The sequence below is a fragment of the Thalia democratica genome, chromosome 2 (assembly GCF_965202585.1).
Source record: "Thalia democratica chromosome 2, ktThaDemo2.hap1.1, whole genome shotgun sequence".
NCBI classification, from domain to species: Eukaryota; Metazoa; Chordata; class Thaliacea; order Salpida; family Salpidae; genus Thalia; species Thalia democratica.
The window spans coordinates 77,002,328-77,074,416 of NC_139166.1; the positions used below are offsets into that span (position 1 = coordinate 77,002,328).

General features: G+C 24.3%; 1 protein-coding gene and 6 non-coding genes across 7 annotated transcripts; all 7 read right to left on the minus strand.

The window, feature by feature from the left end:
• Positions 1-12,168: 12,168 nt before the first annotated feature.
• On the minus strand, positions 12,169-45,695 carry LOC145828964 (uncharacterized). Its single transcript, XM_082936708.1, has 24 exons — positions 45,593-45,695; positions 42,844-42,900; positions 40,691-40,763; positions 40,299-40,333; positions 39,235-39,286; positions 37,284-37,439; positions 35,140-35,320; positions 33,268-33,345; positions 32,846-32,902; positions 32,341-32,400; positions 31,688-31,752; positions 24,165-24,252; positions 23,610-23,660; positions 18,680-18,755; positions 18,564-18,613; positions 17,175-17,305; positions 16,952-16,983; positions 16,825-16,871; positions 16,583-16,604; positions 16,061-16,236; positions 14,917-15,036; positions 14,644-14,718; positions 12,992-13,119; positions 12,169-12,530 (listed from the first exon to the last, which is right to left on the minus strand). The coding sequence occupies exons 1-24, from the start codon at positions 45,693-45,695 to the stop codon at positions 12,407-12,409; spliced, it is 2,037 nt and encodes a 678-aa protein (XP_082792834.1). The 3' UTR covers positions 12,169-12,406.
• Trnaw-cca (transfer RNA tryptophan (anticodon CCA)) lies at positions 17,506-17,577 on the minus strand. The gene has a single exon. It is a non-coding gene; the product is annotated as a tRNA-Trp (tRNA).
• Trnav-aac (transfer RNA valine (anticodon AAC)) lies at positions 19,113-19,185 on the minus strand. The gene has a single exon. It is a non-coding gene; the product is annotated as a tRNA-Val (tRNA).
• Positions 21,369-21,454, minus strand: Trnay-gua (transfer RNA tyrosine (anticodon GUA)). Its single transcript is given in 2 exon segments — positions 21,369-21,404; positions 21,418-21,454. It is a non-coding gene; the product is annotated as a tRNA-Tyr (tRNA).
• Trnal-uaa (transfer RNA leucine (anticodon UAA)) lies at positions 21,988-22,070 on the minus strand. Its single transcript has one exon. It is a non-coding gene; the product is annotated as a tRNA-Leu (tRNA).
• On the minus strand, positions 23,240-23,312 carry Trnav-aac (transfer RNA valine (anticodon AAC)). Its single transcript has one exon. It is a non-coding gene; the product is annotated as a tRNA-Val (tRNA).
• Positions 30,138-30,209, minus strand: Trnae-uuc (transfer RNA glutamic acid (anticodon UUC)). The gene has a single exon. It is a non-coding gene; the product is annotated as a tRNA-Glu (tRNA).
• Positions 45,696-72,089: the final 26,394 nt, after the last annotated feature.

Consider the following 72,089-nt stretch of genomic DNA (forward strand, 5'->3'; position numbering starts at 1 on the left):
TCAAGTTAGATCTTATCTTTTAATTAAATTATTCTTATCCCTTTTTGTTAGCATCTTGTTCAGGACTGTTTATTTATTTTTTTTTTTAGACTTTTATATTTACAGCGCTTGAAACGCTTTTAAAAAAACTTACATTGAAAGGTTAAGAAATAAAAATAGTTTATTGAACTGAAGTTTTTTTTAATGAAGTTGTCATGAAATAAAATAAAGAAACTGTTCAGAAATGTTTTTTTATAAAAATTATATTATATGTTTACGCAAACTTATAATACTTACTATTTTTATGATACTTATGTTTGTTTTTATTTGTTTGAACTTAATACTTTAAGTTATATGTTATTTTAATATTTACACAACTTCTTTAAAATCTCTTAAAAGTGTAATTAACTGTTTTTTTTTACATGCACTTATTTTAGTTGAAAACAGTATAAAAACATGTTGTTTATTTGTCAACTAAAGAAATTATTAACTCTTCTGGACAAGACGTTGAAAGGTATCTTTAGTGTGCGACTGGATAACCAAAAGGTTTGTCGTTTAAATGGTTCCCAATACAAAGTGTTTTGAGCGTCTATTTTTATCGTTCAGTAAACTAAAATAAATTTTAATAAATATTTACTTTTTTTTTTAATTTTTTGCCTTTATCTGATTTAAATTTTATAGTTATTTATAGAATATATATTAATATGTTTTCTTATTTTTTAAAAGTTTATGAAAAATTAATTCTTTTAATTACAGTTAAATCACCACCGATATTGCAAAAAAAATGTTTAGATTTGAAAACAAACATTTTGCAACAATTATTCTTAAATTAATTGAATTTTACAGCTAACATATGTAAAAAGTCAAGCTTATATACTCAGCTGTATAATACTAGAAGGCCTCCTTTAGGCATTAATCATTAATGACTGATCTGTCTTCGTGTGGTAGTGTAGTTAAGTTGAGTTAGTATGCAGTTTTTTACTATTTATATTTTTCATCTGAGTTTGTATCAAAAAGTTGCAACTTTTTTTTTCTAAATATTACAATGGTTCAAAATTATTTTCTTCACTTTGGTCTATTTTAATTTTTTTTATTTTTTTAGGTTATTGTTTACTTTTTAATTTTGGATGTTTTTAAAATAATCATTTATAATAAACTAAATATTAATTTTTAATATTAAAACTAAAAAAAATCTAATGGTAGTTGTATAAATATGTTTCTACAGTCAGACAACTTTTTATGTTTTCATACAAAGTTATTTCCTAAATCATAGAAACTTAAAAAATATTTAGTGTTTATAGCGAGCTATTCGAAAATTATATTAGAAGTAAATTTATAATTAAAGTGCTAAAGAAAATAGCTATATTAATTTACATGACAGAAACTGTTGTTCTTAAATAAAGGTTTGAAATAAGTTTAATTAAGGAAGCTATAAAAATTTATATAATAACTATGTTAGAAAGCATACTCTCAAATATGAATCTCATTTGGTGACGTAATATATAAAACACACAAATGCTAGTTTCATAAATTGTTAAACTAAAATAAAAATGTAAATATAGTTAAGCTTATATCAATAAGTTCAATATCTGAAAATTTTGAAAACAGTCCAAGAGGCTGTTAATATGGTGCTTAAATAAACTAGAACTTGATAGCTGCAAACAGGTATTTAATGAGCTTGTTTTGATTACTCCCACAACAGTAGAAGAAAATTTTTAAACAATCATTTATTTATCTTGATAAGTTGTTTAAAAATAAACTTATAAAAAAATTATTAGTTAATATTATTGGTTTCCTTACTGTTATTTTTTAAAGCTCGGATTTTTTGTTTTAAAATTTTTAAAACTTTTCTTATAATAACTTGAGCCTATAAAATAATTGTTAAACAAACTTTGTCAATAACTTTATACCTTATTAAAAAAAAACAAACCAAAATAATAATAAAAAATAATACAGAGAAAATATACTTTAGTTAATTTATACAAACAACATTAAATAATTTTTATTTTAAAGTTTGAATAAAGATGACTCACTTTAATTGTAATCAGTTGTGAAATTTTTTTTAAGCATAATAATTTCTACATAATGGTTTAAATGTTTTGTAATTTTACTTTTGCAAAATCAAGTAGAAAAATACTGCAACTAATAACTTTAAGCGATTTTTATACAACTGTGTTCAGTTTTTTTTTTTTTTTTTTTGACTTTTTTTTTACTAGTAGGCAGTTAAAAAGCTTCAAACTAGTGAGAAAACTTAATTTAATAAGTATTAGTTTAAATTTCGTAATGTGACTAAAATTATAAAGTTAGTTTTTTAAAATAAACAATATCTTTTAACTTTTAATGAAAAAGTGTTAACGAATTTTTATTACATTCGGTAGTAAGGTTGATTTTCTGTAAAGTATAAGCATATTTACTATTTGTAAAACTAAAAGAAAAAGTCTACACATTTCTAATTCACTAATAAAAAATAAAGTTTTATTTTTAAATGTTATATCTGAAAAGAATGATGTTTTTAATATACTACTTAGATTTAAAACATATTTTTAAGTATCTTAAAATTGTACTTTACCTATCTGACCAGATCTAGTAGCTTAGATTAAATTAAATAACTTTTAATTGCTTAATTAACAGCCACTTGGGCTATTTTTAAAATGTACTCTTGCAGAAACAACTGGAAATGGATTTATAGACATCATGGTGATTCTGAAATATATAAAACTTTTGAAATAGGAGTCTGTAATTTAAAGCATGTTACGTCATTAAGAGTGTCAAAGTGCAGGCTAAAAACCAAAACTAAAAGCTTTTAAAGTTACTTGCACAAATTTCTTAACTAGGTTACACCAGCTGTTGAATAAGATTACATATATGTTTTTCCATTTTTTTTATAAATATAACAAATAAATTTACCGCTTTTCACAAGAGTTCATCAGTATTATTCATACATAAAACTTTTATAAAATTAAATTAAGTACCGCTAAAAATAAAATAAAATAATATAACAAATAGATCCAAGTAAAATATTAGAATCAAAATAAATTCTGTCTAAAAATTAAGATAAAAATTGGTATTGAATAAAATGAAATTAAATTTTTCTTTTACAAACTAAAGAAAATACAAACTCTATCAATAATCATTTTAGAGTGTTTAAAAATGTATTTAAACAAAATTAATTTCACTTTATATATAATTATAAAATCTAATACACTAATTTAATTAGAATATTGTTTTGTGCATTTAAGTTTATAGCATTATCTATTAAAACTAAAATTTATTATAAGTTTTATTATGAAAATAATAGAATACTTTTAAACAACTCTTTATAACTTTTTTTAACTAAAGTTTTACAACTGTGTGAAAACAAAAATGTATAAAGTATGAATTTTGTGTTTAGGTTATTAAAGAGTTATAAATACATCTCTTAAACTGTCAAAAAGTATCAAATAACTATCAAAATTCTTATACCGCTCAAAAAGTTGAACAGTTTTAAACATTAAAATAAAACCACATGTTAATTTACTAAACTATGCTAAACAACAACATGTAGAATTCAGGGGTCGGCACGATTGTAAAATATTTCTTTTACATTTGAATGTGTTTAATTTACAGGTAATTAAGCTAACATAAACTTTTGCATTAATAAAAAAAAATGAGGAAAACCATAACTCCATTTAACTAACTTTTGTTTTATATGATTGAAATTAATTAAAAAAAACTTGATTGTGAAAAATAAATTATTTATTTAAAGTTTTAGGAAAAGTATTTTGCAAAATGAAAAAGTTTTTGGTTTGTTATAATTTTTTTAAACCTTAAGTTTAAACACTTAAAAATAATTTTAAATGTTTTTTTTCAATCTAAAAGTTGTGAATTCAAAAAACAAAAATAATCAAAGTTTAAAAAGTATAACTAAATAAAAATTGAAAATATATAAATCCTGATTTTCTTTATCTAAATAAAGAAAAAAAAAATTCAGTTGTTTTATTTATCCAAAGTTATGACAAGACACATCGAAAAGCCATTTTGCTATACAAAAGTTTTAGAAACCTAATAAATATAGTTTAAGCTTTGTAGATTATTAAGGTTTTTTTTATTAAATTTTTTATAGTAAAATTGTTTTAATACAGTATAATATTTTTTTATTTAACCTTTCTGTGAATTTCATTTTTTTTACTATTTATACTAGAAAAAAAAAACAGATCGGATTTCTATGTTCAAAATATTATAAACTACAAAATTCCAAATAGAATTAGTTGTTAGAAATGCAATAGAAACAAAAAAAATCTTCTAATAAATACCTTAAAAAAGCTTTGCAACGTAAATAAAAACGTACATTAAAATAAATTGTTGGAAGTGAACAAAAAGTAAATGCAAAAACCATAATAATTAAATCTAAAGACATTTTCTTTTCTAAAGAAAAACCTTTCTTAGTGCTTTAATTAAGAGATAAATACTTTTTCATAACTTTTGTACAAGCTTCATAAAGTTATAAAAGTGAAAGTCCATATAAATAAAAACAAAATAAACGAAGTTGCTGCAATTACATTTTGGTTTAAAGATGCATTTAGATTAGACTGACTCACATGTTGAAATAATAAAAAAAAAACCTTTAAAAATTGCGTAAAGTATATAAAGTTTTTTAAAGAATAAACTGTAACACTAAAAATCCATATAAAAACTGAAACAGTTTTAGCTGTTTTAATACTGTTTCTTTGCTTGTATCTGAAAGGAAACGTCAACGCTACATATCTATCAATAGAAGCAAATAGTAAAGAACCAAAAGTGTTATTGGTGATATAAAAACCAAAACAGCCATTATATTAACATTGTCTTATATAAAGCTTAGTGATAACTCAACGTGGTCTAGTTCAAATTTAAAAGTTTTTGAATTTTTTTTCGTCTTTATAAACTTCTGGATTATCATAAAAGTAGTCTACAGTTAATGCTGTAACACTACTTTTGTTTTTTCGGACTCTATTTCGGATTATTTACCTTTAAAATTTCAGCCTTCAATAGTAAGTAGTAATTAATAATAGTAAGCACTAGGAATAATTAGTGCCAACGTTTTATATTCTAAGGATTTATTCTGTAGTATAAACAAATTTATAGAGCTAACTAGTTTTAGTTATTTTCTAGTTTAATTATATTATACATTCTTTTTGATTACATTCTGTAATAATTTCTTCTCAAACTTAAAATAATTACGTATGTATCAAAAACATTTGTATTTTTCAGTCCAGATAAATTTAAGCAGCTATGATCAGTGTGTTTATTTTTATGTTTACATATTTTTCTAACTAATAGTTGAAAAATTAATTTAGTACATTGTTTTTAACTCCCTTTAAAATTAACAATATTATAGTTGATTAAAATTTATTATAGATAAAAAATATTTAAATGACTATTTTAGTCAGATATTAGATTGAAAATCCTTGAGATATTTTATACATAATTTCAAATAAGTTTTACAAAAGCCAAAGAGTATAAAATCAAACAATATTGCACTCTAGAATGCAACGTCGTTTAGTTTAATTCAAAAGTAAAGCATTTAAAAAGTATCATGTTGTCTGTATATAACTGTACTGATGAAACTTATTAACAAACTATTTTACCAAACTATTATTACCTTATTAATTGGTGACACGCAACAAAAACACTTTTAAGCAAACTAACAAAAAAGTAATGTACGTCTCATTAAAACTTTTAAATGCATGAGGTCGAAATTTAGTTGCTTACTATAGATGTGTTTAAATAGTTAGACGGTACTCGGTATTAAGCATATTATCTATTTTTCATTTCATGTCAATACAAACTTTGAGTAATAGTGATACACGTTTTAAATTTTTATTATTTTTCATCATAGGTAGAAATAAAATCAATATTTTTATGGTGTTTATAGTTATAGACATAGTTCGTAAATTGCTTAAAGAAATCTCTAGTAATATTAAACATACAAAAATTGAAACCTAACAACTAGCTACAAAACACCTTAAAACTTAAAATTTGTTTAAACTGGGATTTAATATATTAGTTTACTTATAATAATATAAATAAATTATATTTAGGTATTTTTAAAAATATGTTTCCGCCTAGGCTCGAACCGGGGACTTTTCACGTTCTAGGGCAGGGGTCGGCAGGCAGTTGGTGCTCGCGGGCCAAATTTCAAGTTTCCAAAATCTTCGCGGGCCGCAGTTTTAGTTTTAGTGACACTAATAAAAAAATTTTGTTTTTATTCAGTTTATTGTTTTTAATGACTTTTAGCTACACATAGAATACCTATTTAAATTATACACATATAATGGAATAAAATTCTTATAGACTAATATACTCAAGACTTAACAAACTATGTAGTATCTTTTAAAATTAATAAGATTAACTTAATATGTTTTTTATTTTACTTACAACCTAACTCTCTATAAAAACAAAGCTTGAAAACCATCTATGAGTAACTCTTTATATTGTTTATAATTAACCATTTTTTCATACTTTAAAAAATTCAAACTGTTAAAAATTGTTTTTGCATTTTAAATAATTTTGCACTTTTTAAAAAATTCAGTAACTAACTAACTTAATAAATTTAATATCTATATGTTATGTAACAAATTATTTAAAAAAATTTAACTTAACTAATGCTTACATACTTTAGTAAGATACCTGATTAAAAATTAATTAGTTTTTTACATGGTTGCCACTTTAAAATCAAAACGTCTGAATTACATAAAACAAGCCTAAGTTTATTAAAATTAAAAAAACGAAAGCTTTAATACTAAACTAAAGTATCATCATACAAAAGTACAAAATTTTCAAAACGACAAGTAGAAAATTATAGTTAATTAACTGCACTACAGTCATAAAAATTGTTCTGAGAATTTAAGATATATTCATTTGAAATAAAAATTTCACACTTACACCTAAGTTTTCTTAAATGTCTTGAATAGGTTAACCAAGTGTGAGTTTTTCAAGTAGTTTATTTGTTTGGTAACCCTGTTTTAAATATAACTCACGAAATAGATATATACAGGAAAAAAATATTATTCTAAGTCAGCTTAAATGAACAGCTAAGTTTCTTAAATATTGTTGACGAAAGTATAAAAATTTGTAAAGTCATAAACAAAGTAGAAAAACTAATTTATTATTAGCAATTGTAGAAATTATTTATTGCTTTATCTGCTATGAAAGTATTGCTTACAAAAAAGAGTAAATAAAAAATATAAGACGATTTATAAGAGTCACAATACGTTAATTAGTAGTTGCTGCGAGAAAAGAAAAAAGCAAATCGCTTAAGTCAGTTTTAATAAAGCACATGATTATCTTCAATAACTACATACTAAACAGAAAAGTTTGTCAATGTAAGTTATAAAGTAGCAAAAGTAAATATTTGAAAGGAGTTACCGTTTAGATTTGAAATTTTTTTTAAACAATTTGTGTTGGGGGTAGTAAAAGTATTTTGTTAATTTCTACTGTGACAAAAAAATTCACTTTTGGGCAATTTCTGATATTTCAAAGTCAAATAAATCAAATTGGGACTTTAATCGATCTTTTAAGATGAAAGCATCAACAATTGCTCCTCATCTGAGAAAATTTATTTGAGGTGTTTTTACTAACTCAAGTTATCTTAATTAACTCAAGTATTATTAAAAATTATGGTTTAAAAATAAGCATCTCTGTACAACGGTGTGCGTAGAAATGAATTTATAATACAAAGAAAAATTCTAAAAAATCTAAACGTGTCAAAACCAAAATGAAATAAACACTATTTCTTTCTATTGTGTTATTTTAAATATTTTTGTGTACACTCAAATATAACATGTAGTGAAAAAACATTTATAAGAGAAACTTAGGTAAAAACTACATGTCAAACAAAATGGTTCAAATAAGGTTTTCAAATATTTATTAAGAAGGTTAAGAACATTATACTGCGAAATCATACGAATCTGGTTACCTTTTAAAACTGTTAAAGATCAGAAAATTGAAACAGTTGGTCATTATACTTAAAATTACTATTATTACATATTTTGTAAAAATAAAAGTTTTCTTATGTTTTATATACATAACATATGTCAAGCAAAAAATATTTGTGCTATTTTTAACTCTTAGAAAGAATGTAAAAATTTTCAGGGTTGCCCAAGGTTTTTAGAAATCTTTTCAGGTTTTCTGAACTTCTTCCATCTTTTAAAAAGTGCAAATTTTTAGTCTAATTTTAGTATGAAATTAAGTTTAAAGTAAGAAAAAACTGTCTAAAATAGTATAGCAACATTAAAGAGATACTGTTTGGCGATTTTAAATGTGTTTTTTAATAAAATAAATTGTTGAGAAATCTTTTGTGTAAAGTCAAAGTTCATACTTTACTCGAAAAAAATTGTTCAAAACTCGAGGTGTTTTCAAAAATTCTTAAATTCCAGATTTTTTTTAGCCTAAATTGTCAATTTTCAATTTTTTTTTCAAAATTCAAGGTTTTTTTGACAACAATGACCGTCCACATTTATATATAAATAATAATAAAAATAATATATCTAATTATAGCAGCTGTAAGACTTAAAACTTTACATATATTATAATTAAAACCAAAACTTTGAAATGAACAAAACATACATCATAAAATTACTTTGCCACTCTTCAAAGCAAAAAATACTGCCTGGGTGATCAAAAAAATATCCATACATTTTAGAATAAAAAAGTAATTTAAGTCAAAAACTGAAAAATGCCTAAACTGGCCTGATATTTGAAAAAATACGAACTTGTCTGACTTAGTCTGAGTGTATGACAATGTTAAGTTGTTTATTTGATTAAATTTAAACAATTTTGATTGATAATAAACAGACTCAACAAATTCATTATCCCTAAATATAGTTGGTCTTAAATAGGTGATTCCAAAAAAGAGCATCTGTGTGTATAAGTTTGCAATGGAAAGAAATTAACTTAAGTTGCCAAAAGTTTTATTTGTAAAATAAAAATGTTTACTAAACAAAAACTAATGTAATTATGTCATATTTATTATTTTAAATGTGTCTGTACACTCTTAGATATTTTATGTAAAAAAAATTATAATCGAAAATTATGCTTAAATTAAACTAAATCTAACTTAAATAATGTTTTCAAAGTGGTTTAAAAATGAACTTTTCTATACATTGGTGTGTATAGGAATTAACTTAAAGTACACAGAAAACTTATACAACATTCATAATATGTTAACATCTAAATGAAATAAACCATATTTCTTTCTATTTTGTTATTTTAAATTTTTTATGTACACTTAAATGCAGTGATAAAATATCTTAGGTATAAGTTAAATATTAATCAAGATATATAAACTTTAAAGAAATGACATTTTTGTCAATTACTATGCATCACTTTTGTACACAAGGGAAAACATTTGCATTTTGTTCATATACTATATAGGTGTTATATAACTTACTGAGTCCAAGTGTTTTTAAGACTGTTTTTTCAGATCATAATTTGTTATTGTGAGAAGAAAGTTATTATAAAACACAGCTCGATTGCTAATCTATCTTTTTTACTTTTTTAATCCAAAGCAGTAAAGCCTTTTAATTGTTTCAAAATGTTATACAGGGAGTTCAAATGAAACTATTCAAATTTAAACAAACTACAGCATTTTTACCATAAAAAAATAAACTTAGAAAATATTTTTGCTCAGCGGGCCACATTTACATGTTTGCGGGCCACAGAATTTTTTTTCGCGGGCCGCATCCCATTAAAAAAATAAACGTGCTTGCAGGCCGCAGATTTACCCTTTAAGGGCCGCAATTGGCCCGCGGGCCGCAGTTTACCGACCCCTGTTCTAGGGGGTAATAACCGCTATACTACGGGAACTTGTTGTAGTAAGAGGTGTTATCACTTTATAAAGCAGATGGGCGTTATGACGTAATAAAGCAGCTTCGAACGCTTTGAATGTGAACTTTTTTTGAGTGCTATAACTTTGAATACTAATTTATATTTGATTTGTTTAACTTAATTTTTCTTTAAATGTAAACATCTTATAACAACTGGCTAAATTTAAGTTTAGTTTTCAATTCTTTAGAAAAAAACATTTTTGATTAGTTTATATCAAAATATATACGGTATATTTTTTATTTATTCTGTAAGTTTAAATAATCAATTGAAACTAAAATTTTTATAAAAATAAATTTCTTTTTTAGTAAGAAATATAAAAAAGTTATGGTTTACAGAATAATTTTAACTTTAAAGAATACAAAAAAGTTAAATAAAATAACATAAAAGATAAAATGTTTAGAAAGCTGTTAAGCTAGGTTTTATTCTTAGTTTGACATATATTTTAAATTAATTAAACAAACTTTTATATTTCGATGCATAAAGAATAAAATTGATGTTTTTTATTAATAATTTAAAGTTACTCATGATAGGGTTATTTAATTATTTACTTGCTAGGCGTATAAAAACTGGGTACGGCTTAAATTTGCACAAAGACAATTTTCAGGGTTGCCACTTGTTTTTTCAAAACATTTTTCAAGCTTTCCAAATTTCTTCAAGGTTTTGAAAAGTACGCATTTTTTGTCTATTTTTAGTTTAAAGTTAAGTTTAAGGTAAGAAACGGTGTTAAATAGTATAAAAATGTTGAAAAGATACTGTAAAGCTACTTTAAACATGTTTTCTAATTAGAAAAAAAAAATTGATGATGACTAAATATTTTTATTTACATCATAGGTTATTTTAGTCAAATCAAAATGTTACTACTGAAAATGTGAATATTGTTAAAATTTTAGGTTTTTCGGTGAATTTTGTTCAAAATTACAGTTTTTTTTTTTGCTTAAATTGTGAAACTCCAGGTTTTACCAGGATTCAAGGTAAAGTGACAACCCTGCATTATTGCACGAAGAGATACTTTTGCATAAAGATAATTTTTAACGAAGGATCATTTTTGCACGAAAGTAAAATAAATAAATTATTAAATATTACCGACCATTGGTAAGGGTAACAGTAAAATTTTGAATTAAAATCAAGTTAAATTAAAAACCACCGACCAAGGGTTAAGGATAACAGTGACAGTAAAATTAATATAAAGATATTATGAAAAAAGTAAATTCTCAACTCGTGAAAAAGTGACCTTTCGTGAAAATGTGTCTTCGTACAAAAGATTTCTCATATAAAAGTGAGCCTTTTTGTATATTTGACACCTACTCATAAAAGTTATATCAAAGACTTTGTATAAAATTATATTTATTGGGGAATATGTTGTTTTTCTTAAATGGTTTAAGTAGATAATTGTATATGAGCAAAAATAAATTTTTCTCTGACTTTATCAAAAGTTATAAATTATAATAAGATATTTTAAAATAATGATAAACAAATGTTACCGCCTGGGCCCGAACCCGTTAAAATAGTTAACATTTTGTTAAAGGCCAATAGGAAACACTTGTAACTACATACTTGATGTTTTGATTACTCAAAGGCCCAAGAGTAACTTAAATACAATAATAACTTTAAATAACCAAATACTAGGCATTAAGGTAGAAACGTAAATATAATATAAATATTATTAGCTTTATTTAACTTAAAAAAATGTTTCCGCCCGGGCTCGAACCGAGACCTTTCACGTGTTAGCCGAACGTGATAAACGCTACACTACGGAAACTAGTGATGATTAGAAGTTTTATCAGTTAATAAAACAGATTCGTATTATGACGTAATAAAGCAGCTTTAAACGGTTTGAGTGTGAACTTTTTGTGAGTGCCACAACTTTAAATACCAATTTATATTTGACTTCATTAACTCAATTTTCCTAAATGCATACAATACTATCACGTAAATATGTAAAATAAAACAAAATATAAGAAACACAAAAACTGTTTTAGTATTTTTTATTTAAACATGAACTAACAAATTTAATCAACAAACACGAATACAATTCAGTTTAATTGTAAAAGTATTTAAAGAAGAGGTAATACTAAAAAAAGAATTAAATTTCAAAAAATATATAAAATAATTGAAACAACTTAAAATAAATGCACTTCAGAAAGAAGAATATGATTTAAAAATCAGTTTTGTAGGTAAATTTAACTCTAATTTTAATCTTTGTCAACTAAGAAACTGTAAAATATAAATTACTAATTAAAACTCACTTATTTTTTAATGCTCAATTATATAACTATTTAGAAAGAATTCTTTTTTTTTTAATTTTACTCTAGTTTTTACCAATTAGCATATTTTTGAAAATGATTTACATCTTTCTAAGACAGAAATTTTAAAAAGTAAAGTGTCCAAAAATATTTTTTGAACTTATTTTAAAACTTTTAGATTTTAACCATAAATAAGTTACTAAGAACACCGTATTTTTTAATAAACAATTTTAATTTCAATCTTTTACTGCCAAATTGAAGTCAGTATAAAACAAATGGCAAAAAGATGTTTTTCAACTTTTGTTATATAATATTCAAAACATTTAACTTTAATTGTTTTAGTGAACAGGGTTGAGTCTTCTGTAGTAAGGTACTTCTATTGAAAGTAGCGCACCGAATATGAACATTGTGAAAAACAAATAAGCTTTTCCTATCTTCATCACATTCTTCTTCACTATGCAACTGTTAACAAGTTTGTGTGATGTTTATAAAAAAATTCGAGTAAATTAAATTTCGATAGTTATTATAATATTACACTATAAGTATTCTTGTTTAACCTAAAACTAACTTAGTTGTATTTAAATACTGAAATTAATTAACCTTAAAAATGTTTTGTTAAAACTTATAAAAAAGTATAACAAAACAACTTAATTAAATATTTTTAAAGATGTTTGTCTTAGACTAAAGGATAAATAAATGTGTTTCGTAAACCAGTGTATAACTATTAAGACACTAAGTAGAATAATTCACTAAAGCTAGAAACTGTTTGCAAAAATCAAAAACTCACGGAGATAAAAAATAATAAAGACAATAAAAAATTAAAATCATATACTTTTAATTAAATAATTCTTATAAATAGAACATATAAGATAAAGAGCAAAAACTAAATGATATTTAAAAAGCTTATGAAAATTAAATACTACCTGCAGTCGTAAGCTTTAGTGAGGGTTTTAGTAGAAATATTTGGTTTTTTACTGTACGGCAACAACTTAATTTTATCTGCAAATTCCTTAGATAATTCGTATTCGTCATAAAATTCAACTTCATTGTTCTGTTTGAAAATTTGTTTTATTTTGATATGCACTATAATTTATTAAGTTTAAAGCACTGATTATGTTTTTTTTTAAACTGCTACATATGTTGAATTGTAATAAAACTCTATTTCACTATGCTGTTTATACATTGTTTTAATTTAAGTTGCTTTAAGTGAGTTAGAGTTGAAAAGGTAAGCATACAAACAAAAATTTTACAACAAATGATCTATTAAAGATTTCTTAAGTTAAGTCAATATCTTTTATTAACAATGTTTTAAAGTTTCCAATCAACTCAAAATTTCAGCTTAAACAAAAATTGTAAAAATAAAGTATATAATATTAAATAGAATTTTTTTTTCTGTTCATTCTGTAGCATGAAGAGAAAAACAAATTTAATAAGAACGCTTTGCCATCGAGCACATAAGATCTGTTCAAGAGAATTAATTGATGATGAAATAAAACAGATAAAATTGATATTAAATAAAAATGGTTATCCACAAGAACTTGTTAATAAAACTATAAATTTACATCTTAATAGTTTGAACAAAATAAAGCCAGTAGGGCCTGAGAAATGCCTGATTCCTTTAGTATTGCCTTATGTCAATAAGAACTCAGGAGTGTTAGAAAGAGAGATTTGTAAATTAGTAAGTAGGACGTATCATTCGGCTAAGCCAATTGTTATTTTTATATCGAAACCAATGTTCAGACCTGGAGGAAAAGATCCGATAGCAGAATTTAAACAAAGTATGGTAGTTTACCAGTTTAACTGCTTCTGTGAAGCCAGTTATGTCGGGATGACCTCAAGACAATTTGGCAAAATAATAAAAGAACATATTCCAAAAAGTATTGACGAATTTTGTAAGAGTAATGAGAAAATTAAATCTATTAGAGTAATAAATGCTTCAAAAAGATCTGCTATTTCTGAACACTTAGTAAATAACCTTGATTGTGCTAGTAATTATAATTTAAAAAGATTTAAAATTGTTAAAAAATGTTTTCACATTTCGGATTTAATTAAACTTGAGGGTATTTGTATTTTATTAAGAAAACCTAAGTTATGTAAACATAAAGATTTTGATTATACTGTTTCGTTGTTTTCTTAAATTGTTTTATAAGTTGTTGCTCTGTTTTATTATTATTTTTTTTTAGTTGCATTGTAATTATAAGTACTTATGTATTGTTAATTACTCTTTGCTTTATTATTATTAATTACGTTGATTGCATTTCCACTATATAAGTTAAATTTCAAACTTTATTTTTATTGCTTAGTATACAACTGATGAAAGAAGCATGAAATATATCTTGTTCTAAAAATTGAGTCTCATTTATATAGTTTGAAAGAAATTATTCTAATGTCAAATAATGTTTAATTTTTTTTTTTCAAACAAATTTCCGAAAAAGCATTGGAACACTACACATAACAATACTAAGCTGCTGAGTAAATGACTACCACTTGTTTTTAGCATAGGTTAATTTATAGCTGTAATAATAATAAACAAAGCTTTAATTGGACAATAAACTAAATATAGAAACAAACTAACCATATCATCACTTGAAACTCTATTTTTTAGAATGTAGTTTTCAAATTCCAACTGTGCATTTATCTTTATCAATTCCTGCAAGATTAACTTATGTAAATAAATAACTTTAAATACATAACTAATTAATTAAGTTAGGTTGAATAAAACAACATATATTTTATAATGTTGATAAAAACTGATAATATACCTTAGCTAGCTATCTAGACAACTAATTCACTAAAATTTTTGGTTCGAATAGCACATTTTAATAGTCAAAATAATTATTTTTATCACCTTTAATATTGGAGAGAATAAAACTTCGCTTTCAATATTTGCCTGGTTTTGCTTGTACCTTCCAAATGTTAGGACTAACTTGTAAAGTAAATCTTTGTCATTTTCTACATCAGAAAGTTTCTGTAGATAACACAATTTTTAATTAATTTTGATTCTACTTAAATTGGTTTACTTAAAACGCATAAGCTAATTGTTACATACAAATAAAAAGTATAAAATTCCGAAAAGCATCAAAAATTAAAACAATTTCTTTTAAATTTACAATTTTTCATCCTGACAGTCTTATATTTCTAAATAGTAAGTATGCATTGAAATAAAAAATATGTTGACTTATTTGTTTATTACATAACTAGTAATACAATAGATTTTTTGTTTGAAATAAATGAAGTAGTGAAAATTATTTTTATAAATTAGTTGCTTAAGATACTTTATCAATTTAACCTAAAGTTATCAACTTAAATTTACAACTTTTGTATCGTAAATGTGAGTTATTGCTATGCCTTATTGATACTTTTAAAGGTGTCCTTAGTATTTTGCCATAAATAATATACTTTGAAAACTATTTTTTTTTTACTTTTATATTTTCTTTTAAATTAAAATTATAAAATGTGGCAGCAGTGGGATCCGGACCCACGCCTTCGAAGAGACTGATGCCGTAATACAGCGCCTTAAACCGCTCGGTCATGCTACCTCACGTCAGATAGCAGAATTTAACGTTTAAAAATGCTATTGTTACGTCATCATCGACTTGCGCGTTTGTATAGTTTTATTGAACAAAAAAATTGTTGATAAATATGATTGTTTTAGATAAGATTTTTTAAGTCAAGTTGATTATATGTTGTCTTTAAATTATTTTACTCTGTTCAACTAGTAGCACAATTTAAGCTTACAATTCTAAAACTACAGAACTAGGATTTTACCGATTTTTTACTCATTAACTGTTATTAATGATGAATTTTACTTGTTTAAAACTAAAAACTCAATAGATGTAATTTGAATAAAAACAAAAGGCAATATACAAGTTTTTGTGAAACAATATTTTCTTAATACTTTTATTTCAACACTACATTAACATACATCAATACAAATTAAAGTTTGTTTAAATTACCAAACTGCTTTTAATAACATAAACAAAAAAACTAACTCGCTCAATATTTTGCAGAATAAAATCGCATCTTTTCTTAGTAATAAACAAATTTTCATGATTAGAACTTTTACTCATGCACTTTATTATTTTGCTCATGTTTTCTTTAGAAATTTTAAACTTTTTCAAAACTTTTGGCATGGCATTGTTGCATGGGTTTGCCAAATCCAAAGAGTCTGTTTAAGGTCTATTTTAAAAAGTATTTTTATATTAAACAATAAAAATTAAAAAAAGGTTGGTATAATAGTAAATAAAAGCTTCAAACTATTTCAAAACAGGTAAGCATATTAGTTATTTTTGTAATTAATAATATATTTTTTTAAATTAATAAACATAAAACATTTAAAATATAATTTACTCTAATATTTGTTATTTAATTCGCATAAGAATATTATTTTTACTACAAATAAATTTCACATGTAATAAATTAAGAATCTTTATTGTACCAATAAGTTTTTGTTAGTTTATATTATTAAGCTTATTGAATGATTGGATACTTCAAACAATATAAACTTTACTTACCTAGCGACAAGCTTGATTTCTTCTGAAAAAAAAATACAACTTAAAAAAAATAAACCTTTTTTGCATTCTAACTTAAAAACTAAAAAATTTAAAGTATAAACTACAGACAAAATTAGTTGACTGAAAAACTTATAACTTATACATAATCATTTAACTTATGAATCTAAATTAATAATTTTGAAATTGTCAGTATAAAGTTAAAAAAAACCTTAAATTTATACATGAATGTAACAAAAACTCACTGAAAAATGTTTGTTGTAAAAATCCAGCAAAAATACGTTTTTATTATCTGTGGTATTTGTTTATTAATCAGTTATATTCACTAAATACATTAGATTTTTTAATTTGTAAAATAAGCTAACAACATACCTTCAGAAACAACGTTGGTGTCATATCCTATTCTAGAATTTAAAAATTTATGCTTATTTAGTCTAAGAACAACATAATTGAAAAAATATAAACATTTAACAAAATTTTATGTTTCATTTTCCCTTGTATTTAAATATATGTTTTTAAACTAAAAAAAATTAAAAACTTAAACTGTGTAGTTATTTAAAAAGAGCTACTTTAGTTTAATTTCATTAAAACTAACAACTTATTTCTTTCAGAACATATTTTTTCTTCCTGCAAAATGCTGTTTAAATTTCCCAAGTCAGAAATATTTTCAACTAATCTTTCGTTTATAACTTCCAATTCCAACCCTTTTAGTGTTTTGTCTTCCAACTAGAAATATATAATTTATTTCATTGAGTAATAGTTGTTAGAGTATTCATTAATTAATTTTTATCACAAAGTATTAAGAGGTAAAATTGTATACTTTTGATAGGTGAAATTGAAGTGCTTAAAAACCAATAACAAACTAAATAATAAAGGTTTATTTGAAGTCTATAACGGCTAGACTTAAAAACAATTCAACGAAAAGGTGACCCGGACGTGATTTGAACACGCAACCTTCTGATCTGGAGTCAGACGCGCTACCGTTGCGCCACCAGGCCGTCGAAAATGGATAATATTATGCGATTATAAACCTAAATGCTTAGTGCTTTGCTGAAGCTATGTGCAAGGCTGCAAAAATGCAATGCTCATAATTTCTCTGTTTTTAACTATGCTTGTCACTATAAACAGTCGCTGTTTAAACGAAGAATTTAAAATAAACACTTTAAAGATATCGAAACATTGAGTTAAAACTTTTAAAATCAGCTTTTTACATATCAAAAATAATTTTTAAAAATAAAACTTTTAAAGCATTCCAATTGTGTTTAAAGTAATTTTCATTTAGATATAAAAAAGTTTTTACACAAATGATGTAAAAGCAATGTTATAATTAAAATTATAACTTTTAGTGAATTTAATTTTAAAAAGACATCAATAAATAAGTTTAGAAAATAGCATTCTAGGAAACTACTTTAATACTTATATTTCTATTAGCTTTATTGTACTTTAACAAGTTATGGTAAAATCCAACTAATTAAAACTGTATTTTTTTGTGGTGCTAATACAAATTTTCAAGCTGTAATTTAAAGCAAAAAGATATGAAATTAAGCATTATACATTAACTTAAATTTTGTTGATAATTTTACAACTTTGGTTTTGATGTTTTTATTTATCCCTAATTAAAGAACTATCCAACTAATAAGGCTCAAAAAAATTATATCAGTTATTAAATAAAGTTTTTATTGAAAATTCAATTTCTTCAATACTATTTTTACAACTTTATTTTTTCTAACAAAAAAAACTAAGCTATTAACTTATTTAATAATTAAAAATTATCAATTATTTTTATGCTGTATCTAAGTATAAACTAGTCAGTTTATTTAATATCATAAAAAATATATCATTTCACAACTAAGTAATATAAATTCGCTTTCATGTAAATAAAATATATCAAAAACAAGTTAGTTTATTTAATATTATCTATCCACTGTAATCAATTTGAATTATTTTTAAAAATATAATAAACAACCAATACAAATAAACTAACTTCAGATTTCAGTTTTTCCAATTTACAATTCAACTCATTATCTTCGTTGTCTACAAAAATTTATATTAAAGTAGAAATATGAACACTTATTTAACTTATTTTAATAAAAATCTAACCGTTTATTGCTGGGTAGTTGTCGTTAAATAGTGGAAACTCGGTTTGAATTCCAAGGCTTTCGGACAGGCCATGTCGCTAAAATAAATCAAAATATTATTATTTTTTACATCTAAAAAAAGAAAAGTGTGACATGTTCATGAAAAAAAAATCAAAGTTTTAAGTTGATTAATATCCGAAACTATAAATGCTTAAATCGAAAATATTTAGCTCAAAATAAATTACGAATTTTAATATGTTTTTTATGTTTTTATCACAAAAGAAATAAAATTACTGCATGTTAATATAATACATCAAACAATCAAGATAATTAGAAATGATTAGTTTTGATAAAGTAGGTGAAGCTATAAAATCATATTAAGACTTTTACTTCTTATAAAAATAAACAAATATAAATAAGTCAAATCAAAGTTAAACTAATTGGGATTTTAAAAATGTTTCCGCCCGGGCTCGAACCGGGGACCTTTCGCGTGTTAGCCGAACGTGAAAACCGCTACACTACGGAAACTTGTGATGAATTCAAGTCTTATCAGTTCATAAACAAACACGCATTATGACGTAATAAAGCAGCCATAAACTAAGTTTAATATAGTGTTGCTAGATTTGTTGCAAAGAGTCCAAAAATTATGTAATACGTTTGTCTTAACAATTAGTCACATTCTTTAAAACTAAAAAACCAAGTCATTGTAACATAAATTGACTGAGATATAACTCTTTAAGAACTTTTTTTAGTTTTGGTCAATAGTGCTGGACAAGTCGAATTGGAGCTAAACATTTATCTAGTTATACAATAAACAACAGTTTTATACAGCTGTTTCGTATATATTACTGCACAAAAATCTTCTTTATTACTGAGTCATAATACTTATGATATTCTAAACTTTTAATATTTGCAAAACATGGTTAATTAATATATATGAGATAGAAATATATCGTATACAAAACAGCTGTATAAAACTGTTGTTTATTATATTACTAATTAAATATATACATATATAAAAAACAAGGTGATTATTTGAACTAAATCACTTTCTACAGAGCCTACTTAAAAAGCTTTTAAATAATTTATTAGGAAAACTCGATTTTAAAAATTCTAGAATATATGTTTCATATAGACAACATAAAATTGTTTTTAATCTTCAGCTGGTTCAACTTAAATTAAATAGCCATTAATATTTATTAAAAACTTTTATTAACAAATTTATCAAAAATAGCTATTTATTTTTATAGGCTATTTATTTTAAATTTAACCAGCTGAAGTTTAAAGACAATTTTTTTTTTGTTTTTATTATAAAGCATATGTTCTGGAATTTTTAAAATTGCATTATCCTAATAAATTATAGATATATATATATATATATATTCATTATTTATTTGATTACATAACAAACAATACGACCGTTTCGTATATGAAATATAATATCCCATGTATTCTACAGTAAAGCTAAAGTTTATCAAAAATGTTTAACAAAAATTTAGAATTTAAAAAATTTATAAGTATTATGACGTAGTTAGTTTTTGAATTAAGGTTTTTATGCAGCAAGTTAAGTTTGAAAAATAAGCTGATTTTAGTTTTGTTACTGGTTTAAGAATTTGTGCTATTTTAAAAAGTTTGAAAAGGTTGTATCAGAAAAAATGTTTTAAACTGCTTGTGTTCGCGGCTTAGTTTTTAGTTAGTTTTTATTTTGCTAAGAAGTAATTTTTGGAAATGAATGCATATATTTTGTCTTCGCTTTTTTTGTTTAGTGTTATGGTCTTGTCTGATTTATCAACTTCGATTTTTTCTAAGTTGCAAAGTCTGCAGCCGAGTTTAGTATTAAATTTTAATTTTGTCCTGTTTTGTATTTCCCATCTAATTTTATAGACTATCTTTTAAGTTCCAAATGTAGTTTGCCAGTTATGTTGTATGTTTTTTGATGTTGAATGAAGATTTGTGATTTATACACCTTTGTTTGAAATTATTTCCCATAGATCCCAAGTACAGTTGATCTATAGATTATTTAAGAAACTAGACATTTGTTGTTTAAAGGGCGAAATTATTAGATCAGACAAGACCATATCACTAAACAAGAAAAGCGAAAGACAAAATACTTTTTAACAAATTTAAAACTAACTCAATATTGAATCATAATAAAACTAAGCCTAACATATTAAATATTACATACATACTAAATAAAATAGATAATATCCTTCAATTTTGTAATCAGAACGTAAACAAAAAATTTTACTGACATTTAAATAGATGAATCTTGTTTTTAAATGTCTAATTAAACTAAATCTTTGTCTATATTAACCAGATAAACTTATAAAACTTACATGAGAACTTATAACTGTTTCAAAAATTCAGGTAATGAAAATTAATAAGTTAACTTATAATTGTCCAGAATTTTGCTTTTGCAATCATTAAGAGATAGCTAAAGAATGTAAATACACAACAATTACTTAAAATAATATCTTTAAAAAAAAGGCCTTAAGTAAATTTAAATCTATCAAAATTAGACATACTAAAACTGGCTTGAAATACTGACTGCTATAACTAAAGATATATATTAAAATTAACTAGATATAATAAAAAAACAAAAATAAACATTTCCTTTTTTTAATTGTGCAAAGAACCTTATTAATTATAAGCCATGTTTGAATAAATAAATTACTAAAAAACAGTACTTAACAATATAAAGTTACAAAAAGTCCTTCGAGCCGGAGTCGAACCAGCGACCTATGGATTTCTAACATTCTGCTACAGTCCACCGCTCTACCAACTGAGCTATCGAAGGTTGCAATCGATTGCGACATTTTCAGAATATATAGTTATTAATTGCTAGTGGATTTTCATTATGTACTTAAGTGATATTAAAACAGCTAATGCTTAAACAATTTTTTCACGTTTTTGCTTGTAATAACTTTTGTGAGTACATGTATTCATATTTTGTATGTTGTGTATGTATTATATTATATTTTTACTTTATCTGCTGCTATCAACTTTTTTAATAACTTTTGAATAAGTTGACTTTAGCAGCTCGTATAGTTATATGACTACTATTCTACTTTGTTGTTTTGTATTAAAATTTGTTTGAAATTAAATTTAATACTAGGTATATTAAAAAATTAATTACTATCTAATGAAATATAATGCTTGATTGTAGTACAAAATGTTCAGCCCATAAAAGCTAGTTTAAGTTAAGTGAAAACATTTTATTTACTTAACTTTGTAATCAATAAACTTTTAAAAATCATAATTTTGTTAAGCGTACCTTGAATTGTTATACATAAAAAAAAACTTTGCTAAGAAAACTTTGAAACAAAATAGTACTGGGTGTGGGGTTCGAACCCACGCGGACAATCGTCCATTGGAACTTAAGTCCAACGCCTTAACCACTCGGCCAACCCAGTTGTGTTGATGAGCTGCATGTTGGAATTATAAATGCATGTGTTTGTGACATCATAATATGTTATTGCTTGAATTGTTTAGTTAGCTTTGTTATAAATGTCTTCAACAACATTAATTGAAGTGCTTAATATAAATAACCAATTAAATAATCTGCTTAAAAACAAATGCAGTTTTTTTATACCAAACAATACTTAGTATCATTTCTTTTGATTAAAATGTCAAAAATATTTTATTAAAATGTAAGCGTCTGTACATGTGTATGTATATATATATTTATTCATTTATTTGTTTTACGAATTTAAAACCTCATCAGTTTATTAAAAAATAAAAAATTTTCAATGTTAGTAAAACAAAATTTTTCAAATTCCGAACCTTTATTAAGTCTAATGTTATTTTAGTTTTTTGAATACCTATATAATAATCGAAAAAGTTACAACTGATTTAGTGAGAAATCAACGTGTTTTTAATTTTCTATATAATTTATTATCTAATATTTTTTTATATATTTATATAGTTTTTTATTAAGCAAAATATATTAAACTATTTTCTGAAAACTAATTTCATTTAAAATTTAGTTCAAACTACATTATAAAACTTGAACATTTTTAGGGTTTAATTATTAGATAATCAAGTTTGTTGGGTATAATAAATTAAAACTTTATTTATTGCTAGCTAACTAAATACATTTACGTCATATAAATGTTTTTAAATGATAAAAGTATAAATAATGGATATATAAGCCTTGTCACCAACTTTTACTAAATGTTATTAAATGTTATTTTAGGCTTATAAAACACATCGTTTTAAAAAAATGTACATAATGATTTTACCCAAACAGAGCTTTTAAAAGCACTGTAGAAAATTTGTTGAAATATATTTGTGTTTAGTAAAAGACCTCGTTTGTTTTTTAATCAGGTACAATATCAGAGAAATGTTTAACACTTATCTTTTTTTTTTACATTATGTTCTTTGTCTAAAAATTGTTTAAATTTTGATGCTTTTCAGTTTGTTATAAGCAACTAGAAAACACTATTAACTAATTATTTGATATTTTGATTACTCAAAGGCCCCAGAGCAACTTAAATATAAAACTTAAAAAAAACAATACAACGCATAAAGGTTGAAACGTACCTGTAGGATAAATATTACTACCTTTATTAAACTAAAAGCATGTTTCCGCCCGGGCTCGAACCGGGGACCTTTCGCGTGTTAGGCGAACGTGATAACCGCTACACTACGGAAACTTGTGATAATATCAAGTTTTATCAACTTATAAAGATGATAAGCATTATGACGTAATAAAGCAGCTACAAGGGTTCGAGCCCATTATGTCCTTTTTGTGAAAATTTGAATACTTTTGCCTACTAGCGTAATTATGAATAAAAGAATGTAAAACATTCTTATATACTTTTTATGGTTCTGAAGCTGAAGCACAGTAAATAAATAAAAAATACATGCATACTAAATTATTAAACTAATACTTGTTTCTACAGCAACTTTATTAATATTTATTTTAAACTACCAATGAAAAATCAACTAACAGCTGTTAGTCGGCCACTCTTTGGAATTTTTCCTGACACTGGCGAATTTGTCTGTGAAATACTAAGCTGTAACAAACAACAAAAAAAAAATTATGTTTAGGTGTTTCGTAAAAAAAACATGTGTTAAAAAATGTTTGCTTTGATCCTTTTATAAATGCTTTATTGAAAGTACCATATATAAAAATAAAAAATAAATAAATTATAAATTTAGAGTATGGTATTTTAAAGTAATTATATAGTAAATATATTAGTCTGTATAGTAAAATTGTTTATAAGTAGTAGTTTTATTCAAAATAAAAATAACTGTTTATTATCAAAACTCTTGTAACTTAAATGTTGTTTGATTATTCACACTAAAATAAAAATAGTAAAATATCTTGGAAATAATTAACTTTTGATCACTTCATAGATTGATAAGGTGTTGTCTAGGCTTTAGTACAAGAAACACAGAATTATTAAATTAATATTTAATTTAGATTTTTTAACACACATACAAGAACTATTTTTTCTATGTTAGCTTAACTCGTTATATTTTAAAACTTATGTTAAACTAACACTAAAGTCTGCCTCGATGAGTTCGCTGTACAAATCTTTTTTGAGAATTGACAAATTTTTACTGGCAAACGATTGATTTCCTTCGCAACTGTGTTAGAAATATATGTTAATAAATAAACGATTAATAAATATACCACTTTAAATATGTTATTAAGTAAAATCATTACTTTTGTATGATAGTAATTAGTAAATTATTGTTAACGTTTAAAATAAATTGAAGTTAAACAAACTATCAGACAATTTATAAGGTTTGATTAAGTAAAATATTTTTTTTCATAAAACTTAACCATTTTCAGAATTTGAGAAGTTTAATCAAACATGGTCTACTATCATTAACATAGTTTTATAAAAATGGTATATAAACTGAAAAGCTTTAGTAGGTAAAACATAAATAATCTTTGTTTTTTCAAATGTTTTTTAGTTTGTACAAAATTTGTAGATTTAGTTTATAAAAGATAAAAAAATGTGTTGAAGCTCATAATTAAAAATCAATGTACAAATAAAAAAGTTTAGATGGTTTGGAAACTAGTAACTAATACCAAACAAATACAAATAATAATACATAAACTACAATAGACACTTGTTTAATTCAGAACAAACGATTTTTAACATATAGATTGTCATGTTTTTTAAACATGTCTATCAAATGATAGCAACATATTATATTATATAAAATTAAATAAGTTTATTGTTATAAAAGTATTTACTGATTAATTGTGATAAAGTATGAGTGGACTTCAAAAATAGAGATACTTAATAAACGCTTTATATGCATTTATTTTAAAAAACATTTAGAAAAAAACAAAACATAAACTATATCATGTTAAAAATAAATTAAACAATTTATATTTTAAAACTGTCATCGGACAACATACACATCTTTACTTTAAGCTCATCATTATTAAAATGCTCAACACAAACTAGTGAAGAATTTATTTTACAGTTGATTTTACTAGAAATTACGAAAATACAACTATAAATTTCAGATAATATATATATATATATATTTATTTATTTATTTAATTATATAAAAACTATAATTCAAACAGCTGTTTCACACATTGAAATGTAAAATTTTATGTGATCTTCAGTGAGTTGTAGTTTATTATAATAGTGAACAGAAATTTCGATTTTAGAATTTTTTATAGTAATTATGACGTAGTAATGGTACAGTTTATTGTACGATTAGTTGAATTTGAAATACGCTGTAACTGTTATTCTATGCTTTTTAGGAAAGTTTAAAAAGGTTATTTTGGAAAAATGTTTTAAGCTATTAGAAAATTTTTTTAGGCTGTTGGGAAAAATGTTATAAAATGCTATAAAATACTCGTGTTTGCCGCTTCGATTTTATTTTGTTTTAATATTTAGTTGGTTTTAATTTTGTTAAAAAAGTATTTTTGATAATGGATGCATATGTTTTGTCTTTCGCTTTTCTTGTTTAGTGTTACGTTCTTATCTGATTTTTCGATTTCTATTTTTTCTAAGTTACAAAGTTTGCAGCCGAATTTAGTATTGAATTTTAATTTTGTCCTGTTTAATATTTCCCATTTAATTTTGTAGTCTGTATTGTTATCTTTTAAGTTCCATATGTAATTCGCTAGTTCTGTTGTGTGTCTTTTGTTAATATTGTTGAATGATGATTTGTGGTTTCTGTATCTTTGTTTAAAGGTATTTCCTGTCGACCCTATGGTATACTATCAAAATCCACCCGCGTTCAAAATCCACCCGATCAAAATCCACCCGGTTCAAAATCCACCCGATCAAAATCCACCCGGGTCAAAATCCACCCGATCAAAATCCACCCGAGTCAAAATCTACCCGATCAAAATCAACCCGAGTCAAAATCCACCCGATCAAAATCAACCCGGTTCAAAATCCACCCGATCAAAATCCACCCGCGTTCAAAATCCACCCGATCAAAATCCACCCGCATTCAAAATCCACCCGATCAAAATCCACCCGGTTCAAAATCCACCCGATCAAAATCCACCCGGGTCAAAATCCACCCGATCAAAATCCACCCGAGTCAAAATCTACCCGAGTCAAAATCTACCCGATCAAAATCAACCCGAGTCAAAATCCACCCGATCAAAATCAACCCGGTTCAAAATCCATCCGATCAAAATCCACCCGAGTTAAAATCCACCCGATTAAAATCCACCCGGTTCAAAATCCACCCGATCAAAATCCACCCGACTCTAAATCCACCCGTTTCAAAATCCACCCGATCAAAATCCACCCGATCAAAATCAACCCAACTCTAAATCCACCCGTTTCAAAATCCACCCGATCAAAATCCACCCGGTTTAAAATCCATCCGATCAAAATCAACCCGAGTCAAAATCCACCCGATCAAAATCCACCCGAGTCAAAATCCACCCGATCAAAATTCATCCGAGTTAAAATCAACCCGAGTCAAAATCCTACCGACACAAAATCAACCAAAGTCAAAATCCAACCGAATCGAAACAAGCACCTTGTTTATTTATTTCTTTTTAAATCAAGTATCATTTAAACAAATCTCACCACTCTAAAGTACCAATCTTAAACAAGTTTTATTTAAAAAACACTTATAAAATCTTGTATTTTTGTCCCTTATAAATTGACTTAAGAATATAAAAACTGTACTACAGATTGAACTTGTTTTGTGAGGTTTTTTGAGTTGTTATTTGGTATTTTTGCTTATTATAAGGAATTTTTGACAAAAATATTTTTGTTTTTTTGATTACTGAATATAATTTTGAATAGCTACAGCCGGCAAGCAGCTTTTAAAGGTACTGTTGTTTTTGATATAAGTATAACTATAAGAGCTAATAAAAGTTTAACAACGTCAGGATAAATAAATTAAAGTTTTACTATACAAATATGACTATGTTAAAACTTTTAGAAAACTAAAGGATGTGCCAGAAAAAATAATCTTGTATTATCTCAATCACAATTACACGACAATCAATTATAATTTACTGTTTCTAGGTATAAAATTTAATAATTTAGAACTTTTAAGTAATTTTTAAACAAATACGTCACACGATATAATTTTTATAAAAACTGAGTATTACAAGTGAAAGCTACCATTTATACTACAAATTAATCCATTTAATTTAGGGGTCAGCAAACTGCGGCCCTCGAAGTGTAAATATGTGGCCCTCGAGCATGTAAATTTGGTCAACTAAACAAAACAAAATTTAAATTGAAATTTTCGAAAAAGAAAAAGAAATTATAATAGTTTGTTTTTAAGTTTCTGAATATCATTTAAAAATCATTTATTATGCTTAAGCCTTAGATGTGAAAAAAGACAGATAGTAAATCTAGAAGTTTTTCTTTAAAGTTTAGACTTTACTTTTCCTTTTAAACAACAAAAGCTTACGTACTTGGATAAATTACTTATATAATATTGCAAAGTTTTTTTAATTGGCAATTTTACATGTTTTTAACTTTTAAAAACACGGTGACTGGGTTGAAGTAACTGTTGTACTTTTTTTGTTTCAAAAAGTTGCAACCCGAAAAACTTTAGATAGATTATTAAGGTATTTAAAGGTTTTAAAAGAAAAACTTACACTGTTTAAAATGAAAGTATTAATATTTGTTTATATTTTAACTAGTTTAACAAAATCACTAAAATTTTAAATACGTGATATGCTGTGCATATATTAGTTAAAAAACTAGCAAATTAAGTTGTTATCTAATTAAAAATAACTTATAACTTTAGTTACTTTAGACGAAACTATTTTTAGTTTTTTCAAAAATAAATGGTTTATAAAAAAAAACATTTAATAAAATAAAATTCAATTAACTAAAACACTTTGAAAAAAAGATAATAGCAGCTAAAATTATTGTATAAATTGAAAAAAATAACTAAAAAATATTTGTAACAAAAATTAGATAGAAAACAATAAAATTGTTTTAAAACAGTTATTGATTTCTTACATATTCCTCATTTATATTTTTAGTAAATTAGTTTTCGTATTTTTATATTAAAATTTATGTTCTGATTTTAAAAATTACTAATAAAAGAAACGTCAATAAATTGTTTACTAAACGACAAATAAAAGCGCTCAAAATATTTGGTCCTAAGTCCTCTTGCACGAACATACCTTAAAGTTATCGAGTCGCACACCAAAAATATCTTTTAACGTCTTTTCCACGTCGAAAACAATAATGTTTAAAATATAATTAATAGGTGATAGTTTTTCCAAATTTAACAAAGGATTTTTATTTTATTATCACGTAGCAATTTTATATTATTCTTTATCTATATTTTATTTTTTATAAACACTGTTAGTTGAAATTTTTTATATAATAAAATATTGTATGTAATACTATTTTGAAATTTAAGTAAAGCACAAAACACAAAACTTTTTACATCAAAAAAAAAAGCTCAAAAATTTTAGATTAATATTTTAATTTTCTTTTTGTAACATTTAATTAACATTTTCCATAAATTTACATTATTTGGTATTTGATTTTTGTAATTTTCTTTAGCTTAATAAATGTTATTAAAGGTTCTTCTAATTTATAAACTTCTATAAATTTGATATTTTAATTTACTATGAGTTATCCTTAGTAAATATTTTTATTTAATTATGATTGACTTTGGGAAATTAAATTAGAAGGAAGTTTAAATGGATTGAAACTGAGCGTAATTCTTTTTTTATTTTTTTTTAACTTCTTTTTTTAAAAGTAACACCAACACTACTAACATTAATAAATTATAAACATTTTAAATACTTGTAAAGCTACTATGAATTTTTTTTTTAATGCTGTTTAATTATATTGTTTAACTTATTTTTTTAATTATTTTATTAAATAAATTAAAATTTCTTTTTTTATAAATACTTACTCTTTTTTATACCAATAGTTATTTAAACATATAACTTTATTCAATATTACAAAATTCTATTAGAAATTAATTCTTAGTTCGAAAAAAAATGAACTCGGGTTGATTTTGATCGGGTGGATTTTGACTCGGGTTGATTTTGATCGGGTTGATTTTAATCGGCAGGATTTTGAACCGGGTTGATTTTGATCGGGTGGATTTTGAACCGGGTTGATTTTGAACGGGTGGATTTTGAACGGGTGGATTTTGACTCGGGTGGATTTTGACTCGGGTTGATTTTGATCGGGTTGATTTTAATCGGGTGGATTTTGAACCGGGTTGATTTTGATCGGGTGGATTTTGAACCGGGTTGATTTTGAACGGGTGGATTTTGACTCGGGTGGATTTTGACTCGGATGGATTTTGATCGGGTGGATTTTGACCCGGGTGGATTTTGATCGGGTGGATTTTGAACCGGGTAGATTTTGATCGGGTGGATTTTGACCCGGGTGGATTTTGATCGGGTGGATTTTGACTCGGGTGGATTTTGATCGGGTGGATTTTGATCGGGTGGATTTTGATCGGGTGGATTTTGATCGCGGGTGGATTTTGATTGCGGGTGGATTTTGAACGTGTCCCCGACCCTATATACTGCTTTGTTGTTTTATTTGATGTTACTGTTGCTTTATAAATTATATTTGACACTAAGCATTCGTTATTTAAAGGGCAAGGTTCTTTATGGCAATTACAAAGTTTATCTTTTATGGTGCTTTTATCGTCTATATTGCTTTTGTTTAATATTTTGTTGTTGTGAGCTATTATTTTACTTCTGAAATTATTTGTGCAACTGTAAGATATTTTGATTGTGTTTCGGTTGAATGTTTCGGTTGAATACTATTTATAAACTTTAAAATCCCTTGTTGGTATATTGTATTTAATTTGTAATTCTAAATAATATAATAATATTGTAAATATATATATATGATTTAATTTATAATACAAATATTCTAAGTTTTCATCAAGCAACTGAACTTAAGAAAAGTTAGAATTACAAATTAAATACAATATACCAACAAGGGATTTTAAAGTTTATAAATAATAATTTTTTTAAGTATATATTACTTTTTAACATGTTCACATTAACTTTAACAAAAAAGTTCCTACACCGGGAATCGAACCCGGGCCGCCTGGGTGAAAGCCAGGAATCCTAACCACTAGACCATGTAGGACTGTGATGGAGCGCTGAAACAGTTGTATATAAAGCGCACAAAGCTCGTTTGTGACGTAATAATACTGAAATGCGCGCGCAAAGTGAGCTGTTCGTTGTACACGAGCTTAATGCTTGTATTGAGAAATGGTGTTGAAAAATGTTGCGGTCTTCGGTGAGTAGATTTGAAGTAATGTGTTCGGTAATGTTATGTTAAAACAAGGTTAAATGCATGCTTTCAAATGTTCACTATCAGAATATTTATTTGCATATCTACGCTTTAATTTAATCCTGCTCAAACTATTTACATAACTATAACTATTGCTATAATAAACATTGCTATAACTATTTACAAAATTCCTCTGCCAACATTTTAAAAGCTGTTTAGGAAATTGTTGGATACTTATAATATGATCAAATATTGAATATCTATATTGATTATAACTTAATAGCAAAATATACAACTATTTATATTGAATTTGTAAAAGGCAAGTAATTGAAAAAAAAACTATGAAGCTTAACATTTAGTATATATTTAAATGTATAACTTAAAAGGCTTTAAATTGGCTTCATTTAAATATCATTTTTAGTAAACTAATGACTACAAAAACTCAGGAATAGTTTTAAAATACCATACAATCTGCTATACATTATCAGTAGAATTTATTCAGCATACACTTTTGCAAACTTTGCAGTATTTTGTTTCGGAATTTGTTTATGTATGAGCACTCAGTAATAAGCTTAGTGAAGCAAAAACTTGAGTATTAGACAATATTTTACAATTTGAAACTTACTATATAAAGTTTTGAATAGACATTTTATCAAAAACCCATTCTAAAAACATATCACATTTATTCTATAGTAACATTTAACTAAGTCTTCATACAAAAAACAAAACAAAAATAAATAGTTAATTTCTGAGACAGTTTATAAATAAGTTATTTGTAAAACTAGGTTTATTCATTTTTACAGATATTAAAGCTTATTGTATAAACATTCCAAGTGGTGGTAGATTAGAAACTTAAACTTAACTTAACTAAAACTTCAACTTATTTTTTCTACTTATGTTAGCTTTAACACCAACATACTTATTAAGTTTACATTAAAGTATAAAACACTTTTATACTTTCTTTTATACTCTAAAAACATGTTTTAGAGAACTGCATATGCCTTTCAAAGTAACACCTTTAGTTTAGAGTAGATATAGGTTAAAATATTGGTCAAAAAAACAAAAACTTGATATATGACTCGATTTAATCGATCACTAATTAAGTTGTCCACAATTTTGATGCACAAATGAACACAAAAACGTCTGACTAATAACATAAACTACAAATAATTATACAAATTAAAAAACTATTTCATTAACAATTTTATATTACCTGTTAAACTAATAAAATATATCAAAACAAACATGGGTTTTTTCCATTAGAAAACTTATATCTTTTTACAAACATAGATAAAGCTTAGTACTAAAATACAATATAAACTCAAACAAACATTGATTTTTCCATGTGTAAAGCTTCAACTTCCTCTTGTAGGTTTACTTGTTCTCGCTTCAAATTCTATTAAAAAATATACGTTGTATTGAAAAAATAAGTACATATATACAGTGAAAGTTTTTAAAACTAGAACAGCATACATATACAATACTGGTTTGTTGTGTAGACAGTTACAATAACAATATATTGAGTAGTTTTCAGTTATGTTACTTGAAACAACAAAATATGTGTATGGAAAGTTTTATTTTTAACGAACTAAATAAATAGAAGCAATTTTAACTAAAATGTTATCTTTTTTTTTAGTTATGCACTTATTATTAGTAATATTTGTATATATAAACACATTTACTTCATAAAACATTATGTTGCATATAGTAAGTATAACAATAAAAAAATGAACTTTAACTCCAAATACTTTGAAATTTATTGCATATGTACTGTTAATATTTTTAAATGTTTATTTTTAAAGCTCATTAAATATAGCTAAGTGTTAAACATAGGTCTATAATAGTATATAAAATATATTGTCCTAATAAATTTAATTTTGTAACCTTAAAGTAAAAGTAGAAAAAAAAAATACTTAACAAAGTTTTAGTAATGACAATTAGAGTAAATTTATTTTAACCATTCTTATTTAATTAGTTTAGTAACCTCAATAGTAGCTTTGTATTGGTTGGCAGCTAAATGTTCTTCTTTGTACTGAGTTTGAAGCTGAAAACAATAATGATTTATTAAGTTTTGTAAAACTTTAACAAACACTATCAAGTTTTAAATTAAAATAAGTTAACAGCTATGTATTTTTAAAACATGCCTGAATACATTTTTATACTTATAAAATACAGTTTTGAATGCTGATAAAATAATTGAAGATTAAATGGAAGCTTTCATAATAGCTTTCAAAGAGGAGTTTAACTGTTAGATAACATAATTGTATCATAAATTCTTTTTTTTTTAATGTGTTCAAATACAAGTGTTATATATATATCAAAATATATAATCAAAAGCATAGTAAGGGAAATATTTCTATTTATGCAGCTGCAAATACAACTTATACATTTAATTTTTTGAGTGAGTATAATTAGTGACTAAAAATTATAGTTAAAAATAGGGTTTTTTATATATTTTTTTTTTATTAAAATAAGATTAATACACTTACCTCTTCCATAAGCTCATCCTTGTACATAATTTCTTTTTCCAAATCTTCATTTTGTACCTTTATATTATTTTGTTAACTTACAAACTTAACCAGTAAATGTTTGGTATGTAAATTACACAAGTAAATTTTTCGAACTTTCATTACCACGGTGATAAAATTATGTTTAAACCAGAAGTTTCTTTTTTATCAACTTGAATAGCTGTTTACAACTTCACTGTACAAATAGTAAAATAAAATCTTTTTTTTTCTCATAAATTGTTGATAGCGTACTTGTAAACATATCAAACAACTTTCAACTTTTACATCATTTCTAATTATTATAAACAAAAAATATTTAACTTTTTCAGATAAACTTTCAGTAAATAAACATTTAACTAGGAACACGTATTTTATATGAAAAAAAAACATTGCAAGAAACAAACTTTCAAGTCATGATAGTCCAAATCCATTTGTCTGTGAACGGAACTCATCGAATCTTTATGAGTTTTCATTGAATCTATCTGTGATAAAAATAACTGAATTTTTTACTAATAGTTACAAAGTAGTAGAATTTAGAATTGATGATTTATCAAAATCTATGTAATAAGTGTGTATAAAAAATTGTCTGAACGCTGTCAAACAAAAGTAAGTTTTGGCACTAGAAAAGCTTTCAATTGTTGTCAAATACATTTTGCTTCAAAAGTTTTTTTTACAATCATTTATATTACTTAATACAAACTTTTACAATGTTTAACATTTTTAAATAAATTTAATTTCGATAAGCTTAATAGTGAATTTATTTTACAACTCACAATTAAGGTTACTTATATTAACATTAATAAATTCACTCAATTTGACTTAAAACCGTTCAAAATTTGTTAAAAGTATTAATTTAGAAGTGTATGTGTAAATAAATTCCATTTAATAACAATCATTTTATAAATAACTAGTGCACTAAATTTTTTAATAATTTTTGCCATAATTTGCAAAACAAAACATGGAGTTATACAAAAATACATTACCTGATACTGTACTGAAAAAAGACTGGCTGAAAAATAAAGATTTTATAGGTAATAAAAATTAATAATTTATTCAAAATAAAAAACTTAACTTTTTATCAATACCAAATTATAATAAAATTAATGACATTTAAAACATAAAATATATTTCACAAATTTAACAAAACTAAATTATTTAAGTTTTTAAAATATAAAAACATAAGAAATGAGAGATAAACTTTGTCTTTATTTCAAATATGAATTTCAAAAACTAATTTAAGTTCTAATTTCAACTAAAAACTTGGAAAATTAAAAATGCCTTAAGCAATTTGAAAGTACTAAGTGTTTAAATTATCAATAAGTACAAAACCAAAAGTAAGCTTTTTTTTTTTAATCTAACATTCTGGTAACACAATGAAAAAAATGCAAGCTTTGCAACCGAAATAATTTAGGTTTTTTTTAATAAAACCTATTAAAAAAGTTTTTCATAACTTAGCTTTATAGTAAAACTATGAAATAAATTATATAAAAACGTACAAAGCAAAACCAATATTAATAGAAAAAAAAATATTACAACACCAGTCATTTGAAAACTTTATTTAGTTTTTAGCTAAGTTTTAAAGTGATACAAAGCCAAATAAAACTTTCATCAATATGTGAACTATAACAATAAATACATAATTTAAAACACAAGTAAACGAAAACTTCTAACTTTTTTAAAAAGTCTACTTTTAAATTTGCCCAGGTAATAAAATAAATATTGAAGTAGCAAAAAGAAATATTTTTTGACTAGCACAATAACTGAAAAAAATCATAACTTGTAATTTAGGTTATATAAACAAAGCCTTTAAATATATTAAAAAATACAAAAAAAAAACTTCATTCTTTTTGTGTTGTTATAAGTAAAAAGTAACATAAAAACTGAACTTATTTTGCAGTTTATGAGTTATACGCTAAAAAAATTCAAAACAAAAACTTGCATCAAAGTTAAAACGATGAGAAATACGTTGCGACCAATATTAATTGGAAATTAAGGTTTAACACTTTATATAAAGAGGTTTAAACTATCGAAAAAGTTTAAAAACAAACCTACTTGTTTTTATACATTAATATTTACAGTAATTAAACGATGCAAGGATTTTTTTTCAGTTTAGCCAAGTCAAAAAATATACATAATAACCTTTGGCTTGAAAAAATCAAACGACAAGTAGTTGATAATAACTACCAAAAAAAATTATTTTGATATTTATAAGTTGAATTTAAAATAAAAATATAATTAATTTTACAGCGTGTTATGTAAATTAAACATAAACGAACTTTGTTCTGCAGCTTAGCCAGGTCATCTTCCAACGAGTCTCGTTCAAACACGACTTTCTCCTTATCAACTGCAAGCATGTTGTTATTCATTTTAAGCTCTTCGTTATGCTTGAGTAGTTTCTCGTGCTCAACTTGCATCGATTCGTGCTCCTCTATCAAATCATCTCTGCGTCTTATCTCGCTAGAAAATGTATAAAATAGTTATTTATTATAATGCTAAATATAAATCGGAATTATGTAATCAAGTCGTTTCGATGACTTATTTAACTAAAGCGTTTTCATTTAATTTTTTTTTGAGATTTATTTATACCTTTTTGTGTAGTTTTTTGCAAAAATTTAAACTGCTAGTAACAACATTTATTCTGTTTCCTCAATCAAGTGGCTTCAACGTCTTGTTTGAAAGGAATAAAGTAAGCATAAAAGTAATTATTTTGATTGTTAAACAGATTTGATAAGAAAAATAGTCTTCACCAAAACGTTATCAATTTAAAAAGTTTGTAAAAACATATTGCGAGTTTCAAAAAAATAAAATAATCTAAGAATAGTTTTGATTTTTTGACAACTTAAAGCTTAAAATTAGATTCATCAATAAACTTTGGTTAATTGTAAATCAAACAGTTTACATATTGTACAACCAGAATGTTAATAACTTAGATTAAACAAGCTGGTTTCTCTTGTAACTAATCGTTATTGTTTTGAACATATGTCTATGGATATAAGTTTTCTATAATTGAAAATACTCTATAATCCAGGATGCAAGCATTATTGGCTTATGTATTATTTATGATTTATTGATTATTTTACTAACACTTACGAGCTAGACGTTATGAATTTATGGCTACGGTATGTTATTAATAAAACAATCAGTATACTTACTTATTCAATTATAGTGAAAGCGGTTTACAATAAGTACTTGATAAGTAAATAATTCTAGTAAAAAAAACAGTCAATTAAAAGTATCATTACAAAACTAGGCAAGCTCTAAACATGTAAAAAACCAAAAAATAGATATACTAACAATTATACATAAAGTTGAACGTAAAACCTATTAATGATATTTTTAAAACATTTGAAAACGTGTTTTGATATCAAAACTAATTAGTATGTTTTAGTATCTTATAATAAAAATTTAAAAACTTTGAAACATTTTAATCGAAACTTGAACTTTATGACAATTAGTTTTGTTTAAAGTTATATAAAAATTGTCTTAATTAAGAAGTATACCAAAACTGATGCAGAATGACTTTAAAAACAAGTAAATGTTTTTTTAAATATACAACTAGTTAACATCATATAGAAAATAGCCATACTATAAAACAATTTTAAACTGAACAAAATTAATAATTAGTGACTATAAACACTAAAAGAAAAATCTTATTTTGACACTTTTTTTTCAGCTAATAAAATAAAATTTATAATTTAAACTAATTAAAATCAGGTTTTAAATCAAATACAATTTTAAAGGAAACTGAACCGGATTGTAAAACAGCTAATTATTCATTTTAAACGAAAATTAAATCAATCAAAATATTGACCTTTTCATTACTTTTCATTTGAAACTCTAACTAAAATAACTTGAAAGTATTTTTCGCTTCATCAAACTTTATGTTATCAATCATAAAAAAGTTTAACTTTTATTACAAACTAATTAAAAATCAATAAAACTTCAAAGAAACCAAGCCGGAGATGAAAAAAACTATTAAACTAATTTTAATACAAACTTTTATCTGTAAATTAATCTCGTAAGCTCTGCATTCTTCATTTTTTATTAACATTTGACATATTTAATTTTGAGGTTACCAAAACCGAAAATTAATTCATTGATGCAACATGAATGAAAAATTTTATGTTATAAAAAAACTTTTCTTAGAGCACAAACATTTAGAGTATAAGCACTTGGTAAGTAAGTTATCAAACAAACTTTTACAAATTTATTTATTTTGATGTTTGTTGCATTTGATACAAAGTTTCAAGTATTAATCTAGAAAAATTGAAACTCTAGTAAAAGTAAGAATTATTTTTTAAAATTGTTCAATTTTCATCTAACTTGGTTAGTTTTCTGAAACTTAAATTTATCATGCCTGATGTTAAGTAAGTGTTATAATTTGGAATAAAAAAAAGTAAAATTATCACTAGTAACAAACTTGTTTAATTTTCTCTCGAGTTCTTCAACTTCGGTCTTCTTGTTTGCAAGTTTTTGTTCCAAAGTGGTGAGCAGACACGTGTTTTCGTCCCCCCTGTCCTTGTGTTCGCTATTCTCTTTTCGCAACCGCTCATTCTCGAATTGTAGCTTGTAAAGGCTGTAAACAGTTTAGAAAATTGATACTTTTGTAACGTATGTTGGTTATAGGTGTATTGCTGTTATGTAAGTTATTGATTTTATGTACTTTACGCAACCGTTCATTCTCAAACTGAAGTTTGTAAAGGCTTTTATGTGAAAAGAATCGTTATCTTTTTTTTTTACAACTTTTTAAGGCTATTTTGGATATACAATAATAATAATAATAATAATAATACAAACTAGCATATGTGTTTACAATCATATTTTTATTCTACTTACGCAAGCGTTCATTCTCAAATTGTTGTTTTTAAGATTGAGCAAGTAAGACATTGTAATATAGTAAGTGTTATTAATGATACCTTGTTGTCACTCTTTAAAAACTATATTGGCTTTAAAAAAAATGTAAGAAACTATTTTTTCTATATTACATATTATCCTTTTTTAGCCCCTAATTCTCAAATTGTAGTTTGCAATAACTGTAAATGGATTAGTTACAAAAGTTTTTTTTTATTGTTTGTTAGTTTGATATTAGACCTCATGAAATGTAGTATTTTATAATAATTTATAGCTGGAATTAAAAGTAAGATAAAAAGTGCTTATTTTCTATTCTTATATTTTTATTCTCACATTAGAGGTAGTACAGGCTGTTTTGTAAAATAGTAAAAGCCATATGAGTTATAGTTAATATTTATACATAATGGTGTGTCACTTTTTTTTATAGTTTATAAAAAAATTGTCAACTGACACACTAGTGTAGGGGGTTTGTAAGGCCAACCGGGCAGCAATAATTTTTTAGATTAGGAGCAACTTGTGCAACATTTATATGCAATAAACATTATTTTTTAATAACAAACATTTGAAATTCTCTCTTTGTTTGTTTTGAAAATCAGCACACGTAAAACATATTAAATTCAAATTTACAAGTGAAATATTTTCTTGTATTTATATTAGTATACAAACTAATTATACTTGCAAATAAAACTAGCTAAATTTAATTTACGGCTTGTTCATTTATTAAAAACATTATTTATTTTACATATTTTAGGCTTTAAGGAGGGATAAATTTTTTTTTCTGTAAATTTAGTCGTAATTAACATGTTTAATTAAGCTGCTAAATGATTTATATCATTTTGCATAAAAGCTTAAATTTAAGAAAGCTGGTTTGTAAAAAAAAAAGGCCAGCATAACATTTTACAATTTTAATACTTAATTTATGTCATTTTTAACATAACATGTGATGTATTTCAATTGGGCAATGTCATGGTTGGTGACCTCGAAAAAACTACATCTTATCAAATTAAACTCAAAAGTAATTCAAGTGCTAAAATAAAACCAGGTGTGGCTAATTTAAAAACAGGCAAGGAAAGTTCATGTGTCAAGTTTAACTAGTTTTTGAATCAAAAGCTCTTTTGCTTTTATTTTACAATAGTACTATAAAACTGGATAATATTTTAAATTTTATCCGACCTAATAACTTTCCTTACTTATAAAAATAAATTACTTGCAAGCTATTTTTTATCAGACATAATTTTGTGCAAACTAAATTTTACTAAAATTAACAAGTTCAAAATAAAATATTTATAACATAAGTTCAAAATATACTTAAAAACATAGTTTTAAAATAAGGTACAATACAATTAATTTGTTCTAAATTACTAATTGACAACTATGTATAAATTTTGTTAATTGATTATAAACAACAAACATAGTTTTCAGTAAACCAAGTTTAAATTTGATAGTTGATATTTTAGATTTGGGTAAATCAAATTATAATTAGATAGTTGTGTTTTAATATTAATAAATAACAAACAAACTTTTCTTCCAGTTGTTTGTAGCTGTCGCCACTTGGAATGGATTCAATGCTCTCTGCAAAGCAAAACATTATAAGAGCTTGTTACTAAAAAATAATATACAAAATGTTGTTGCTAACAAAGTTTGAAAAAAAAGTTTAGCATGTTCATTTGTTACAGCAAATTTGAAGGTTTACAAACAAATGTACATAAAAATAGTATAAGATTTTTTAAGTACAAACTTTGAAAAAACATATTTAGTATGTTAATTTTCAACAACAAACTTTGTATTTTAATAGATAAAATTACAAAAAACTTAACAAACTAAAATAGAAACATCTAAAATTTTCAGTATAACAAAAGTTTTGTATTTAAGTGTGATATAAATTTGAAACAGTTTTCGAAATAATTGTATTTTTAGCAAATACAAAAATTAATTTTGCTTCTAAAAATGCTTGTAACAAAATAAAGAAAATATTTTTCATATAAACTTTCTAGAAATTTGTTCAAACATACAACATTATTTTTAGTAATGCATAGCTATTACTAAACAAAGCAACTTGTTACTGTACCATTAATATTAAGTTAATGACAAATTAGATAGACAATAATTTGAACCTTTTAAAATATCCTGTATGCATAACATACGCAACAAATAAATTAGTTTATGAACAAACAAAATTATTTTAAAATACAATGTTATATGCAAACAAAGTAACTTGCTACTTTATTATTATTATATGACTAATTATTTACAATGCAACTTGAACCTTTGATAAAAGATGCATACATAACAAACATTTGCTAACAGCATTACACTCAAATTAGCAACGCATACAAGCACACATTAGCTTACAACTTTTTCACTAATTCTTGAGAGAAATCGTTCGAGCCTTGCAAACAGATGCTTTATGTATTAAAAATCGATAAAACCAGTGTAAATTTCAAACGGCTCATTAAATATTCAAAAATCAAATAATTAAAAGCTCAAGTATTAAATTATTTAGTGCTTATCATTTAATAGAACTCAAAAATGTTTTTGCTTTTTTAATTATTTAATGTTAAAAATATACTATATAAATACTTACCTAACACAGATATATCTTCTACTGATTTAGTAGACCTGCAAAAATATAGTTTGAATTAAAACTAAGCATGTATTTATACATAATTTATTTACTTTCAAGACAAAAAAAAATGTTAGAAAATTAAAAGACATTTATTTTTTTATAATTTTCAATGATTTAAGCTGTTTTAATAACAAGAAACTCAAAATTAAAATGTACTGCTTCAAAAAAAAGTACACATTAGTAAAACAAAACTTTTAGCCTACAAGCGTAGCTTATACTTAAATTTCTTTGTTGTTGTGGATATTAACAATAACAATATTACAATTATAACAATTGATGGACTATAACAACTTATTGTATAACAAAAATGTCCAAAAATAAATAAAATAACTTAAAACATTTGAACTAACGACTTGTTTTCTTTGACAAATTCACTGAACCTTTTGGCAAGCTCTTCCTTGCTGAAGTAGTTTTGTATTCCGTCTGAAATATATTTGTTTTAAACTAAATTACAATCAAACTTTAAGAAGCAGGTTTTTGATTAAAATGTAGTCAAAAAATATTTTAAACATTAAAGTTTAGTTTTACGCTTGCAACTTATACATGTTACTTTAAAATATTATTAAATGAAAAAAGACCTTTTGATAAGTTCTTTTTGGGCATATAATAAAAGTAAAAAACCATTTGCAAGCCATAGTATTTTTTAAAAGCTTTTTGTTAAAAAAGTATAGGTATTTAAGATAAGTTGTGCAAAAAAGCACAAAATAAGCTGTCAAGTTTCCTCAAAAACAACAGAGCACATTTGTAAAACTCAATTATCAAAAAAAATTAACTTGTCCCAAGGGCCAGAGTTTGCCAAACCCTGGCTTATAGATTAAACTGAAACCAAGCAAAATGCTTGTAGTAATATACTTACAATTTTTTAAATAGTAAATAGTAATGTTTTTCAGAAAAAAAAAATTAATGAACTTTAACCTTTGTATTATGTAGGTTTAAATTATAAACTAAAGCCCAATTGTTTGGATTTGATAATTTTATTCTAAAAAATCATTGTCTTTAAGAACAATTTTAAGAATAAACCAACAAAAGAGATATATCAATAAGATTTAAACTATTGGTAACAATAAAAATTTAAAGTGAATTGGTTTGTGTACTTTAAAGGATAGTGTAAAACGTAACAAACAACATAAAGTTTGTGGGTTGTTCAGTTTTAAAAAACAACTAATGATGTCTCTATCTAAAACAAACATATATTGATATTAATGTTATTTGAAATCAAAGTAGTTCACTGATTAGTTGTTTAAAACAACTTCACTTTTTTAAAAAAATATTTATAATTTCATTCAAACTTTTAAGAAAAATTCTTATAACAATACTTAAGGCCATAGAGTGCACTAGGTAGTTTTTTTTAATTTCAAAATTTGCTCTTTTAGTAGAAAGTTCAAACAAAAAAAAACAAGAAATACTCGAACAACACTTTGGTCCATAACCTGGGTTCACAAAAAGACCTTTAGTATATCAAGCCCACAGCCAACTTTTATAAAAACTTAAAAAATAAAAACTTAATTGTTATAAAACATGAAACTTGAAACTCTTGTTGGAAATAAAGTTAGTTTGGTAAAAATTCAAATACATGGACAATATTTTTTCCTATTCAATTTTCTAATAATTTTGAAATTGCCTAAAAATATTTCTAATTTTTAGCTTTACAAACTATAGACCTTAAAAATTCAGAAAATTACTTACATAAATAGAATTTAAAGAAGTGGCAACTTTATAAATATGTAAAATTTAAAAAAATGTTTTTTTGATTAATAATTTTTTTTGTTCCATAGAATAGTCAAATTATTCTACAAAAAAATTTAAGTTACTTAAAAAGGATAAAAAATTGTATTTTTGTATTTAAAATAAAGTATATTTCATCTTTTTAGTTTAAACATTCCATAAGCTATTGAAGAAACCTTGATTTAGTCACTTTGAAAATAATTATGCGGCACAAGGTGTTTGACAGCTAAGCTAATATAAAACACAACAAATTTATTTAGTAAAAAAATAAGGTGGACTCTCTATTACCTAAAATATGTATCAAATACTCATACAAAATGCTGAAGAATAAAATTTCTTACAGCAATACATAAAAATTTGCAATAATAAAGAATAAAAAATATGTAAATAACTTGATAAAAACTATATGTACTTTAAACAAATACAAACTTACTTTTACATTTTTTTTTTTTCAATTTTTGTGCAAATAAAGTTTTAATTTTAGTTGTTTTGTTTAACAAAAGCTCAACTTTGTTTATATCAATTTCTATAATTTTGAATTTTCTATATTTCAATGAATTAATATTTTACAAATTGATACAGTTTACAAATACTAAAAAATTGTAATGTTTTTTTTTTCAAAATTATTTATATAGTGCACTGACATGCCTTTTGAGCAAAACTTAGTTTGCTGATTTTTTTTTTTAATAGAAAAACATACTGTAGCAAAGCCTCAAATATGAGAATATTTTTAAAATTCTAAAAAATATGTATCACTTATAAAATAAATAGTACCTACCTGGAAATAACTCATCATTTTCAATGTCAACAGAAGCTTCTTTACCATTCATGCTACCTGACACCAGTAAGTTTTACTTATTTCTAAATATAACAAATTTAATTTATAACTACACTGGATCTTTGTGTTTAAAATATTCTAAATAAATTTTTTTAAATAACATTAATTCAACACTAACAAAATACTGAAGCTAGTTATGTAAGCTTACATAACATTGAAACAAATTAGTTTAAAATAGCAAGCAAAGTTTCTCATGAACAGCATAAAATGTACAACTTCTTAGCATTAATGCATACTATTACTTCAAGTAATAAAAGTGAATGCTTTAAGAGTGCGCGGCCTACTCAATACTTTATTTCCTGTAATGTAATAATTTTCTCATTACTTTAAACAGTGTGGCTGCAAAAATTCATTGTTTGATGTGACAGCATTTATTTCATTGAAAGCTTTTAATCTTTTATACAAAGTTTAAGAACTTTATTTTCAACTAGACAAACTTATTTATAAAAACTAACAAGATTTTTAAATATAACTTGCAGCCACTTATTCATCTTCAAATTTTAAATATAAATAGTTACAATACATATAAATTATAGATATTAGCTAATGATCAGTGTTAAAAAGGAAAAAAAATCAAAACTGAAAGATACTTATTTTTGCATTGGTTTCAAGGTGTTTACCTTATTGATGTTTATACTTCATAACTTTAAACTTTAAAAATTTAAAAATCAGAAAAAGAAGTGTTATGATTTTCTACATAAAAAAAGTTAAAAGTTACAATAAAAATATAAATTATAAAATGTGATAACTGAACATCAATCATCTTTAAAATTTACCAATAAAAAACATAATTGGCATCAAAAAACAGGTTTAGAAAATATAAATGTTATAAGGCAACTAAAATTATTTTCTAAAATAAGATAAAATGAAATTTCATATGTTTTTACACAATAAAAGTTGTTAAAATAGAATTGACACATCAGTTTTTGATTTTATAGCATATTACTACTACAACCATTTGTTTACTAAGAATAGCTACCTTAGTTAGTGTTTCACTCAAGAAAATGAAAAGTTTAACTTGATTTTAAACATTGAGAACTGATAGTTTGTAACTAATAAAAGACAAAGTGAGTTATGTAAAAAAATTGAACTATACCGACGAAATGGTAACAAATATACTTTTTAAACTTTAAATTAAAAATTAAAAAAAAATACTCAAAATTCTTTAAAATTTTATAAAAAATCTTAAAAGCTTTTTGCTACAAAGGTTAATATTAAAATTTAAAAAAGATCAAACAACTGATAAAACTTAACTTTATTCTCGTGAGCTTTCAAAAAATTAAATAAAGTTACAATTTTAATTTAGTTACACAACTTTTTAAGCTTTTTAAACTTTAATGAACTATGTAACTATTTTTTTAAGAAAAACGTTTGTAGTTTTTAAACTTTGAAAAGCTATGTATTTTTTATTAAAAAAACGTTTAGGTTTTTTTATGTTTTAAACATAAAACAAATAATTTTCGTAGCTTTAAAAGGAAATAGAAGTTCTAAGTAAAAGTAAAAGTTGTCGTAAAAACATGTTAAACTTTTAATGAAGTTCAAGCTAATTCACAAATTCAAAGTACTTAAATGTTGCAAAATGTGCAAATTTGCTTTAATTTTGAAGTTTATTTTGTTTTCCTAATATTGTTAACTTGGTTTTTAAAAACAATTTTTAATAATCGTTTGACCTGTACTTTAATTTTTTTTTAACATTAAAATTTTATAGTTAAAAGTAAAAACAAAATACAAACTTAGAAAAAAAAATCAAAAGCAAATTTTTTATTTAAAATAAGTTTTTTTAGATAAAAACTATTTCAATCTTAAAAAAAAACGAAATATAGAAAACAAAACTTATCTTAAGAAAAATAAAAAACTAGTTTAACAACATTCTATTCTATGAATAATATAAACTGACCGCTTTAAGTTTATAAAGCTACAACAACTTAATGCAACATAATTTGTTCAACATTGTATATGTGCATAGTAAATGCTAAAAAAGCTCAGTAAGTTTCATTTATCTTAAACAAATAAATGTTACAAGTTTTAAAACATAATTTACAAAATTGACTTACAGTTCGATTTTTTTAATGTTTTAAATGTACTTTACTGCTACAAAAAAATTAATTAACTAAACTTTTTAATATGATAATTATCTCTACTTAATTAAAATTTGTTAGTTTTATTGTTTTTAAAATAGTTATATGTAATTGCTTAATTTAAGTATGATAACAGCAATTTATCTGATTATTGCTCTAAAGTTTAGTTTTAAATTAGTAATAGTGCAGATAAAACTATTTATAGTTTTTAATTAATATATATATAGTAAAATTTCAATTAACAAAACTAAAAACTATTAACAATAGAATTATTCCTTAAAATTTTTCTTACACGCTAACTATATTAGGAAATTAAAATTTTTAATATTTTTTAAGTTAAAAAGGAAATAAAATTTTGTTTTCTATAGCAATATTGAAACTGAGACAGTAAAGTCATTGAAAATAAGAAAAAGGCAAAATATATATAGAACATTTTATTTCTACACAACTTTTGTTTACAACATTAACTTTCACTCTACAAAAAATACAAATTCTTGTTCGTATTTACCTGTTATGTTTTTTTATAAGCTTTACGCTATAATAAATAACTTAACTTATATACAAACTCTATAAAGATAAGATTTTAATTGATATAAATTAACAAAACTAACGACTGCTTGAAGCCTTTATTTCTTGTGAAATATTTCCCGCCAAGTTCGAAGCTGGCACTTTCCTTTTTGTCGTTGGACTTTTCCATTGAAAGTTAATTGGCATGATTTGATTTGAATAAAAAGTTTATGCAATAATTACTGGCGAAGGGTCTAAAATTTCAAAAATTTTCCTACTAAATTCGAAAAACATCAAGTTAACTTGTATTTTACTTGGTTATGTGATGTACAGTTTAAAATGTTTAGATAGAAAAAAAATATAATGAATAAATATACAAACTTTTTATTTTTAACTTAGAAGCTATTAAACATACTAAAAAAATATTAAACAAAAAAATCCATAGATAAAAAAAAAAATTTACTTAACACTACTAACAGTAGCTACTACTAAGAAATATTCAATTTTAGATATTTTCACTGGAAAGTGATATTAATGTTAATATTACATAAAATAACCTTATTATACATATGATGTAACAAATAAGGTTTTACTCGCCTATCAAAATTAGGTATTTCAAAATTTCATACATATTTTTATAAGTAAACTAACGATCTTAAATTTCAGCAATTACTTTAATTTTTTACAAACTCAAGATAAACTAAATGTAAGTTTATCAGAAGCTTTGAAAAAACATCGTGCTAACTTGTTGTATTAAAGTACAAAAAAATTATAACAAGTTATTAATCGAGCAATAAAATAAAACTTGCTCTATCTAAAAACTTATAATAAGAGCTTTATAATTTTTTAACTAGGTTTGTACTTTACAAAAGTATTTTAAAATAGTCTTTAAATCAACTACAGTACATACAAGTTTAAAAAAGAAATAAATTATTTAAAAACATCTAAAAAAAATAGAACTGAGTTTAATCTAAACTTCAAAGGACTTCGAGCAACAAAAATAACTGAATTCAAGTTTGTATTTACGACAAATCTAAAAAGTATATCAAAGGTTTTGAAACTGTATTTACTTTAACATACTTTAACAGATCAATACTTAGTAACAAATTCACGTTAACTACTGCTGCAATTCACAGCAACTGAATAAATTCTTAGCACTTGAATTTGTCAGTATGCGACTGTGTATGCATCATGCTAATTATAAAGACAGCTGTGAACTACTGCTGCTAATTAAACACTTTTGTTTGTAAATATTATACTTTTGTATATGCGTTTGTTGAAAAAATAAAACATTTATTAAAGTTATGCATTTAGAATAAGTAAAAATAATTTTTCGTAAACTTTTACAGTGTTTCGAAATTGAATATACAATATTGAAGTCATAATAAACATTATTAAGTCAATATTTAGCTAAATAAAAACTTTGCAATTGTTCTAGCGTTTAAGGTACATTTGTTACATCTTTAAAGATCAATTTATGTTTGTTATTTTAGATCTTAATATAGTATTATTTTAGGTTATACATCAACATATAAGTATAAAATAAATACACTTGTTGAAAGTGATTAGCTTTTTTTCTAGGTAAACATAGCTCGGTTAAAACATACTTAAACTATTTATTTGTTACTTTGCTTTGATTTGTTTGTTAGACTATTTGTTTTTCGACTTATAACTTCGTTAGTTCTATCTGATGTTTATACGTTTATCATTTTTTCATAATTATCTGTTCGTTTATTTATGTAAAATACTATTTTTACATGTGTTTATTTAGTGACTTTAAATGCATTTTTAACTAGTATTTGTGCGTAGGCGGTTAGCTTATTTGTAAACTTAGTTTGCTTAGTTTTTTTTTTATCTGATGATGATTTGTGTTGCTTACGTGTTTCTAGTAAACTTTTAGGCTTACTAAGTAGGCATGTTAAATTATTCTGCCAAAATGACAATTAAAACTAAAATCGAGTTAAAAAATATTATATTTGAACTAATACATAGCTTAGTGTTTACAATGGCTTGGAAAATTTAACTTAGTTTGCTTAATATTAGATTGATGAAAAATATGATAAAGGTAAAGTTTAAAGATAAAGTACATAATATATAAATTTAGATTATATTTAAAGAAAATAAAATAAATATAGCTATATTTTGGTTGAATTTTTTTTAGATATTTGTAAAATTATAAATAAGTAAAACTTAAATTGTGAAACAATAAAGTTAAAAACATACTGAACACTTTTCAACTCTAGCATTAGAGCTGCTTTATTACATCATAATACGTATCTGCTTTATAAAGCTTTAACACCTTAACTTATCACAAGCTTCCGTAATGTAGCGGTTATAAAGGTTATCACGTTCGGTTAATAAACAAAATTCCCCGGTTCGAGCCCGGGCGGTAAAAATTATTAGTATTTCAAACGATGTAATATACATTTCTTAGCATTACAGTAGACTACCGCTTAAGTACGCACTTTTTTTGGTACGCACCCCGCCTTAAGTACGCACTACCTGTGCTTTAATTTTCAGTCATCAAGATTTTCTGGATTAATTAATGTTTCCAGGTAGAATGGCTAACCTGCTGAGTTAGCCTGAGACTTTCACATTTTAAACTAGGATGAGTAATCCTGAGTAGTCTAAGTGGCCTGAGATTGTGACAGTCCTGTAATTAAATGTTAATAAACTAAATACTTATGTAGTGGTTGCAGAAAAATGAAAAGAATAATGATATTTGAGCTGTAATGCTATAAAATAAATAAATCTAGACGACAAAGTTAAAAAAACCTACAATTACAACATAGTTAATTCATAATTTAATTTAAATGTATACACATTGATGTTCTGAAAATGTTTGGTAAACAGAATGCAGTTTGGTACTTTCCCTCTAACAAAACAAAATATGGAAAATATGGCAAAATATTCTTTTTTATATCATTGACTGACATTGACTTTCTATAATAAATGTGTGTATTATTTAATGTAGAAACTTTTTATAGAAAAAATAAAACTTTTTAAATAATATCAAAAAATTCTGCAGATTAGAATTATTGTATTAAGTGTTATTTAAAATAAAAAGACTTGTTTATTTGGCTTAATTATTTAGTGGCTAGTTGTAAGAAAGAAAACAAACAACTAAAATTCATATTATACAATGTCGTCAAAAAGTACGCACTACCCGTGGTAAGTACGCACTTTTTGGTCGGGTTCAATTTGCGTACTTAAGCGGTAGTATACTGTATTGTAAGAGTGATATTAGTTTCAAATATGTGGTAAAACATTTTTAATAAAGAATTAAATTTACGTCAAAGATTTTTATACTGAAAAATATCTATTACAAACTCAGATTGTTACTAAGATTCACAGCTGAACGGTTTCAAATTGTGATTCTCAAACAAATTTTTTCAATGACAAACTATGCAAAAGTTGATAAAACTAGTTAAATTTATTTTAGGAAAATTAAAATTGTAGAATAATATTTAAATTTTAAATGCTGTATAATGGTTAAATAGGATGTTGTACAGAACTGAAAATAAACAAAGTTGAGTCAGGATATGTTCAAATGAGTCTAATTCATTTGAAGCTATAATATACGAAACAGTAGTACAAATTTTAACTTAACCATAACTTCTTATTCTGTAAACAACATATACTGAATTGTGTTTTATCTTATTTAGTTTTCAGATATCCAACTTAACTTTAAATACTGTTTAGTTTTGTACAGTAACCTAACTAGCCATAAAACTGAATTTGAAATTTATACAACATAATTTTCTACAGTTTTACTTTTTTTGATATGAACTTTGCTAAGTTTTAATCAACTTTCATAAAACGCCCAAACCATCTAGCGTTGTTATTTGTAACTAACAAACACACACTATCAATTAATTTCGTAAAATCTCCCCTACTTTATCCTATTACTAATTTTTTAAATAGTAAACTATAAAAACTTAACTTAAAAAATTTAATTTAAGTACTTACGTGAAGTCATTGTGATTTGAAAAAAACATATTAGACTTTACACATAACTTGTTTAAACAGTCTAATATTTAAGTTTATAAGGATAAAGTACAAAAATTTATTTTGTCATAAAATTTTAATGGAAAGAACTATGTGTACTGCTTTAGAAGCATAAAGTTAAAGATTCAAATGCAATAGATTCGCCAATTATTAATGATCGATTTAATTTGTAGAATCTACAATGATCAAGTATTAAACAACTATTCTTTAGATGAAAAAATGAAAGTTTAAGATTATTCGAAATCAATTATAAATGAAGTAGCAACATCATAAATCTTGTTAACATGTAATCATATTTTTGATAGTTTTCATACAATCAGTTAAAGTATTTAATGAAATAATTCGTTTCATATGTTGTTACATAGCAAGGATCTTTTGTTTGTTAATTTTGTTAACAGATCTTGTATTTTTACCAGCTAAAATATTACTAGAGAAAGTAATAAACACAAAAACACAAAACATTAAAACTACTTTGGCTACATTACCTAGTACAATTCTTCTCGCGCCTTAATTGTGTATGTTCAAATGACGGTTCCTTCTGATTAAATACTTAATTTGTTAGAGTTCAACATTCTGTGATACTTAAACGATGAATTTATTTGTGAAATATGCTTTAAAGCGAATTGGACAGTAAAGATAAGCGATCTGTCATTAAAAGATCTTTCGTATGTTTCATCTTGGATCAGAACTTGGATGAACTTTAAATAAACAATATTTAACTCTAAAAAATTGTAAGTTGCAGAAACCGTTGTAAACCAACGATGATTGTAGTCTTTTAAAATATATTTTGTATAATATAGTCTGTAGTTATTATATAGTATTATATAAAAATATATAACTGACCGCAGTTGTTTTGAATTAATGTAGTAGTCGAAGTAGAAAAAGTATTCAAAACCAATAACTTACCAAAAAAGCAATAATACTCGTAAACACTACTACTTGGAAACTTTTAAATTGTAATCCTTATTTATCCTATAACAAGTAAATAGATTATATCAGAATGCAGTTTTACAAGATAACGTTAAAATTTATTAGGACATATAAATAAAAGATAAGTATAAAGTGAATTTAAACACCTTTAAAAAATAATCAAACTTTTACAAAAAGTTTTTGGAATAACATAGATTACTACAAAGTATTTTTTTTTTCAAAACTTATTAGTAAAAATTCTACTTTTTTACTTAAGTAAAATACTTAAGAAAATTTCTTAAAAAAGAAATCATTGAAAACAAACATACCTTATTTGTTTAATAAATAAAAACCATATCAATGAATTTTTATCTATCTATTTATTTTATTCTAAATTAAAAATTTTAAATGAAAGCTTAAATTTATCATAAATTTTTGATATAAAGAACTAGTTTAATATAATAAAACTAAAATTTTATAAGCAATACTTTCACCACAAGTATGATGAACCTATTGATATTTTTATATTGAAACTTCTATAAAAGACATACACATTTTCGTTTAATAAGAATGAGTATCAGAGAAATAATGATACTTTATACATATAAAAAAGAACACAACGTCATAACTCGTTGTCTCTCCTTAACATACCACATTTCGTTTTCATAAAATCAGTTTAGGTATTTTGGTGAAATGATTTGCTCCATCTGTTATCACATAACAAGGATCTTCGGACCATTCGTCCTTAAATACATCGTAACACAAGTTTGTTGAGTCTTTATAAAACATAACAATTTTATTTCCCAGTGATATAGCAAGTTGACTGTAGAAAAAGTGATATTTGATAGATACAAAATACTTACAAAATGAATCATAAACTTCGAAACTGTTTCCACATGCTAGAATCGCAAACAGTTTGTTCTTTACAGCTATTAAACAATGATCGGACTTTGATTTTTTCATACTGGGCATGTGTGTCCATTCATCAGCTATGTGGTCATATGCTTCAACAGTGTTCAATTTATTATCATTATTACCCCATCCACCGGAAACAACTATTCTTTCTTCAAATACTGTGCAAGCTGCACTTGATCTTGCTTCTTCCATGCTTGCTACATTTCCCCATGTGAAGTCATTTGTATCAAAATATTTACACGTTGCTGTTGTTTTATTTGGTAAGCATCCCCCAATAAAATAAAGTTTATTAATAAAACCACAAACACAATAAAATGCATGATCATCAAAAATATCTCCTACAACTTCTAAAGAATCAGTAGCAATTGAGTATTTTTCAATCTTTTTTAAAAATATACCTTCATCATACAGACAGTCTATTAAGTAAACATGACCTTTTAAGTAAACAACTGGTATATCATTTGAAAATATTCGTTTTTTTGTCAGTGAGGGAACGTTTTTTCGTCTTAATAGATTTTGACCATCGAGTTTGTACACGAAACTTAAGTTTATTTCATAATCATCATCAACACTATGTAAAACATCAAAGTTATCTTGGCTACAATATCTAGTACTAAGCTTTTCACCTGTTAATATACTAGCCTTCTCGTTTTTATTATTCTGTTCTAATGATTTAGTAATTAATGCTCGACATTCTTCGATCTTTGTAAATGAAAAATCCTGCTTCAATATATGTTTTAGAGCATGTTCAGAAAATAAAGAAAGCCGAACTGTCATCAATAGATCTTTTGCATGTTTCTTTCTATCAATGAAATTGTAGTTTATCCAAGCTTCAGCAGCATTCAACACTTCAATTTCTGAAGTGATGTGAAGATTAGAGCATAGTAGAATTTTTTTGACCAAGTCAATATCTAACTCTTTAAAGTTGTTAGTTTCAGCAACTGTTGTAAACCAACAATGAATGTAAGCCTTAGTTTCTTTTGAAATATATTTTAAACTATAAATTGTTGACTATTGATAATATGTAGTAACATTTTTGGGAGTTATTTTGCCCTTTATGTATTTGAACATTTTATTTTCCACATATTTTTTATCCTTTATTTTTTCTAACTTCAATGCAACATATAGTTTCTTGATTTCTATCGACTGGTTATCTAAGAATAAACGTTTGTATTTTTCATGTTTTTTTTTCATAAAGCATTAAAATGTTTTAAATATTCAAAAATTAAAAATTAACAAACTTGTATTTTATTAAAAGGTATTTTTAGAATTAATCCAAATGTGATATGGGCTTTTTATTTTATGGTATCAAGTTTTTTTATATTTGCTCATAAAACTACATATTTTTAAATCATTTTAATATTAAACTGTTTATTTTGTATCAATAACAATGTTAATAAAGTGTCATTTACTAAAAAGTTACCTGTTTCATTCAATACTTTAAAAACATCAATTTTAAATCTTCTCAATGTGTCTTTTTTACAAAGCTTAAGAAAAGTATTTCTTTTATAACATGTAGTAGGACAATCATTTATCTTTCCTGATATATCTTTAACTTTAAAATCTTTGTTTCTTCTGTTGAACCCATGCAAAGAAACTACTTTTGATACGATGTTACCCATAATTACAAAACTGAAAATAAGTTAATATGAAGCAACTTAGTTTTATAAGGCTTGTGTTGCATTATTTTGGTGTAATTTATTTTCATTATATCAATTTAAAATTATTGTAATATTTACATATAGACATAAAACTAAACACAAAATATTAAATTGTCTGTTTTCAAAAAAAATTTATCTTTAATTTGTTTAATTATATCCAATTTATTGTAGTTACTTAATCATAATAGTTTATAGACTTTTTTTAAAACAAAGTTGCGAAGAAACTTGTATTATGATATTTAACAATATAACGGTAGTATTAAAAAAAATAGACATCAGTTTGACAATAACTAATAAGTATGACCCCATATTATCTATTTTCATTCACTTTTAATCAGTTATTTATAATCACTTGTAAGTTGTTTAGTATTTTTTCGACCTTAATTTAAAATAGGTTGTCTTTAATCTGAATAGTATGATAGATGATAAAATCTCGAATTATTACACTATTTTCACAGCTTAGATAACTTGCACTGTTTTTATATGATAAGTTAACATTCGCTTAAACTTCGCAGATTTTTATTAAAACAAAAAAGTAAACAGTAAATTTTCAAGATCTATAATTGGTTATTACATTTTTTCTGATCATTCTACTACTCATATTTACATATTAAATAAGTGTAAAACTAAAACAGCTAATAATAATAAAATGTAGATATTAAAATCTGAGTTTTATTTTACATGATACCCGAACAAATTTTAAATTGATGTTTAGTTCTATAACTCAAAAAAGTTTGATCATAAAATTTTTAATAACCTTCAAAAACTTTATCTAGAGAACATTCAAAATTATCTTTACACTTTGGATTTAAACTTAATGTAGTATTAGCATGGCAGCAGTAACGTGTTTATTAGGCAGGTTCGACTTATATACTATACATTTTTGCTCACAGGCGAGTCTTGATCTTATTTAGATAGGGTAGCAGTATTTTAATTGTTAGAGAATAAGTATATTTTATATAAGGTAATTCAAAACTTGTCCAAGTAGTCCCCTTGGTAGCCATACAAAAACTGAAGAGGACATTAGCAGCAAAGGGGCCACAGGCGGACATGAGGTCATAAAATGAAACCTACAGTAGATATTCTGGAGTTGATGATGAACAGCAAAAGTGTTAGCGTTATTAATACTAGTTTTGAAACTTATTTTAGATATGAGGGAAAAATTTAGGAGGCCAGAAGCCATAAAAGGAGGAGCCACAAGACTAAAATATGAAACTTACACTAGATATTATGGATTTGATGATAAAGAGAAAAAAAAGCTTAGGTTTTGTTGTAGAGCGCTATAGCTTTTTACGATTCTCTAAATTGTTCTACAGCAGTAGTTCTTAAACTTTTTGCAAAAGGCTCTATTTAAAGAATTAAAAAAGCTGACAAAACTACCCCATCTAACAAAACTTCTCAAAAAACTACCAATTAAATTGCTATTTTGTTTTTCTTAGGGGTCATACAGAAATTTAGAGGGCTATGAGCAGCAAAGGGACCAAAGGGGGACCATGAGGTGATACTTTAATACTCTAGAGTTGAAGATAAAAAGCAAAAAAAAGGTCTTAGATGTTTCTAATGGTAGTTTTCTATGACTTTGTTAGTGGGGGCCATAGATTTTTTGCCTTTTAATTCTTATAAGGGAGTTTGGGAAACCCTTTTTTGAACTAATTGAAATTCAGAAAATTGAAAAAAGTAAACATAAGCATTTTATAAATTCTATATATTGTTAATAATTAAAAGCTGTTATTTTAGAATTAAGATAGAAACATGCATTTAGTTAACAGAAACTAAAAACTGTAGCTAACAGGGTTGCCACCTATAATTTTGAAAATTTGGCCTGCCTTTTCAAGGTATTAAGTGATTTAACTTGACTTTTACCTTCCTCTTAGGTACGCGTTTTTAATACGCACTTTTACTTAAATAAAAATTCTGAGTACAGGTGTTTTGATGAGTACGTAATTTGAGTACACATATTTTGATAAGTACCACTTATAATCATTACATATACTTGAAACAAAATAAATACTTTCATTCAGGTTTCGTTTTTATCTAGACTAACAGTTTTTAACTACAAACTTTCTATTTGGAACCAATTAATATAAAAGTTATCAATTAAAATCAAAACACAACATAATATACTACGATTAGTTTTAATGAGATAAGTAAATGTAAAAAACTAAATAAAAAACTATATACCTCTTATATAAAACACTCTCTATTAGAATTAAGTATAAAACCTTTAATTTTGACATTTTGTAAGAATAAAATGTACTCTTACTATTTTTATATTCTTAAGTAACTCTACAAAAGATATAGTGAGTAAATTTATCAATGTTCTGTATATAAATTAAATAATTTCTCATATCATTTAAGATAGAGTAAAAACTTGGAACAAAGAAAATAAAAATCAATGAACTTAAAAAGAAATAAATGCTTTTCTAATTTTACTTACCTTACAAACTTAAAAATAATTAAAATAAAGTAAACCATTCATCTGTTGTATAAAATAAACTTCCTCTTATTTATTGTTATGATGTTTTTAAAGTGCATAAATAAATAACATAATCTGCTTTTACTTTTTTACAAGATTTAAATAGCTTTAAAATAATTATGTAAAGAGGTTAACCATGCACATAAGCTTACACTTAAAATACTCAACTAAATGTTTGCTTATAAAGATCTTAATAACTTACATAAAAAAATTTCAGTATAATTCGAAAAATTTTAAAAACCGACTTTTGTGTGTATATCAAAATTTCAATATGGAAGTGTCCTGTCCTGGCCACAGACAATCAACATTAAAAATATTTTTTACAACAAATACTCGTTCAAATAGGGTAACAGTTTAAAATGTTTCTTGTAAAACTTTAAAATTTTAGTCTTACGTTAGAAATGTTTTTTGTTAAATTTTATTATTTTAAGGCTTTTGAGTCTAGTGATTTTGTGAGTAAATATATAAGAAATTTTTGCAATCTTTTTTGACAATCTTTTAATATTATAAGGCTATGAAAAATAAGGAGTTTCAAAATTAGAACAGACAAATTCCAAATTCTGATATTTTGATGACATATTGCCATCGAAACTAAAAAATTGACTATTAGTAACTTTAACATTTGAAAATTGAGTTAGCCTGACTTTTAAAAAAATTTCAAAAAAATTGATTAGCCTGACCCTTGGCAACCCTGAGTTAGCTGGGTCACATGACAATTCAATTTGGACAACTCAAATTCCGACAATTCAAATTCTTGAAAAATTATTCAAAAGACTATATCTCAAAAAGTAATATAAATTTTAAAAAAATAAAAAAAACATATGTAGATCTTATTGAAACCTACAAGCAACTTTTTATTTTTTGCAAAATCGCAAAACAATTTTTAGATATTTAAAAATTACTTAAGATAACTATATTTTTTACTTTATTTAAGCCATATCTTAAAAGATAGTTAACTTTTTGCAAAAAAAAAAAAAACTTGTAAATAATAATAGGACCTACATATGTATTTTTTATTTTTGACAAATATGCATTACTTTTTTAGTTATGGTCCTTTAATTTTTTTATAAGAATTTGAATTGTCGGAATTTGAGTTGTCCGAATTCGAATAGTCTTGCATCTGGCAACCCTGAGTTAGCTGTAACTGTAATTATTTAGTAAAGAATTTGGATAACACTTGAAAGTTTATGTTATATAAAAATAAGTTAGTTTATTATAATTTAGTTTAACTACAAAAACTAAAGATGATAACAATTGATTTAGAACTTTTTTTTTGTTTTATTAGTTTATAAGTTAAATTATAAAACAATTTAAACAAAATTTTGCGGTATAAATCCACAGAAAATGATTAAATTTCACAATCCTAATGTTTTGGTTGTTTAGTTAAAATGATATAGTCACTTTTTAGTAAATTTAATAGTATACACTTAAAGGTTCAAAAATATAACATATACTATAAAATAATTACTATGCTTACAAAACTGTGGTTTTAATAACAGTGAAAGCAAATTTTTTTCCGGGTTTTCTAAGTTTCTTCCAGGTTTATAAAAGTACTTGTTTTTTAAGTCTATTTTTTATTTAAACTAAAGTTTAAGTAAAAAAAAACTGTGTTAAACAGTATAAAAACATTGAAATTATACTATAGAGCTACTTCAAATATGTAAAAAAAAAATTCTGGTGACGGCAAAATTTTTTAGCTGTATGGTAGATTTTTTGTGTCAAATCAAAATTTTTCTACTATTAAAGTAAGAGTTGTTTAAAATTCCAGGTTTTTCAAGATTTTCAAGTAAATCTTATACAAAATTTTTAGATTTCCATTTTTTGTTCAAAATGTTTCATCCAGGTTTTTTGTTTTCCTAAATTGTCAAATTCCAGGTTTTTAGGTAAAGTGACAACCCTGTGTTATGCTTTTTAATTACTAAATTCTCAATAACTCAATTCTGTACAACATAACTGGAAAAAAACTTTTATTTCCAAAAAACTACCTAGTACAAGTAAAAAAGTTTAGTTTAACTTCAACAACTGCTTTATTAAGAAAAAGTTACAAATTCTATTATACAGTTAGTGCATTATATAAAACTATTTATAGATACTAGTATTTTAATTGAACATTTGTTGAAACTAGTTTTTTTCTTTTTTTTTACAAATAGAGTTTAAAAATTTCTTTAATAAAATACTAACTGTTTTCAAACAAAACAAAATATTAAGTTATTTTACCTAGGTTTGTTCATTAAATGTCTTAATGTTGTAAAAGTATTTTATTGGTTATATTCATCATTCAACATTTTGTAACAGAGTATAATTAAGCAATATTTCAGTTGAACAATACTTGAAATACATTTTTAAAGTTATCTTTTTAAACCAATATTCTAATTTTGGAAGGCGGTACACTTGCCAAATTAACTGACATCAATCGTCAAAAATTACTCGAGCACACTTTTTTTATTTTTAAACGATTAAACATTTACTGACAAGTCTAGAATTATGGCAACCTTGTTATTAAATGTGAAGCATAAATATTCATATTTGATTATTAAGATTCTTGTATTTTTATACGGGTTTAGTCTTTTTATTTACATAAATTTTAAATTTGTTTAAAATTGGCTGCTAAAAATTTAATTTGCAACTAAAAAAACAAGAAAATCTTTTGTTTAAGTAACTTACAATTCATCTAAAGACTTAACAAAACTATAGTAAAAAAGATAACTTAAACTATTTCTTTAAGCAAATACAAAGTTTTAATTTAACGTTTCCTTAAATTTGTTTTAAAAGGCCCTAATTAAAAATGTATTAAAGCTATGGCCCCCTTAAACAATATTTCTGAAAAACTACTTTTAAACTACCTAAGACCTGTTGTTTTTTGCTCTTCATAATATATTGCAGAATATCTAGCGTAAGCTTAAAAATATGGCCATGTGGATCCCTTTTTTACGGCTTGTAGATCCTAAATTTCCTATATACTTTATAAAATATCTAGTAAAAGTCTAAAAACTACAATTAAAATCGCAAAAAAACTTTTTTTTTGCTTTCAATCGTCAGCCTCAGAATACCTAGAGCAAGATATAGTCTACCAAACCCCCTGTGGCCCGATTATTGCTCATAAACATTCAAAATTTTGTATTAATTTATAAGAAGTTCTTTAGAAGTAAGAAAACTATTTGTTTAACTTCATTTTAAAGTATAATTTATACTATTTTATTAAAAGTTTATACATTAAAAGTTTTGAAAATTGCCATATCAGCTAAAACTTAATTACCAAAACTATTCGAGCATCTCTTATTAGTTTAAAACAAACAAACTACTTCTAATTTTGGAACTAATGCATCCCTAGTTTTGAATGTAAAATATAAATATTATCTATTACAACAAATATTTTAAGATTCATGAAACTTTAAACTGGATCATTTTATTACCTGAATTTTAAATTTAACAAAATTATTAAGAATAATAAACTAAACATACTTCTTAGTATTTAAGCTTTAGTACAAGTAAATTAAAATACAAAAAAGGTAATAAAATGACTTAAATTTAAAACCCTGAGTGTGCAGCAACCATAAGCTTAACTGCATATTCTGAAATCTTTAATGCATATTCAAGTTGAAAGCAACCAAAAATTTATAAATCATTTAACATTAAAGTAATGTATTCTTTATTTTTTCTAATCAAATTAAAACAGTTCTAAACAGGGACAGCTAGCTCAAAAAAGTTACGAATCTGCAAAAATTAAAACATCTGAAATAACGCGTGATGACGTCCTAGCGGGAACACAGCAATTTAAACTACCTCTAGTGTTATTGATTTTAATCTGAAAATATGCAGTTATGTTAATACATCAAGAATGAAATGTTGAGGTACGAGTGATAACTGTATACAGAGCAATTTATTTTGCTCCACGACCTCTAAACCAAGAAAACATTCATTAAAAATAAGTATAAGAAAATCACAATCTAACTCAAAGCATTTGTAATGTTTCAAAAATCAAACATTTAACGTAGTCAATAGTAACAACAAGTTATACAAATTTTTGTAACATAAAATTGCATGATTTCGATTTTTGTAGCTACAGCTTCCATTAGAATCAAATTTGCAATGCAGCTTTTTGACAAAACAAAGCTTTAACGCGCTAAAGGTTTCAATTTCGATGTATTTAACTCGTTTAATTTTTACGACACTAAAAATGCTAAAGAGTACATATATGTAAAAATTATCTCTCAGAAGTGCATAACTAAGTATAAATGAATACTAAAAGCTAAAAAAGCAGAGTTGAAAATTCTTTTCAAGCTGAAATAAAAGCAATTTTTTTCGCATATAAGTATACGTTTCTGTAGATTTGCATAAACGTACCAAGCTACGTCCCTGCTACTAAACAATGTTCACAAGAAAGTTTTTTGTATGTTAGATTGTTAAATAAACAAAAATAAAATTACATAAAATAAAGAAAATGACTCAAAATTTCTTTGAAAAGTGATGAATTTTCATTTAAAGAAATATAAATTTTAATAAACTAAAGGTGTTTATAATAGTTATAATAATCTTAAATAAATTTAATATACATATATAATTACTTGAACTTACTTTTGTTTTCAAAAAGCGTTAATATTTGTAATCTATCATCAGAACTGTAAGTTTCACTCTGATTATCCATAACATTTTTAATCTAATTTTATTTTTCATTGAATGTTTTGAAAGCTTTATATTTAACCTTAGTGGTTTCGTAGATATTTTTTTCTACTACATTAGCTTTTAAAAAGATAGTTAAGCCTGCACTAATGTAGATAAATTTCAAAGGTGCAAATTGAACAGATGTACTTATGATTATGAGAAACTTGCAATAAGCTAGTTTTTAAAAAGAATATATAATATGCGCTGCTGTATTTAGAAAAGACGTAAAACATACGCATATTTTTAAACTTTGTATGTAATCATAATACGAATTAAAACTAGAATCATATTTTAATTTAGATAAATTTTTCTGAATTTCCTTTTCATTTACTAACAGTTAACACTAACTATTTCACAAAACTTTTAATTTTTGTTTTTGTTTTTTAGCATATTGTAAAAATTTTAGTTTAAATATGAACTATTTTGACAGGAAGTTTCAAATAAAAAGTTAGCAGAAGTTAGAGTTTGAAAGCTTCAATCTATGAATATATAAAACAATTAATATCATCCTCAATAAAAATTCTTAAACCTAAATTTGAATGCTACTACAAGTTTTTAATGTCAATTGTTTTTTTTATAGGAATAAATACTAAGAAAGATTCAACACTCTTGAAGTTAATTGAAATCAAAACATTGTAAGTTAAAACAAATCAGTGGACTTATTTGTAAAACAGTTCTATGATTAATGATATTAAAACAAACATGAAATCTAATTAGCTATTTAAGTAAAAAATCTAAAAATTGTGCAATTTTTGAATAATATCTAACATAGTAAAAAGATGTCAATTGAACTAAATAATTTAAAAGTTTTTACAATTTATCTTGATTTATTTTGTTATTGTTTTTTATTTAAAAATGCCTATATTAATGTTTTGATTTATTTAATTTTAGTTTTTAGGTATTTTAGCTAAGAAAATGTTAACCATTTTAGGTATGACTTAAAATTAAAACATAACGATACTATATTAACTTAAATAAAATCAGAATAGCTTTAAGTAACTTCGACCAGATTTTGATCATTTTTTATACTCTCAAAACTTTTAAATTTGTTTGCTTATTCAAATTATAATTGTATGTTACTCAAAAATATTTGTTTTAAAGTATATTCATAATTTTTTTATGTTAATAATATTTTATTATAACTATTATATTTAGAGCTAAAATAGTTGTCATAGAAGAGCTTTTTTCAAGGCGTAGCAGTTGAATTTGTTTTAAAAAAAACTCAGACGTAACAGGAAATTAATTCTAAAGAATTTAACGCTGAAAATATTTTAATTAATTGATGTTTGTAAGTCTGTTGTCGTTTTTTAGTATAAATTTTTCAGTTAGAATAAAAAATAAATAAAAAAATAATTTTAACAAATAGACTTTATAAATTTGTAAAATTACTATGAATTCAAAGCAAAGTTTTAGTTTTTAGTTAGTTTTCGCTGATTGTCATAATTGCATTTGCAAATATTGAAGTCTACTTAGTTTTACTTATTATCAATTTAACATTCATTGACTGAAAATTAATCAGAGAAGCACAATCAAATATTTGTTTTTATGCTGAAGTTTAAGTTAAATGAAATTTCTAGAGAAAAGTCTAAGCTTTTTGTTATCTTTCCTCTTCTTTCACTTATCTATACTGCCTTTAATCCTGTACCGTACCATAGCTCTAACTTAAACTTTAACAATAACGCTGTAAAAAAGTGACTCCGGGCAAAAGTGACGCAGTGCAAAATTTTTTAAGTTTTAAAATATTCTGAGTGCTTTAAAGATTTTTTTTTAACAATAGCTAGCATGTAAAACTAATTTTAGTGTCTGAAAAAAAAATTCAAATTGAAATTTCGGATTAAGCAATAAAAATATTTTTTAATAAAATAACTGAAGCTTTATATATTACTACCTGTAAAGATTTTAAACGATAATTACAACTATACATATTTCTTTAAATCAAATTAATTGTTTTAGTATCTAAGTTACGGACAACACAATACTAAAAGAAATTTTAATATATTGATTCTACACTAACAAAAGTGATCTAAAGTTAGAAGTTTCTCTACTTAAATTAAACAATTGCCATATGACAAGCTATATTGAAAAAAATTAAAATCCAAAAGTAAACAGAAGTAATATTTGTTGAAAACGTTGATAAACTAACAAGTGTAAAGACTTTTACTATAAAACGTGGCAAAAATTACTTTGATGTATCGTACTGTGTTGCCTTTCTAAGCTTTATTGATTGTGGTACTTATAAAAATACATGTTTTGTAAACAAACATGATGCAAGAAACTTGATGTAGAAAATTCTTTAGATATTCAATTAAACATTCACTATTGGTTTATTCAAAAGGTCATGGTAACTTGTTGAATTGTAGGAATTAATTTAAAACTTTGCTATTGCTATAAGTTAGATGTTAAGAGTAATTATCTAAAAGTGTTTTGTAAAATCTTTAGATTAACAGTATGTTACTGAAACCAAAAAATGTATAGTTATATTAGTTACATGTTTAATTTTTTCGCAATTAGTTAAAAAAAGAACCCGTATTATGTTAAATGAAACTTTTAACTTCATTAAAAATTTGCCATTACATTCAATCTTTACATTCAATCTCAGGGATGCCAAAATTCAACAATAACAAATATATTTGTTTGGTTTAAACTTATTACAACATGCTTGAATAGTTTTGATAATTAAGTTTCAGCGGATATGGCAATTATGACTTAATCTATGATTAATAAATTTATTAGTTTTAAATAAAAGAGTATTAATTATACAATCAAAATATCGTTCAACAGAAATGTTGCTTACTTAAAAATAATTTTTTATACTTTCTAAGAAAATATTGAATGTTTATGAGCAATAAGTTGGCCACAGGGCATTCATAAACTGATCTTACACTAAGTATTTTGAAGCCGACGATGAACAGCAAAAGAGAAGGTTATAGGCGTTTTTAACCGTAGTTTTTAGACTTTTACTTTATATTTTAGATACAATTTAGGAAAATTAGGGGCTACAAATAAAGCTATAAATAAGCCATTAAAATTTGAGCCACATTGTAATAGTTTAAAGCTTAAGCTAGATCAGGCTTTCCCAAAGTGGGCGATATCGCCCCCCTGGGGGCGATTTTAGTAAGTCGGAGGCGATAATTAGTAAGGGGGCGAAAGGGGGGCGATAACTAGTAAGGGGGCGAAAAGGGGGCGATTTTAAAATTTTGGGCAATCATAAAATTTTTACTTTTTATATTGCTATTTTACTAATTTTAGCTTGCTATTAAATATTTGACCCTGAGGTAAAACTTAAACAAAAAAAGTTAATTTTCATTTATATGTTTTCTTATTTGACAATTGCATAGATCGTAGACGATCGGAATTTATCTCATCATTTCGTAACCTGACATATATGTTATTTGGGATCATAAATGGTTTGTAAAAATCTATGTTATATGTTATTAAATTTCTAGGTAAACTGGCAACCCTGTATACTTTTATTTTTATTGGAAATATCATGAGGTGATAGTTATATCACTTCATGATATTTCCAATTGATTTTTGAAAAGTCACTAAGTTAAATTAAGAAATAAAATTGTACAGGGTTGCCAATTTACCTAAAAACCTGGAATTTTACAATTTAGGCAAGAAAAAAACCTAGAAATCTGGAATTTTTAACAATTTCAATATATTAAGAAGTAAAATTTAGATTTGACAAAAAAAGCTATCATATATATATAAATATGGATCCCTACGAGGCAGATCTTTTTAAAGAAAACGACTTACAGGAATTTTTCTCAGACTTACAAACTGACCTTGAACTTAAAGTAAATATTACCAAAGAACGATATGAAAGCTTTTGGACTCAACAAAAACTAAGGCAAAAGTATCCAATTATTTGAGAGAATCTTAGATTGTTGTTTATAGTTTTTCCTTCTAGCTATCTAGTTGAGAAAGCTTTCAGTTCAGTTATCAACATCTTGAGCAAAACATCTAATCTAGATATTTGTAAAGGAGGCTTTATTTTACTGATTAAGAACCAGATTAGAAAAACTTGCAAGCAGTCATGAACCTCATCCTTCACATTATATTAGTCTTTAGTAGCAGACATTATTTTTTGAAAGTTTTATTTTGTTTGATCTTTTAAAATACTTCTTATTTAACCTGGTTTGTATTGTATTTAAGTAGTCTTTTTTAAATAAAAAAATTATTAAGTTATTTATTCTACAACAGGTTTGCATAATGCCTAATAAATATTAATTACGGTAGACTTCCTCTTGAGTTCGCACTTTTTACCAAAAAAAAGTGCAAAATTATATTTTCTAATATTTAACTTAAATAAAGTCTATTACTAACTAAGTATTAATAAAACAAAAAACTAAATAATATTTAATAGCTTATATAGATCATTTAATGAATGTTTGTTTTATGTTTTAGTTGACTTCATGTGTATGCATAACGTTATTGCATATAACATATTTAAATTTATCATTGAGTAAAAAAAATGGTAACAATTTTTGAGTTTGCACTTTTGTATTTTGTTCAAAGTGCGAACTTAAGCGGAAGTCTACTGTATTTATTAAATGGTTTATGTTTTAAATCTGTTAATAGTTTTATTTTGACCTTGTTAATTTTGTAGTTTATATTTGGGTTTTACATAACACTAAAAGTTTTTATAGCATAGTGATTAAAGTATTTGTTTGAAAGAAATTTATTTGACACATTTTTTTATTACTTCTTTAACCTGTATAAATAAAAAAATCTTGATAACCATTAAAATTTTTATTTCAAATTTTTTTTTTGGTTTTAAAAGAATATATATTTGAGGTCTCTATTTTAAATGACTTCAAATTTTTCATTTAATAGATTCTTAAACTCAATTTTATATTCTAACTTGATTTATTATTGTTAAAAACTCTATATATTAAGGAAATTTAAACTATTAATACAACTGTGTTTTGTTTTATCTTAGTTTTTAATATTTTAGCAGTTAGAATGTGTTGTTTATTTTAATAGTTCAACACTAGCTTTTAGTTTTTCACTATTTTCTTCTGGTAAATTATTATAAGCTAATAAGTAGAGAAAAAATAAATTTAAACAGTATTAGACTGCTACAATTACAAAACAAAATTTTAACCTAATTAAAAGAATAGTTTAATCGATCACTTTCTGTTCACAGAATTAACTGTAAAAATTTTGATTTTTTGAATTTAAATTAAGAAAAAAGAAAATGTTAAAATTAGGGTTTAGTTTCCTAAAGGTTATTCCAAGTCAAATACTATTTCATGGTATTCTACAACAAAACATATAGTTTAAAAAGTTTAAAAGTAAGTCTATAACTTTACAACTAACTTGCTTATAATATATTTTAGCATTGAAATTAATAATTTTACTGCATTAACTGAAGCTGTTGATGATTATTGTGAGATAATCAACCAGTTGGTCAAACTTCCTCAAACTAGATCAGAAATTATGTTTTAATATTTATTTTATTATGTGTAAAATAAACTGTTCATTCTTTTATAGTTTTTTAATTTCTGGTATAGTAATTTTAGAATATGCCTGTTTATATAACAATTTAAGTATTTGTGCGGCTTAAATAAGTTACTTAGTATTAACTTCTAAATGTCCGAAATTCGTTAAATAAGAGATTCGTTAAATAAATATTATAATGTCAGGTTTAAGTTAAGATTTCAGATGGATAACGTACGGTTAAGATCCAGTCAAATTTCGACCCGCTAAGTATCTTGAAAACTACTTAAGCAAAATAAACAAAATTTAGTTTTTTGATACTTAATATTTTGAAATACACTTTAAATTTAGTTTTCAGTTCACAATAGTATTTCCTAGATCACAATAATACTAAATTATTTTATTACAATTGTGCTCGAGTTTTTTATTTTTCATATATGTTGTTTTTTTAGATTATGAAGCTCACAATTACATTTTTTAACGAGTTGAAACTAGAATTTTTTTTTTAGTAAATATGAATTGCTGACTACAAAAGTTGTCCACCACTACCCTAAAAGTTTCATTAGTTTCAAAACAATTCATATCTAAACAGGATTGATTACAGATTACACAAAGCTTTTTAATAATTATGTATTTTAATACACTTTACTGGGCTTATAAAAAAACAAATGTAACTTATTTTCTCTAGCCCTGTAAATTACGTTAAACACAGCCAAAAAGTGGGTGCATAAGAAACACCAGACTAAATTACATTTCAAACACAACTTTTTCGGCTCAAAAGTTTGTACTCAAGAGAAAAAAACTACTTTGTAAAATCGTGGGGGGCGATTATTTTTCAAATTTCTGAAAAGGGGGCGATTTAGAAGATGAGTTTGGGAAACCCTGAGCTAGATGTTCCAAATTGATGGTGAAGAGCAAAAAACAACAGGTCTTAGGCATATTTAACATTTGTTCTTGTTTGAGGGGACCATAGTTTTTTTTAATTGGGGCCTTTTAAAAAACATTTAAGGAAACTTTGACTTCAAACTTTGTACTTGCTCAAATTACCAGTTGAGTTATTTTGCGATTAACAGTTTAGTTAAGGCTTTGATGAATAGTAAGTTACTCAAAGAAAACATTTTATAGTTTTTTTAGTTACAAATTTAATTTTAGCAACCAATTTAAATAAAATTTAAAACTCAGGTAAAGAAAAAAACTAAACCCGTATAAAGTTACATGAATCTTTAAATGCAAAGAAATTTATTTATCAATCACACTCAACACACAGGTTGCCTGTAATTAAAAAGTTATCAGTAAACGTTTAATCGTTTAAAACAAAAATAGTATGCTCGAGTAGTTTTTGGCGATTGATGTCAGCTAATCTAGCAACTGTGCCGCCTTCAAAAATTAGAATACTAGTTTGAAAAATTATTTTTAATAATGTATTTCAAGTATTGTTTAACTAAAATATTGCTAAATTATACTCTGTTACAAAATGTTGAATGATGAATATAACCAATAAAATACATATACAACAATATAAAATTGCAAGAACAAACATAGATTAATTAACAGAAGTCTTAGGTCAACTTGGAAACAGTTAATATATTGTTTCAAAGAAATTTTAAATTGTATTTATAAAAAGAAAGACTAAACTACTTTGAACAAATTGTTAATATAAATAATAGTATCTGTAAATAGTTTTTTCTCTTCCGATATACATAGTTGATTTATTAAGAATTGAGTTATTTTAAAGCATAATACAGGGTTGCCACTTTACCTGGATACCTGGAAAAACGTGGAGTTTGAATTTAGGCAAAAAAAACCTGGAATTTGAAAACCTATAAAAAAATTCTGGAAATACTTGAAATATTGAGCAAAATCACTTATAAATCTAAAAAATCCTGGAATTATAAACAAATGTTATCTTTTAAGTAGAAAAATTTTGATTTGATACAAAAATCTACCAAATAGATAGAAAAAGATTATCATCATCAAAAAATTTTTTTAAACACAATTTAATTAGCTCTTAAATATTTTTTTCAATATTTTTTTACTATTCAGCACTGTTTTTTACATTAAACTTAAATTTAAAATAAAAATAGACTTAAAAAAAGTATTTTTGAAGAAGTGAAAGAAGTTTAGAAAACCTGGAAAATTTTATGAAAAAACCACAGTTTTTTAAAAACAGTAATAACTGATAAGTATATGTAATATTTTAAAAATCACTTAAGCTTATATTACTAAGTTTTTTAAAAAGTGTTTATGTCATTTAAAAAAAACTGCCAGAACATTTGGATAAACTCATTTTATCATTTTCTGTAGATTTATACCTAAACTTTTTATTTAAGTTGTACATAATCTAATTTATATATTAGTGAGTCAAAAAAAATGTTCTAAATTATAAGTTTTTATCTATATTTTATATAGTTAAGCTTAATTAAAAAAACTGAATTGTTTTTATAAAAAATATATTTTTAAATATTTTCCAAACTTGTAATTAAACAACTACAGTTTCAGTTAACTCAGGGTTGCCATGGGTCAGGATAAGTCAGTTTTATTTAAAAATATTCAAAAAAGTCAGCCTAAATCAGTTTTTACGATTCAAAATGATAAAAAGAAGATTTTTCATTTAAGATTTAAATGGGAAAAAGTCAGTTTTTATAGTTCTAATTATCAAAATTTGTCAGTTCGTCCTCATATTTCAAAGCATTAAAATAGTAAAAAAATAAGAAAAGTCCTTTAAAATCAGAATAAAATTGCAAAAAATTACTCTAAAATTTGTTTTGAGCATGAACTTAGCTTGGGAGCTTTTTTAGGATTTTTTATTTTTTATAAAAATGTCCAAACTTAAAACCCAACTATTTTCCTTATCTTAATAGCTAATAAAACCTTCTTTTTTTCTAAAGAACGGTCCTTTGTCTTTAATTTAAAAAAAAAACTCAATAGAATTGGGGTTTGACTTTTTGAATGGGGTCGATTTAGAAATTTTGTGTCTTTTTCTATTTTCTTAATTAAACAATCAATTCTCCAAAAATAAAAACTTTTTTTCAATTTTTTCTTAAACATACTTAGTAAAATGAGTTTAATGACATTGTAATTTTTTTTTTAATTTTTTTTTATACCATAAGCATGAACAGACTTTTCAGAAAATTCCAATCTTGCATTATTTTCGTTTTTCAGATATACAACTTTTTATGCAAAAATATTTTTTTTTTACTAATTTTTATTTTTAATAGATTTGTATAGTTATGTTTAATAATGTTGTTATAATTTTTTCCTTGTTTATAATTGCTATTAAAACATATAACCAATGCAAGTTGTAACTAAGTTCTTGGCGAGCTATTTGTGTGTATTCTTGGTCAAGTGGTAAGAGTAGAGGTAAAACTTGTATGGGTAGTATATTTTAAAAGCAATTATAACGTGGGAAAAATATATCACAACATGATAAAATATAACTATACAAATCTGTTAAAAATAAAAATTACAAAACAAAAAAATCATTTTTGCATAAAAAGTTGTATATCTGTAAAACAAAAATTGTAAAAAACTTGAATTTTTCTGAAAAGTTTATTCAGGCTTATGGTACAAAAAAAAAATTTACAAAAAAGCTTCAAAAAAAAATATACAACATCATTAAATTTATTTTAATATCTATGTTTAAAAAAAAATTGAAAAAAAAATTGTTATTTTTGGAGAAAAAATTATATAAATAAAAAAATAGAAAAGAAAACATTTTTTATAAATAGGCCCCACTTAAAAAGTTAAACCTCAATTCAATGAATTTTTATTTATAATCAAAGACAAAGGACCGTTTTTTAGAATAAAAAAAAAATTTAGCTATTATGATAAGGAAAAGGATCTTAAATTTTGACATTTTTATAAAACTCCTGAAAAAGCTCTCAAGCTAAGTTTACTCTTCTAAATTTCTTTAATAAATCATTAATTTCCAAAGCCGTCATTAGGTAAAACTAAAAAAAAATATAAAGTCAGACTAAATTGCAACATTTTTCTAAAAACATGTTAAATTGTTACCCTTATTGAAGAAGTAATTGTTGTATGAAATCTTTTTAGTATTAATTGTCTGTAGCCAAAACACTTCCATATTGAATTTTGATATATAAATAAAAGTCTATTTTGCAAAATTTTAAAATTAAACTGTTTTTTGTTTTAAGTAAGTTATTTAGACCTTTACTATCAAGCACTTGTTTAGTATTTTATATTAAATTTATGTGTATGATTTACACTTTTTATAATTATTTCAGAGTTATGTAAAATCTTTGAATAATAAAATCAGATTATGTTATTTATTTTTGTATGTAAAAAAATATCATATAAAATAAGAGGAAGTGTTTTATAAAACAGATGTATTGTTTATTTTGTTTTAATTGTTATAAAGTTTCTATAGTAAGTAAGAAAAGCAAAATATTTATTATTTTTAATTTAAAAATTTTTATTTTAGATGATATGAAAAAGTATTTAATTAAGTTTTAATGAGCAAAACATAATTTGGTTCATTTATTTGTACTATTTTGTAGAATTACTTAAGTATCTAAAATAAATAACAGTAGATTTCTTTGTTACAAATTTTCAATATCATAAGTCTTATATTTGACAATAAGGGAAAATGTTTTATATACAGGGTTTCCACTTTACTGTATTAAGTAGTTTTATTAGAAGTATGGGGTTTTTACTCTTTTATATATAGAATTTTGCTGTTTAAAAGCATAACACCACAGTTCTTTAAGAATGATATTTAGGTTTTAGTAAATGTTTTATATTTAAATTTTTTTTAACTTATATTATTAAGTTACCCAAAAATGACTATGTCATCTCAACTAAACGACCAGAACATAAGAATAGTGACATTCAATCTTTTTCTGTAAATTTAAAAATAAACTTTTTTCAAATTATTTTCAATTTAACTTTAATATTACTAACACAGAAAATAAGTTTTAAATTAATTAATTTCTTTTTTTTCAGTTTTTATAGTTAAACTAAATCATACTAAACTGTGCTGTTTTTAACACAAACGTCCATTTTTATTCTAATTAGATACTAAATAACTACATTTACAGCTAACACAGGGTTGCCACGGTTCAGGCTAATTTATTTATTTGGTAAAAATTGATAAAAGTCAGGCCAAGTTAGTTTTTTTAGGGTCAAAGTCACTAGAAACAGTTTTTTTAGTTTAAAATGACAAAAGGTCTTTTTTTTTTCAGGTCAAAATGTCAGAAATTTTAGTTCTTAATTACAAAATAGCTTACTTTTGAAAGCCATACAATATTAAAAAATTAACATAATTCATTTCGGTCACACTAAAATTGTTAAAATTTCCTAAAAATTTGATTACAAAATCATTAACTTATAAAATTTCTAAATATTAAAACTAAAAAAATCATTTATAAAGTCAGACTAGAACTGCAAAGTTTTTCTAGAAACATGTTGAAATATTAGCTTTTTTGAAAAAGTTTTTATTGTATTAAATCTTTTTAGTGTCGATTATCTTTGCCAAGAACACTTCTATATTGAAACTAAGATAATTACACAAAAGTCAGTTTTGCAAAATTTTTAAATCAGCTTATTTTTTTATTTAAATAAGTTATTAAGATCCTTATAATCAAGCACTTAGTTTAGTGCATTTTGTAACAGGGTAGCTGTAAAGTTTGCAAATACGTACAAAATTGCACGAGGGGACAAAATTACACAATTATACTTTTGCACGAGGGAATAAAATTGCGTGAGTTAATTTTTTTTTTTAATATATATATTTTTTTATTAATTTATTTTACTATCACTGTTACCCCTAACCCTTTCCAACAGTTTGTAAGTTTTTTTTTATTCTTAATTTTTTTATATTTTTGACTTTTAATTATTTATTTTTTATTATCACTGTTACCCTTAACCCTTCTCCTCGGTCGGTAACTTGTTGTCTTTTTTTTTAATAGCAATTTTATTATTTTTTTTTACTATCAGTGTTACCCCTAAGAGTTACCCTCGGTCTGTATTTTATTTTTATTAAAGTATCTTCTAATTTTTTTTCTGTAAATTCGTGCAAGTCTGGGTTCGTCCAAATTTCACTGCGTGCAATTTTACGCACTTGTGCAACTTTGCTCTCGGCAATTTGGTTCCCTCGTGCAATTTAGACCCGTTTCCTTTGTAACAAGTTTATGTGTATGGTTTACCCTATTGCAAAGTTTTTCCAGAGTTAATTGTTTTCGTACTTTGAAAATATCATAAAAATAATAAGTGAAGGTATTTATATATCTTTTATTTATTTTTTTAAATTAATTTTATTATTTATTTTAATTTATTTTTACTTTATTTTCTAAGAATTTTTTTTATCTTAAATAATAAAAGAAAATGTTTATTTTATATACCTCAACATAGTTAAGTTTACTTACTTGGTAACATTTTGTAGAATAACTAAAGTATTTAAAATAAATAAGAGTAGGTGTCTTTGTTTACATACTTTAAAATAAAAGATTTTATATTTAATAATAAAAGAAAATGTATTATGGAACAGATATATAGTTAACTTTTTGT

Bases quoted from the DNA above. Each gene is read 5' to 3' on its own strand.
- LOC145828964 (XM_082936708.1), bottom strand. From the start codon at position 45,695: ATGCCAATTAACTTTCAATGGAAAAGTCCAACGACAAAAAGGAAAGTG. The intron at 39,287-40,298 runs GTAAGTATTTAT...TTTGCTTTGCAG, and splicing joins AGAAGATATATCTGTGTTAG to AGAGCATTGAATCCATTCCA. The intron at 16,872-16,951 runs GTATGTTGTTAG...CAAATACCACAG, and splicing joins CACCAACGTTGTTTCTGAAG to ATAATAAAAACGTATTTTTG.